Source organism: Crinia signifera, chromosome 2, assembly GCF_055691185.1.
Source record: "Crinia signifera chromosome 2, ASM5569118v1, whole genome shotgun sequence".
Classification (NCBI taxonomy): domain Eukaryota; kingdom Metazoa; phylum Chordata; class Amphibia; order Anura; family Myobatrachidae; genus Crinia; species Crinia signifera.
In genome coordinates this window covers 185,380,925-185,437,061 of record NC_139218.1, presented here as the reverse complement: position 1 = coordinate 185,437,061, position 56,137 = coordinate 185,380,925, and the positions used below count along the sequence as shown (strand labels likewise).

Here is a 56,137-nt window from a genome sequence, read left to right as displayed (position 1 = left end):
CGCTTCTTGGGTGTCGTTAACGTCAGTGATACATCAATGAATATGAAACATCTGGGTTAAACTAGTTGGTTGATAAGAAAAGTGTTTCCAAAGATGTGATGCCAGCTATAAACATTCAGCGGCTGAGGTTAGATCATCATGCAAACAACATGATGCCCTTATTTCACAGTATAATCATAATAATAATAATAATAATAGATATGGTGCCAACCATATATCAGAGAGACTGCTGTACCGGAAAGCTGCATTGAAAAGTATCATCAGATTCATCACCACCACAGCTGTTCCACAACAATTTTAGTTTTTTGTCTCCATTACCGAGGGCATTTTTGGAGTCATTTTGTACTGTCCAAAAGTCATATGGTCTTCGAAAAAATGGTTCTTTCCGTACTGAATTTGCAAAAGCAACACGCGTACATATTCCTATAATAACTGACATACAGTTTGAGCTCTATAACCAGAGCTGTTATGAGTGAGTTCCAATCAGTGCTTGGAAGGAAGCAAAACATAGCCAATCAGAAGCGTAGCGGAACTGTTGCAATCCAATTAAAACCCTAGACTATCATTCTTCGCCAATCAACCGAAAAGGTAGTACTACTGTAACCAATCACAGTATTCCAGGGGAGGGTTCTGGTGGGGCGGTGTCCAAGAGGAGTTGGTGCCTGGTTCTCCGGTGTGTAGGAACCGAGACCCCGGAGTCAGGTGAGCAGGACTGTCGGTGTTAACACTATAGGGGGGAAATCCATTTTATTTAACGAAAGTAGTTTAGGCTAAAATGTGGTTACTTTCTGCCGTTGCAGCTACAGGAGAAGTGACTCACTAAGCCCTAGGCTAGCCTCTAGTCTAGTAATATAATAATAATGTAAAACTTTTTTTTAAATAACTACAGTGACTATAAGAGTTCACCTGTGTGCATTATACAGATTGGTATATTTAGCTAAAAGTCATTGCAAAGTTTTAGTTACACATCACCATGTTTGCCAGCTCAACCATTTAGTAAGTTAGGCATAAGTTGGCACAGAAGGCTCTGTGTCTAATAAAATATCGGTGAGATTCAGATGAACCCATTCAGCTCCAGAACCCATAGATTGTAATTCAGGTGTTAGCAGTAATTAAAGGTAGGAGTTGTAGATCTTTCATATTGAGTCTGAAAAACAGAAAACTTAACTTTACTACAGAGTTTCACTGACTGGAAGTTTGCATTCGTCGTTTAAAAATGGCACCTCAGTATTTCAGATCCTGATTAGGCTCCTACCCACCATCACACAGCCCTTTTGCCAAGGCTTTGAGACGAATGTCTAAAGGTCCCCATGCACTAGTCTGATTTGGGCCAATTTGACCCGATTCAGACAATCAGATCATGCATGACATCAGATCAGGGCCGGCGCCACCACTAGGCAAATCTAGGCATTTGCCTAGGGCGCCGGCCACTGGAGGGCGTCATTTTGTGCCGCCCGGGTACCTGTCCTGCGGCGCTGTGTATTTCAATCTGGCGGCGGAGGCAGCGGGGGTCCCTGCAGTCCATTAGAAATAACGAGCGCTATCCGTCGGGCTATGCGGAAGCGCTTCTAGTGTGAAAACTCTGGCAGCACGGCGCACGCTGATCTCAGCCAATCAGCGTGCTGCCAGTGTTTTCACACTAGAAGCGCTTCCGCATAGCCCGGCGGATAGCGCTCGTGATTTCTAATGGACTGCAGGGACCCCCGCTGCCTCCGCCGCCAGATTAAAATACACAGCGCCGCAGGACAGGTACCCCCCCCGGCACCGGGGCGCCCCCACCCCGACTCGCCTGGGGCGCTCCGGTGCCTTGCACCGGCCCTGCATCAGATCCGATGCATGGTCCTGTGCGCATCAGATGGAATCTGTAGGTTGGATCTGCAAGCAGATCCAACCACTAATGCGTGGTCGCATGTGATAAATCGCATTTGAAAGGACCGCATAAGAAGTAGGTAAGCAGAAAGTTTAAGTAACGTAGGTGTAATGCAACTTTAAAATCACAAATGTGGTTGTTGTGCCCCGTTCTAATCGCTGGTTGCAGGAGCATGCTCCTGCGACCAGCTGCTTACCTCTGTGGCACCGCCGGCAGAGGTTCCCTTTCATCAGCGACCATCTCTGATCGCTGATGAAAAGGAGATCCTGAGCAATATATTGCTCAGCAATATATCTCCCCCGTGTGTACACAGCCATAGACACTGAATTTGGTACATGCTGGTGCCGTGCATCTGAGTCCCCTTGCGGGCTCGGTGGCTCGCCACGCTATCTAAAATCAACTCCATGCCAACATGGAAAGTGGGGGTATGAACTATCCATGTTGCATGGAGTACTTTATTTTAGATCGTTGTGGCGAGCGTAGAACCCGGAAGTAGCACGGCGCCATGCTGGCGCCGTGAAACTACATAGGTACCCTGGATTTTTATCACTCATTGAGAAATGGGCCCCTATATTAAATATATTTAAATAAAAAGTGCCTTAAAGAAAGCCCACAAAAGCCAAGTTAGTCTTTTAAAGTCTCGTATGATCAAATTAATTATAATGACCTGTTAACTAAGCTTGCCCAACAAGTGTAATTTTTAAATGAAAAATTTCTTGCTAAATGCAGATTATCGGGATATCTCAGCATCACAGAAATATTGCATTCCCTGAGTCAGCAGGCTAAAGGAAAGGCTAATCTATTGTTGCTAAATCTGGCTATACACGTTGCAGTGCCCAGATATTGTTTGTGTGGCTAAAAACAACGGTCTGGAGCTGCTGGATAATTCAATGTGCATCCAGGTTAACCAGGTCCTACCCACTACAGGATGCCAACTATGCAGCTGTCTACAGAGTATTTCAATTTGGCACTGCCTGTAACCTTCCTGCACAATATTAATGTGCACTAACACAAAGCACCTCAGTCACTCCAGAAACCCACTCCAAATATTGTACATTAAGGACAACCTCTGTTGCGACAAAACCTGATATTTCCCTTTTTCCAGCTGATGGCTTCAGTCCGATCCCAACTTATCTCTGCTCCTTGACATTACCTCCTTCTTCAATGCATGCTCAAATACCCATCCCCACACACAAACTAATTTCATAGATTCTACACAACTACTCATGGCTTGGTAGTCTTAATACAGCCATAAGGCGTACCATGCCTGCACAGTCGTATAGAAGTAGGCAGCTGTTTTCTGCTGTACATGCAATGACATTTTGTGTTCTTCCTGAATATCTGGGATCCTTTCTGATGCCCATATACAGTAGATGTTCGCTGACAATATTGGCAGCAGCGGGGACCTGGTGGGGGTTGTGGGGTTGGCAAGGTGCATACACACTTGCCGATGCTGGCAAGGATTGAGCAACAGCAGGGGGTGGCTGGGGGAGGGGACCGTTAACGATGAGCCATTACTGTCTCCTCTGGTGTGTATGGGGCATACATTTTTATTGATATAACTCTCCTTATACAGTACATCCATAACCTGTGTCCTGCAAGTATATATCATTCACATTTTAATCAGACAGTGAACTCTGACTCCTAAATATCTATGTAATGCAGAAATTATATACGATCATACCAATTAGCTTCATTCAGAAAATGTTTAATGTATCTCATCCAGTAGGCAGAAATTGCACAGGCAAACTTTCTCTTCATATATTTCCCTTTGTCCTGTTAGTATTTGTTTCTCAAACTGCAAACTGACTTTCTATGACTGATATTGCTAGCACGGTTTAGCAGAAAGCTCAAAATCAACCTATCTGATCGATAAAATGACCTCAAACTATGGTATGCTAATGTATGGAAGATGGCTGCTACTGTCCGGTCTACTTCCACCTTCCATCCTTACTAGCAGATCCCACTGGTCTGGAAATGATCTGGCCTCCCACATGAATCAATATATTGGGCAGTGACCTCTGGGTCATGTAGCAATATCAGCCATTGTGCAATATTACTACAACAGAGTTCTAATTATTTTAGATACATCACTTCAAAATAATATCTGTATTGCTCTTTCTAAACTGGGTACATATGACGATATGTGTAACCAGTGATTTCAGGAGAGAAAGGACCTGGTGGTGGGAGAGGTTGTACCTGTTGCTAGCTATATTCTTTATCATGCTGCGTGTACAGACAATGGAGGACATCGCTAACAATCCTATAACAAAGTAGTGCGTACACTCTAGACAATGGCCCTTATTCAGATATGATCACAAAATGGCAAAACCATGTGCATGGCAGATGTAACATGTATGAGAGTCAGATTTGTGTGAGTTATTTTGTTTCTGTGCAGGGTAAATACTGGCTGCATTATTTTTACATGGCAATTTCAATTTCAACAGACCCCACCCAAATGTAACTCTCTCTGCACATGTTACATATGCCCCAACCTGCAGTACACATGGTTTTGCCTATTTTGAGGACAAATTTGTACTGTGATCAGATCTGAATAAGGGCCTGTATGTATAAAATATTGTTAAAGATATCAATATTGTGCATAGTGGAAGAAGAAAATTGTCTAGTGTGTACGCACCTTTAATCTACATTGATATTGGATTGTAAATTATGCTGGGTACACACCAGGACAACAAGGGTCCGATCCCATCAATATAGATCCAATTCCGACCGATTGGATGTAGATTGTGTGGTGATTCGGCCCTTTTCTGTCCTGGTGTGGACCGATACCGATCCGATGTGCGGTCCTGCGGGTCGGTCATTATTCAGATCCTACCTGCAGCAGGTAGGATCTGAAGAACGACTATACTCCCGGGTGCGGGTCGCCATAGGATCGGACCCGCTCACGGTGCACATCATGAGCGGGTCGTGCCCTCCACGTCCATCGTGAGCGGGTCGGAAGAAACACTGACGACCCGCTCACATCATGCATCGTGAGCGGGTCATCCTGGTGTGTACCCCTCATAAGTTTACAATAGATTATACCAATAGCCAAAGAATACATGATCACTTGTACTTATGAGTGATATTAATTTATACAACATTCTGAGTATTTGTTTTTTGTATCTTCCAACACAGTGCTGCTTATTGGATTTCTTCATCAAATTTGCGTGGGTTATTAGGGCATTAGTAATGCCAAGCGCTAATCTTTAGTATACTGTACATAGTAAATGCCTGTTCTCTCTGGCATTTTCTTTTGTTATATCCTAAACATGTTATGAATGATGTATGGGAGTTAGAAGACATAGATATAGGCTGGCATCTTATTAGCAGTGGTAATTTACCACCGCTGATATGTTCCGATGGGTCTATTCAGTTTTCCCCAATAAGTGGCACTCATCTGAAGTTATGCTTCAAGCATAATCTAGTGTTCGTTCTAGCACCCCCACCTTTGAAAACCCATGCAGGCAAAAATTGCTTGTGTTTTTTCTCTGCCTTATCGCATCTAATCTGGTATAGGCCATAGAGAGAATAATACTCTCTAAAAGTAGAGTGGTGAATCTTGGCATCAGTGTTTTCAGTAATATCAGTGGTAAGCAGGGGGGGTATGATAGAAAGGGGGGGACATGATAGAAACTTTCAAATATATCACAGGCTTTAACAAGGTACAGGTGGAAAGACATATTGTTCACAGGAAGAGGAACAACAGAACATGAGGACATGCACTGAAATTTGAGGAAGAATTACTTCACAGAAAGGGTAGTAGATAAGTGGAATAGCCTCCCATCAGAGGTGTTAGAGGCAAATACAGTAGTACAATTTATACATGCTTGGGATAGGCATATGGATATCCTTACAAAGAAATAAGGATCAAATATGGTTTGAGGTAACATGTTTAAAAAAAGGGGCAGACTAGATGGGCCAAGTGGTTCTTATCTGCCGTCAAATTCTATGTTTCTATGTAAGCAACCACGCTCTGTGGTACTGCAGATCTAAGCATGCCACGGCAACACTTTAAGAATTCCCGAACAAAAAAAAAAATGTAGCAGTGCATGCTGAAGTGCCACAGGTTGCCTACTCTTGGTAAAGAAGTTTGCAAGAATTGTTAGGTGAGCTGGCTGCAGTTTGTGGGTAGAATGTGAGGACAAAGGGCCTGATTCGGCTTTGTTAGCACAGTAAGAAAGCTCGCAAATTATCAAAACAATGTTGCACTGCATGAGGAGCAGATGTAATGTGCAGAGATTTAAGTGATGTGTTCAAACTGAAATCTACATTGCAGTGTAAAGATAAAGTTGTCTAACATCTGTGGGTTACATGCAAAAGCAGCCAGTGTTTACCTTGCAGAGAAACAATATAAAAGTATTTTCTCACCTTGCAAAGCAACATGGTTTGTTGACTTGCTTTATTGAATACAATCGAACATACTTGGGCTATACATTTAGCCCCATAAGCCGCAGGAGACATGTTTTTTTGTCTGATAAGACATGGGATAGGAACTTATCATGGGAACTTAGCCCAATAACAAGTTCTTTACCATATGGTCAAAATTGTATACACAGTGTGATATGTACTATATAGTCCATATCCGTAGTTCCTATCACACCGTGTGATGACCAAATACTTTTAAGCACTTGTGTAACTGCATCCTTAGTGACAGCATGCCTGTCCAGGTATCCAGGCAGCATTTGTCAGGCTTTAATGATCTCAAATACTGTACACCGTAAACAAAGCTGCTGGAAGGTGAGGCTCCGCAATTAACACATTCCCAATGGGGATCACAAAACATACCCAAAGATCATGGTTTTATTTATGTAGCCAAACTGTTAGCAAGGCAAAATGAAAACATTGACAGTCCTGTGTAAAACTGTGGTTCCCAAACGATGTGCCTAGTCCCCTTGGAGTGCCTCAGGGCACTTGCAGGGGAGACTTGGATTGGTTGTCCAGGACCAGTTCAAATTATTTAATGTCAATGTAACAGGTAAAACTACTGCTTGTAGGTGCCAATCATAGAATGTGTACATATAGAAGCAGATCCTGTCCCTCAACACATAACTGACTCTTATGCCCCGTACACATGGGGCGAGTTGAGTTTTGTGCTGAGCGACACTGACTTGCACAGCACTGCACCAACTATGTGCACTGAGCAGATCACCCAGCAGACCTAGTCACCCATGTTCTCAATAGAGAGAGAACATACTGTAGGTGATGACCTAGATATTTCAAGCATGCCTTCGATATGGGGAATACACATACAGCGATTACAGCAATCTATGCAGATCACTTAGAAATGGGGCTTAAATACCACTACAATAACTTGGGACAATCTTGATTTAAACAATGCTAATCCAACTAACATCCACTATAACATTTGGTTGTCTCCAAGAGGATTTAGTAAAAGCAGGATCTGTTGGACATGTAGATATTCCCTGGGAAAGCGCCTTTATTGAGGTTAGCTCACTGGTTCACTCAGTAGTTCAGCTTTCATGTAGCCATCTAGCATAAGGCCCAAGCCACACAACCCAGACTGTAATGCAGGGGTGGCCAACCCGGTCAGAGGTAAAGAGCCGAAAAATATCGGTAGTCAAGCTAAAGAGCCGACATCATGCGCGCGCCAAAAAAAGGGGCGTACTCTATTTTGACCCCTTGGGTGGGTGTGATACAAATATGCCTCCAATAGTGCAGTGCCATATATACATATGCCCCCAATAGTGCCAGATACACATGTGCCCCCCACAGTGCCAGGTATGCACCACACGGTGCCGGGTATGCCCCTAATGTGCCAGAAAGCTGGTATGCCCCCACTGTGCAAATTTCCCAGCAGCAGCACTCACCGTTGTTGCTGCTGCTGCTGCCAGGCGGGGAGAGGACAGTCTGGTGTCCCCCTGCAGTCCTCCTGTCATGTCACTGATGGGAGGAGAGCACAGCACAGCACACTGCTCGTCTCCTTCCCCCTCACTTCCCTGTGACTGGGCCGTCCACCAATCAAAGCTCGCTGGCCAGCTCCTGATTGGCTGCTGGCCCGCGAGCTCTGATTGGCGGACGGCCCAGTCACAAGGATGCACAGTAAGGGGTAGGAGAGATGTGCGATGCGCGCTCTCCTCCCCTCAGAAGGAGAAGGGATTCAGGGAACAGGCAGCAGGGGGGACTGGGACAGACGGTGGGCAGCAGTGGGAGCAGGAGCCGCACTTTACAAGGGGGAGAGCTGCATGAGGCTCAAGAGCCACGGGTTGGCCACCACTGCTGTAATGCATTACAATAGCTCATTCTGCAGTGTCAGCATTAGGTTACATTTTTATGGGTTTGTCTCACAACATAGTAAGGAAGTTGCCTCCTAAAGAGGAAGTGAGAGCTGATGTCAGTGATTTTCGTTGTTCATGGAAATGTTGCTAAGGGCATGTGTTAAAGATGAAGCTTACAATATGTAACCTTAAAACAAATAGGCACCAAACATATTCAAATTGTATTTGAAACCCCCTCATCGATGTTTCTACGAAGTTACGTCACTGCAAATGTATAAGGAAAAACACTGGGCTACTGGGTTTTTCCTCCATTACTGTGTTTTGCTATTCAAATGGAGGACAGAAAATGGGTAAGTGATTCAGTAATTTTAGGAAAAATCAGTGAAACTCCTCCCTCTTTCCACATCTCTATGGACTAATTAAGCAATTGAAAGTTGCCTTCCAAAGCAGTGTCTCCTCCACCAGCACCAGGAGGTCAGTGTGTATCCCTCAGCCCAGAGGCAGCAAAACTACATCTCCCAGCATCTCCAGTGAAAAAATCCACTGGAGGGGTATCATTATTTTATTTTTTGCATTTGCACTGATACCTCCATGACCATTTTACAACAAAAAAATTGGATACCATGGGTGTTGGGGGCACACATACCCGCAGTAATTGGGCACAATTTTACCTTGCTAAATCTCATGTCCTATTGAATTACCTACATAATTCACATTTTCCTTCACTGGCTGTTCTGTACTGCTGCAGAAATAGACACAATACTAATGGATTATATGTTTTATAAATGACCAATTTCCCACCACACCACCCTGATTATGTTTGCCTACATGGGCAATAAGGTAATCTGGATAAGATGTAGGAAATATGGGCAGATTTATGAGCATGCCCACACACAGCAGGATATTGGGACCTTTTGGCAGATATCTTCTGGCAAGACTGGATAATTGAAGCTGAGCATTTTATTTGGACCATTTTATCAGTGGTTGGCCCAAACGCTCATGCCTACACACAGCACAAAAAAACCCAGGCCAATCACCCGTATTTTGGCAAATATGCCCAATAATTGCAGTGTGCGTAGTTAGCTTTAGGGTGCATAAAGTACTGCGTTTGGGGACCACTGGCATATATGATCAAGCATCAAGTTTTCTTTACTCTGAATTATTTCCTTGTTTTCAGTTACTATTCTAATACAATGCTCATTGATCACAAATATTACTCTTATTAGCAATTAAAACCCTCATTTTTCTCAATCCTATATGTATCAAACAAATCTATATGTATCAAACTCTGGGCCTGGCTCCTACAAGAAAAAGAGCACGCAACTGTGCAAAACCATGTTGCAGTGCAGTTGAAGGTGTTTAAAACACCTTCAATTGCACTGCATGGTCCCATGTGCATCGGACCCGACTCGGACCCCATCCCGCAGGGCACACAGGATCGCATGTGCAGAGATCAAAGGTGGCCGTACACTACTGCGATCTATCACAATAGTGTATGGCCATCCGGTCCCCCGTGAGCCGCCCAGGACCTTCCTGGGTGGCAGGTGCGGTCCTTACACATGTGATGTATCGCATGCGATCCCGTGTACCCTGCCACCGGGATGGGGTCCGAGTCGGACCTTCAACTCGGGTCCGATGCGCATGACCCGATGCATTTGACCTGATGGGACAACGAACGCATCTGATTTACAGTAGTGTATGGGGGCCTTTTAGATTTAGGAGGGACCTGACCAACCTCAGAATTGGGCCCAGGGGAAGTTTGAGGGGCAGGCTGACATGGCTGTCGCCCAGAATGCTGTAGTCAAGAGGCGCTGCCACAGTCAACTCGTCAGCACTGTAACATAGAGGCATAACCCCAATCACCTCACCAGCGCTGGAGCCTGGGGATCAGCCGCATTTACTGCCTTATATGAAGGAAGTCTGCATCTTCCTCTCTCCACTGAATGTCGTGTTTTGTAACCTCAAGTGAGAAATTTCTCTGGTACTGTCCTGCTATTCCACCTGAGGTGAGGGTGAGGAGCTGCTGATGAGGGTGTGAGAGGGGGCTAATGTACAGTTGGATGCAAATACATGCGACTATCCTATTACAGAACATTTATAAGCTTATTATTCATTAAAGAGATGAGTCCTATTTTATAATCAACTCCATAACAACACATAAATGTATTTCTAGCTTTTAAACAAAGGTATAAGAAACAAAAGCATTGTGCACCACTCATAGGAGTGGTGGGTGTAGGGTCCATAGAGGGAGTGGAAGGGATCAGGTGGTGGCTCTTTAAGGCAGCAGACCATTTATCTTCTCTCCTGTGAGGATATGAAATGGGAGTTACTTGTGGAGTGGATTCTCTTATCACATAACAAATGTCAGCCAATTTTTTTTTTTGCCGCATACTGTATGAATGGCTAGACCCTATACAACAGCAGGAATGGAATACTTATATCTGCCCGTTAGTGGGGCTTTTCTTGTGAAGGGGTATATATTATCTGATTATTGTACAAGGTACCAGCGGCAATATTAATGCCATGTACTTACCGGTATATAGAACAAAAAGTATTTTGTTATCGGTGCTAACAATAGTGTACTGTAATCTGTTTTTTTTTTTGGGGGTGTATCTAGCGATTGTGGATTTTTAAAAAATATTTGGATCAAAACATTTCAACCTTGAAGCCCACCATCAAGTGACCCCAATTCTCTCCCAGTTCGCTACACCTTTTAAGTCACTGCCAGGAGCAGGTTCCTATGCAGCAGTGTTTCTCCACCAGGTTCCATCATTAGGAATTGCTTATTTTAGTTTAGAGGCAGCCAATTAACTACTGGCTACTTGATATGGACCGGTGCTACACTTTTAAATGGGCAGAATGTTTCAAATTGGAGAGTCGTGGCCCAACTTCCATATAGTTGAACAATTATTTTTGACACTTAAGCCTCTTTCACATCGCACCTAATTACCAGGTACAAGCCAGTTTCTTGCCAGTTCGACCCGGTAATTAGTGCAATGTGAAAGGGGTTACCGGGTAAAGCTAACCAGTAGCAACCCTTAATACTATGGAGGAAGCAGCACCTGCTCTAAGCGCTGCCTCCTCCCCCACCCCTGATGACGCGCCGATGCTCCACCGCGCCCCCATATGACGTCAGCGAACTGCCAATATTGCCAGTTCATTGCTGCGATCTGAACAGACTGCACATGCAGGGTCGCACCGGGAAATGAACCATTTAAAACTCCTGGTGCGACCCTGCATTTGCAGACTGAATGCGGTATTATTGGTTAGTAATAAGCTACCAGCAGCTGCAGGCATATTTAAAAGCAGGAACATGTTTATTTGCTCCAATAAATGGTATTTAAAAAGACCATTATGCCTAGTTGGATCGGCTAGGAATATCACAGTATACAGATGTAAAGCTGGGTACAAACCTAGGTTAATCTGTCTGGTTTGAACTAATGGCCTGTTGTCATTTTCACCCACGTTATTTAATTTGTATAGTGCACATATATTCTGCTGCGCTTAAGCATTTGGTCATGTACATCAGTCCCCTCCCCAGTGAAGCTTACAGTCTATATTCGTTACAACATATACACGCACATATATTCCAGTGTTCATTCTAGCACCCTGCTCCTTGTAAAATCCTTGTAGTTCCTCCTTCCTGCCACTGTCTGCTGTGGTACTTCAAGAAAGTCTGGTATGCATCTCAATGTTGAGATACAAACCAGACTGTTGTAGAAACACCACAGCAGAGAGTGACACCCCAGGCAGGAAGGAGGAACTACAAGGATATTTCAAGGAGCAGGGTGCTAGAATGAAGACTATATTCACGCTAAGGTTAATTTAGTTGGCAGCCAATTACCTACAACCTACCAGTTATTGCGGGAGGAAACCAGAGTACATGGAAAAAACCTGTGCACATGGAGAAAACCTGTGCACACACTGAGAGAATATACAAACACTGCAAAGTGTCCAGAATTCCCTTCAACTCCTGGGCAGAATTGGTGGTTTTTGGACACAGAATGTACTCGCAATGTGCACACAACTAAGGGGTTAGTTCTCATTGCCAGCGGTTAATGCCTGTTGCCAAGGGTTAAACGCACAATGATGGGGCATAATGTCTTATTACCCAGCAAAGTAAAGTTGCACCAAACGGTCCTATTCCCCCCCCCCCCCCTCTGCGAATTTCAGTGAGCGCAGAGGACCCCTCACAGAGAGCCAGGATTGTTCCTGGTGGCTTTCCCTCCCCGGGCTGTCCCCAGACCATCAGCATACCTGGCTCTGCCCTGCGACCCGCACAATGCCCCCACCACATACTCTCTTGCTTCTGGGTCCTCACTGTCAACTTGCAGAGACCCATCCGAGGGAGGGAGGCATGGTGTTTAAAAGCACATGCAATCTAGTCCCAATCACGACTGATCAGACATACAGCACTGTGCATTGCACGATTGTTTGCAAACAATCTGCATTCAATCTGTCTTGCAACCAGTCGAGATTGTATGCTTAGGTACATTCTTGTTCTGGTGTATGGGAGCCTTTAGGGTCATGGTGGGAATTGAACCCATGACCTCAGTGCTGTGAGACTGTAATGCTATCAGAGAGATTGGACAGATAAATCTTTAAGTATGTACCTAACGTTATTCTCCTAACAAAATACAGAAGCTAATCCCTTATCACAGTTTGTGTGGATATACGCACAATGCTTATGCAAGTTCTTACATTGTAAGCAGTGGACACGCGGGAGTGTACCACCTCTATTCATGAGAATACCTGAGGTGAATACCTAGAATACTTTAAGGAGACTAACGGAGCCTATACACTAGCCAATTTTGGTCAGATTTAGGCCAGATCAGTCGGATCTGGCCTAAATCGGACCAAAATCGGCTAGTTTTGATGTCCCCTCAGATCCGATGCGCGGTCCCGTGCGCATCGGATCTGCGTCGGGTGGTCGGACCTGCTGCACGTCCGACCACCCGACTTGGGACCTAGTGGGGCGGTGGAGGGAGCAGGGGGGGCTGGGGACGCTGCGAGGGACACAGGCGGCATAGAGCCGGGCAGGGGGAGCCGGGAGCTGTCAGCACTGAATAAAAAAAAAAAAAAGCCCATACAATGAATGGGCGGCCTGTGATTGGCTGAGCGCTCTCTCAGCCAGTCAGCAATTGGCTGAGAGAGCGCTCAGCCAATCACAGGCTGCCCATTCATTGCATACAGTAGGCTTTTTTTTCTAGCACTGACAGCTCCCGGCTCCCTCTGCCCGGCTCTATGCCATCTGTGTCCCCCGCAGCGTCTGTGTCCCCCGCAGCGTCCCCAGCCCCCCTGCTCCCACCAGCAGCCCCCACCCCTGCTCCCCGGGTTTTTTACATGTGATAAATCGAGACAATTTATCACATGTAAAAAATGGCACATCAAGTGCCAATCTAATCAAGCTCCCCCGGGGAGCAGCCGGGGAAGCTCAGGGGGAAGTCGGGGGCGACTTGTCCTAAGGACAAGTCGCCCTAGTGTATGGGGGCCTTAACTCCAGGGGTTAGCTGCTCCCTCTGGCTGAAAATCTTCTCCAGAGGGTAGGCTAGACTAGCAGACTCACTGCTGCCAAGTCTGGAGCATCAACGGCCCAGTATAGCATACTGCTGGCTGCCAGTTTACTTAACCCGCCTTAGTTCATCTAAATTTGATGCTCCTAAGCGTGGCGAGGGGACGCGGATACCTCGTGGGGCTCACTGCGCTCGCCACGCTTCGGGCTCGCTATGCTCGCCACACTTTCTATTCTCAACTCCACGCCTACGTGGATAGTGGGGGTATGAAAAGGTCGGAGGACGCGTACCGCCGCCCCTCACGGGCTCGCTGCGCTCGCCATGCTTTGGATTGACGTTGATCGTGGGGTGGCGTTAACAATTGGGGGGCCATTTCACACTTCAGGGTGGCTATTTGGAGTCTGTGGGCCATTTAACATTGTTCTCTATGTGAAATCGCATTCCATCTTTAATGCCACATCAGGTGCTGGAAGAGGGGTAGCGGTGGAGCGGGCATCGGAGAAACAGCCCTGTGAAGGAGCGCTGGCGGCGGTGGAGCTCAGCAGCAGTAGCAGCAGCAGAATTTGAAAGAATATTTTGAAACTGGCCGGCCGTCTGATTGGCTGAGAGAGCCGCCCAGTGTTTTAAATTAATTTATTGAACTCTGAGACCACTGCAGAGCTCCGCCAGCACTCCTTCACAGCGCTGCCTCCAGTGCTCCTTTCCCTGCTCCACACACTGCCAGCGCTCCAGTCCCTGCTCCACAGCCACCGACTATCCGACCCCCGAAACCGCAGCTGATTTCATTCGAGTGTGCTCAACATAATGTTTTTTCGATACGACTGGCGGGTCCACACATCGCATCGGGGGGCCCTTTATTCATCCATGCAATCCTTCGATTTATCACACAGATGTGTTCGAAATCAAAGGATATTATTGAATTCGCCCTAGTGTATGGGCAGCATTAGATTTGGGTGAGTTATTTTGTTTTTGTGCAGGGAAATATTGGCTGCTTTATTTTTACAATTTAGATTTTAGTTTTCAACACCCCTGACCCAAATCTACCTCTCTCTGCACAGCATAGTTTTGCCCATTTTGAGAACAAATTTGCCCTGCAATTAGTCCTGAATTAGTCCCAGAATCTGTTTATATTTTTGGTGGACTTTGGGTAGCCTGCCAGAAGGAGGTGCTGGGTGAAGACAGCACCTCCTACCAGGGCCCAGCGATTATATTACTGCTGTCTTGAGCATACCCCCCATTACTTAATGCTTACATTCAGTTGTGGTTTATACCTATGGACTGCAGTAAGACGGTCCGATTAGGAGGTGTACACTCTCTCCAGGCTGCCATTTTGGCTTCTATGGGCTCATGGAACCTGGGGCATGCGCAGTACCAAGGCCGATACTGCACATGCGCCGGGGCCTGTTATCTGCATTGAACAAGCGATGGGACCAGTGTGTGTGTGTGTGTGGGGGGGGGGGGGGGGGGGGCTGGGGCTTCATTGCGTTTTCCAGATGCAGCTTTCCCCTCCTTCAATTGGGTGGGAACCGCTGCTGATTATATGGGTTGTTTTCCTTTTATCTATAGTATATTGAGTCATTTGAGTCCCAGCATGATTGGAGACCACAATCTAACACACACACACACACGAGGAAACCAAACCTAAGCAGAGGACATGTAGACTGCTAATCACCCATGGGTTTCCTTGTTTGGAGTGCAGTATGTTCTGCATACAGGCATGATCATCTGTCCTTAAATTAATAACAGCACTTACCATTTTTTTGCAGCATTCAAGCAATGTAACAGAAGTAAAGCATAGGTACTTTCCTACATTGCATGCATGTGTTTGTTCAGCTTTGTGTAAACCATAATTATGCACCATGTAGGTGGCTGTTTAAAAGAAGAGTTCTGCGTGCGTAGCCATTTGCAGTGTCGTACTGACTGTGGTGTTGAAGGGGTTACAGCTGCAGTATCTGGCTGCAGGCTCTGAGCTGTAACCAATGAGATGTGAAGAAGGGGTGTGCCAGGCTTTCACACCTGGATCTCTTGGCAGCTTTCTGTCTCTCTGTTAATCCCTCCAGGGCCTCAGCCTCCGCCTGCATGATCAGGCCATGCAGGCCAGCTCTAGCCTCTGAAGTGGAGGGATGCAGTGACTCCTCCCACAGACAAAAAGCTAGATAGCAACAGTATATATGTTACCGTGATTCATGTAAAATGATTGTATTTAGTCCTGTTTTCCCTTAGGGGATGACACAGCACAGCATTTCCTACTGATCAATATATATTTAAACGGTTAAATGTTCATCTGGTAGGTTCGGTACACGTGGTGATATTGCCTGCCAAATAGTTACCTGATTTGCTCTGTATACGGACTCAAACATTGCTGGTTTAGTCGTCAACCAGGATGGTTAATAGATGCAGTTGTATTCTGTCATCTGCAGTAAATGTGTTCTGTAAGATGATGTCAGGTAGTCCAACTTTGCTACAGTTACGTCTGTCACGTCTCTGCATACGTGTATGGTGTAGTCTCAGAGAAATCTTTATATTGGGCAGAGGGACATACTGCCTCGTATACTTGCCACATTTGGCTCTGCTTCGAATAAAATCAGAAAACAACCAATTGCAACAATTCAAGAATGTTATTAATTTGGTCTATTGAAATTTGAATACACAGAAGCTCTCCTATGTCAGTGACAAACCACATTTCTCATTCACTTTCACGTATCACAAACCAAGCCTTCTGGATGCTGAATATGACAGCTATGTTACACCAGCCTGAGCTCTGCTCTTGCTATTATATGTGTGTGTAATAGGATTACTAGTTTTAATGTTAACCATTGATTCAATTGGTTCAAGGTGTAGCTAAATTCCATGTACAGTATAAGCGTGATTCTAAAACAGGAGGCACAAAAGGCTCATTCTTGTGATATGCTGTATCCCCATGTAAAATGGGGAAAAGTTAGGTGGGTATTCAATCTTTGTCGTGCACCCGCAGCCATCTCCCGATGGGGGAGATGGCTGCAGGGCCCTATTCAATGCTGTCTTCGCTGGCAGCATTGAACAGGGGTTTTGCGCAGAACGAGCCCGACAGCACAATCTGTTGGGCTCGTTCTGCCGAGAAAAGCCGGAAATAGGCGAGTTCCTGGCTGGAGCTTGTCTATTTTCGTCATCAACTTGCGGCCACGCCCCCTTCTCGGCGGCCGGGACATTGAATCCCGACTGCCGAGCTCCAGGCGAGCAAAACAAGAACGGGACAGGGGCGCAGCTGTCGAGCTTGCTCCACAGCTGTTCCCCTGACATTGAATACCCCCCATAGAGGTGCAGTGGTCAGCTGGTAGAAATGTGGTGGCTCAAAAAATAATTAATAAGGGGTATGTATGTATGTGTGTGTAAGATGAAAGGAATGTTACCAAGCACCTGTGTGGCTCACAACCACATAGTATGTTAGTATATCACTTGTTCTAAGCTGCCACTCATACCATTGATGTGTGTGATTCACTATTTAGAAACTTGTATGTAATACAAAGGTGGGTACACTATGCGACTTTGGTACTTGTTTCCTAGCACGGCCACAAATCTTGGCCATCGGGGGTAATTTTAGTGGCCTGCGACGCGACCGACGCGATGCCCCCGATTTTTCCATTGAAATGCATTGAAAACAGTGAAAAATCGGGTCGGTCGCGTCGTGTGCGGCTAAAAATACTTAAATGGCCGCGATTTCCCCATAGGGAACAATGTTAAATGGGTAACTTTACCCCCGATGACCGCGATTTCCCATAGGAAACAATGTTAAATGGGTCAATTTACCCAAATCATCATGGGGAACAATGGTAAATGGTCCAGAAAGCCCAAAAAACACCCCTGAACATTGACATGTCCCCCCAAAAGTAGTTCACGCCACCCCGCGATGAACGTGAACCCGAAGCGTGGCGAGCGCAGCGAGTCCGCGAGGGGCGGCGGTACGCGTCCTCCGACCTTTTCATACCCCCACTATCCACTAGGGCGTGGAGTTGAGAATAGAATAGTGTGGCGAGCCCCGCGAGGGGATGCGGATACCTTCACAGGTAAACGCGTCCCTTCGCGGGCTTCACAGGTATCCGTGTCCCCTCGCGGGGCTCGCTTCGCTTGCCACGCTTCGGGCTCGGTGGCTCGCTGCGCTCGCCACACTATTCTATTCTCAACTCCACGCCCTAGTGGATAGTAGGGGTATGAAAAGGTCGGAGGACGCGTACCGCCACCCCTCGCGGGCTCGCTGCGCTCGCCACGCTTCGGGTTCACGTTGATCACGTGGTGGCGTAAACTACTTTTGGGGGGACATTTCAATGTTCAGGGGTGCTTTTTGGCCCATTTACCACTGTTCCTATGATAATTTGGGTAAATTGATCCATTTCACATTGTTTCCTATGGGAAATCGGGGTCATCGCGGGTAAATTGAGGCATTTAACATTGTTCTCTATGGGGAAATCGCGGGCATCGCGTCTGGCCCATCGCACCCGATTTTTTTTTTTTTGCGCATGCGATGCCCGAGATGGCCCCGATTTTACCCCCGATGACCGCGATTATGATCGTTGTGGCCGTGCTAGGAAACAAGTACCGCGACTTTTTTGATAATGATGCGCACGATGACGCTAAAGAGATTATTGGGCATATGGTCTAGTTTGTACCCACTATATTAACGATGCGGGTCATTAACGAACCCCCAGCCAGGCCCCCCCCCCCCCCCGGCTTGGACACGGCATGCTCCTGGATGTGGCCACAGAACAATATAGTTAACACTAGGTGTGTGTGTGTGTACACTGTATTATTTGTTCAGGAGCATAAGCTGTTCAAGGAAAAATAGTCAGCAAAATCATTCTTTAATGATATTGTATAGTGTGTGCACACCGTCAATTTGGGCTATTGATTTCACGTGTGCACCAATCTTTTCACCTAAGTGTATATAGGTAGGTGCACAGGTGAAATAGGAGAATATATATATATATATATATATATATATATATATATATCTAATTATTATTTTTTCTATCATTGGTTAACAAAAACCATATAGTTACATTTTATTGACCTAAAAGCCCTGTGTTTTTTTTTTTTTTTTATTTTATAGCCAAATTATGTGAATTTGTTTTTAATGCAATTGCAAGAACTGACTGTATTATTGTGTTTGTATTTTTTGCATAGATTTAGGTTTTTGTGTGCACACTTAAGCACAGGTTGCCGTGTATACAGCCGATTAGTAAATCTTGTTGCTAACAGTGCATGCTGGGAATTGCTAATTAAGGATGTCCGGCAGAGACTCAACTCTCTTCTCCCTCCTCTCTGGCAAAGCATTACATCCTGTCTATCTGCAGAGCTATCCAGAACATTCTACTCTGATCTCCCCCTCTCTCGCTTCTTACCTCTCAGCTGAACAGAGATGCACAACTTCAGTATACACTACATAATGTGCATTATCAGCAGGAGAACTCACAGCATTGCTGTATTAATTATCTTGTATACAAAACGATGAACTTTATTCTCAAGCACAGGGAAACACTTCTCTTAAGGACATGGAAAATAAACATTTTAAAAGCATTACACCATATTCTTTTTCTATACCACTATCCTCCACCTTGGAGTAAATGTACTTTTTTTAATGTACAGTATTATGTGTACTGATTATTTATTTTAATGGAATTCTCATGGGAGGGACATGGCATTCAAAAATGCATTGGGGAGATTAAGAATTGGGACAAGCAGTGATGACATCGTGGCTCCTGTCTACAAAAACTGCCTTTTCGATTTAGTAGGCAATAAATATGTCGGTACTTATGTAATATCTGGGCTTCCGTTTTTCTTATGAGACCGCGGGGCTCGCTGCGCTCGCCACACTATATAAAATCAACTCCATGCGTAGTTGGATAGTAGGGGTATGAAAAAATGGGGTGCATTTAACATGGGAGCCCAGATAATACATAAGTACCAATATGTCTAAGTAAATATGCAAACATAATGCAGTAGTGGAAACCACTGCCGAGTAGCACCCAGGTTTTTGTACGCGGCTCCAAACCAGGGGCGACCCGGCCATTGACCCCTTTTAGACAGCGTCCCCATCCAGCATAATGCCAGTCGGGCAATGCCAGTAGAGGCGGGTTCTGAGCTGACGCATGGAGATTACATCATCTCCAAGCCCAGGACGGCCAGACGGGACCCCAACGACGCCAACCAACACAAGGGGGCAAGCCCAGCACGCGGAAAAGCTGCTAGGCTTCCCCAGCCTCTGTCCATGCGGTGAATGGATGTCGCACACAGGCATCCATTCACCACCTCCCAGGCTCCGCTGCTGTCTGCAACTAGCACTACAAGCTCCCAGCCGCCACCCGGATCCCTGCTGCCCAGAACCTGCAGCGGCTTCCAGCTAGTTGCGTCCTAACAGTGGTGGCTGGGAGCTTGTAGAGCTATTTGTTGGGTGGTGAGCGGGAAGTGCTGCTGAATTTGAAAAGACTGGCCGGATGCTGATTGGCTGAGAGAATTGGTGCATAAGACCTTTAAGACTCCAGTAGTCCACTCAGTGTTTCAAGCCTTTTTTATTTTGTGTGTGTGGGGGGGGGGATGTTAATATATACTTTTATTATCAGTTATTTTATAGCGCACACATGTTCTGCAGTGCTTGATAGAATATTCGAAATCTGTGTTATTGCAGAACAGTTGCTATCTCAACAAAAAATGGCTTAGCTGATTACATTTATATTTATTTATTTATTTACAGTTTCTTATATAGCGCAGCAGATTCCGTTGCGCTTTACAATAGTAAACCGTGATAAAACAAACTGGGTAACAGACAGACTTAGAGGTAGGAGGGCCCTGCTGCAAGCTTACAATCTATAGGGATAAAGGGGGAAACACAAGGACAGGCACCAGTAATAGCATAGCAGTCCCACCAAGTTACAAGTCCAGAAGGGAAGCTATAAAATACAGAAGTGACTCAGAGGGTTATGCTTGTGGTACTTAAACATAATAGGCTTGCCTGAAGAGGTGAGTTTTCAGGGAACGCTTGAAAGTTTGGAGGCTAGTGGAGAGTCTTATTGTGCGTGGAAGGGCATTCCATAGGATGGGAGCAGTGATCCGTGCAGAAGAGAGGTGGAGATCTTGTAAAGAGCGGAGCGAGCGAGATGGGAGATATTGTGATAAGTAAAGAGATATATGCTGGTGCAGTATGGTTAATAGCTTTATATGCGAGTAGAAGTGTTTTATATTGAATACGGTAAGATACAGGCAACCAATGGAGGGACTGGCAGAGCAGAACAGCAGACGATGAGCGTCTTACAAGGAATATCAGCCTAGCAGCAGCATTTAAAATGGATTGCAGTGATGAGAGTCTGTTCTTGGGAAGACCAGTTAGGAGACTATTGCAATAATCAATGCGGGATATAATGAGTGCATGGATAAGAGATTTAGTAGTGTCTTGTGTGATATAGGGTTGTATATTGGATATGTTTTTTAGATGCATGTAACATGATTTGGAGACAGATTGAATGTGGGGAAAAAAGGACAGTTCAGAGTCGAGGATGACCCCTAGGCAACGAGCTTGTGGAGTAGGGTAGATTGTCGAGTTGTCAACAGTGATGGAGATATCAGCATGGTAACTGTTCTTGGCTGGTGGGAATAGAAGTAATTCCGTTTTGGAAATATTGAGTTTGAGTTGGCGAGAAGACATCCAAGATGAGATGGCAGAGAGACATTCAGATACTCGGCCCAAAACCACTGGTGACAACTCAGGGGTTGATAGATAAATTTGAGTATCATCCGCATATAAGTGATACTGAAATCCGAAAGAGCTGATTAGTTTGCCAAGAGAGGAAGTATAGATTGAGAAAAGCAGAGGACCTAAGACTGAGCCTTGCGGAACTCCGACTGTCAGAGGTAGTAAAGAGGAGGTAGAGTCAAAGAAGCGAACACTGAAAGATCAGATAGGTAAGATGAGAACCAGGAAAGGGCAGTATCATTAAGACCTAGGTAGTGTAGTGTTTGTAAGAGAAGAGTGTGATCCACAGTGTCAAATGCAGCAGAAAGATCTAGAAGAATAAGTTGTGCGTAATGGCCTTTAGACTTAGCAGTTACCAGATCATTCACCACTTTAGTCAGTGCTGTCTCAGTTGAGTGTTGAGAGCGAAAGCCTGACTGAAGCGGGTCTAATAGGGCATGAGAGTTAAGAAAGTGTGTGAGGCGAGAGTAGATAAGTCTCTCCAGTACTTTGGAGAGGCATGGGGGCTGAGAGATTGGACAATAGTTAGAGAGAGAGAGTTAGGGCTGTTTCACACAGTACGGTTCCTGCCGCACGGTGAAATCCCGTACGGCCAGGGAGCCGTGCCGCACTCAGCAGTTGTGAATGGACACTATTGTGTCCATTCACACGGGACGGCCACGGCCCGGCCGCACGGCTGCAGCCGGATCCCCCCACTGGAAGGGACGGCTGCCGGGCTGTGGCCATCCCTGCCATTATAAAATACTGAGTGCGGCGCGGCTCCCTGGCCGTACGGGATTTCACCGTGCGGCAGGAACCGTACTGTGTGAAACAGCCCTTAGGGTCGGAATTGTGTTTTTTTTAGAATGGGAGTAATCACTGCATGTTTGAGCAGAGCAGGAAAAGTACCAGTAGCAAGAGAGAGAATGCAGATTTTAGTTAAGGTTGGAATAATCACAGGAGATAGATTTTTAATGACTTGCACAGGTATAGGATCGAGAGGAGAGGTAGTAGAGTAGGAGGATAAGAAGAGTGTGGATACTTCCTTTTCATTTGCGGGCTCAAATGAAGAGAAAGTGCCAGAGGGTTCAAGCAGGGGGAAAAAAGTGGGTTAGAGGTTGAAGAAGAGCATACCATTTCATCTCGGATGTTATCAATCTTGTCCTTAAAGTAGGAGGCAAGTTCTTGTGCACTGATGGTAGCCGGTGGGGGAGGAGGGGGAGGGTACAGACTTAAATGTGTTAAAAAGTCGCTTAGGGTTGGTGGCATGAGAAGAGATGAGAGATTGGTAGTATGTTTGTTTGGCAGTGTTCAAAGCATTGCTGTAGGAGTGGTAGCTAGTCTTATATGTGAGGAAGTCAGTCATATTACGAGATTTACACCATACAACAAATGCTTTTGCCTATTAATTTTTTGGTACTTGTTTCCTAGCACGGCACCCGTCGCAGGTATGCGATGGACGCGGCCGATGCAATTTCAGGGCTATTTGTTAGCCTTTTCCCCGACAATTAAAAAAATTACATCCATCGAATGCGATGGACGTGATTTTACATAGGGAACAATGTTAAATGGGCCAATGGACCCGATTTTTCATTGTATACCCACCCTTATGGGTATTTTACATGTGAAATCCCCCCCATTGTTAACGTTACCGCACGATGAACGCCAACCCCGCGAGGGGTGGCGGTACGCATCCTCCGACCTTTTTACATACTTCCACTATCCACGTCGGCGTGGAGTTGATTTTCTATAGTGTGGCGAGCCACCGAGCCTGAAGCGTGGCGAGCGCACGCGTAATACCTGTGAAGTAATGCGCGTCCCCTCGCGGGGCTCGCCACGCTTCGGGCTCGGTGGCTCGCTGCGCTTGCCACACTATATAGAATCAACTCCACACCAACGTGGATACTGGGGGTATGAAAAGGTCGGAGGACGCATACCGCTGCGCTCGCCACGCTTCGGGTTGGCGTTCATCGTGGGGTGATGCTAACAATGGGGGGGCATTTGACCCATCAGGGTGGGTATACAATGAAAATTAGGGTCTGGGGGCATTTAACATTGGTTCCGATCTAAAAATCGCATTGCATGCGGTGCGATTGACGCAATTTTTTTAGGACCTGATGGATACAATCAAAATCGCAGGCGCCGTGCTAGGAAACAAGTACCAATTTTTTTTGTTTTTAGACCAATGTTTAATGTAAATCCTTTCAAGGACATAGAATTCCTTGCATATGTATTTGGCTTACAAATCGCACAATTTGTGTTTTTTTTTTTTTTTCTCCACTGTTCTAAAGTCGAATTTATTATTTATTATTATATTTGTGCTGATTGGCAACTTGCTCTTTGTTTATCCTCATAGAATGCCATTGGTCGCTCGCTGCATTGAGCCGCGCTATCTTTGCCGGCAGAAGCTTCCAAATGTCCGGAGTGAACTGGAATGCATGACCAACCTCAGCTTGTCCAATGTCATCCGCCAGCTTGGAAGCCTGAGTGAGTGACTTTGTCCGGTGACAGAGGGCTTGGAGCTGCGTTGGTTTGGAACAGAGAGGGAAAGTGAAAAAAATAAAAAATCAGTGGTTACTGGGGAATGTACAGTAGGGTAATAGTCATAATCTAATGGGGGAAAGATAACGGTTTATGTAATGTTGTAGCACCGATTATATATATATTTTTTTATTATTTTATAATTAAAGGTGCTGGATTATATAATGTCTGATTTTATTTGGCAAATGATAAATCCATGTTAGAGTACAGTGTTTTCTAGCATTAGAGAAGTTATTTTAATACAGAAGCATTACATTGCTTTATAAAGTATTAAAGGTTTAGCATTTCCTGGATTATAGTTAGAACCTGCACTGAAAGTATGAATAGTCACAAATAAGAGTGGAACAGAACAGGCATTTGCCTAATAGCTCTGCACTTTCTATGTTCTCCTCCAGTGCTTCCCTCCCTACTTTGGTCCCCCTGTTTTCCTGCTCCTGCCACTTAGTTTTACCTGTATGCTTTTAACTCCCTTATAATAACACTTTCTCTCAGGTCGCTATGCGGAGGATATATTTGGAGAATTGTTCACTGAAGCCAGTCTGTTTGCTCAGCGTGTGGGAACACTGGGTGAGAGAGTAGAGAAGCTACAGGTCAAAGTGACCCAGCTGGATCCTAAAGAGGAGGAGGGTGAGTATTTTGGGAAGATACCTGTATGTAACATTTGAGTGTGAAAGCATCTAGGCCCCCCACAACTGTATTCAGTACCCACTTTACCATACCTCTCAGGTGATTGTGAATGTTAGCCCTACAGACATGCTTCATGCTTGAAATCTGCACTAATATGAAGTTCTCAGGATAGTTATTGAAAGGGCTTCTGGAAAAAAAGTGAATCACCACCAGGTGATAAAGGTGCTGAGGAGATGGGGTGGTTTGTTATTGGGCAGCTCACACGTAGGGGGGGTTCAATCCCCTGAGGTGGATACAGGTAAAAACAAAATGTGTGTAGAGCGCCAAAGTGTAATTTTAAAACACTAAATAATTTTTAAATGAATAGATTTGATCAATTGGGTATCACAAAATAAAAATACATTTAATTATCACAACAATTAAAACATTCAATATAATGCACATTAATTTTGTACCTATAAACTAGTAATGGTGCTTAGGTAAAATGAGGCATACAGTAAACCACTTGTCAATAAGTAAGAAATTGATGTTGGATACTTAAGTGAGTCCCGCTTGTTCCAAGATGCTGCTACTTGCTTGTTTGGGTTTTGTTTCCAGTTTCTCTACAGGGCATAAATACAAGAAAGGCATTCCACAGTAATACGATGCAAGATCAGCAGCTATTTGTACGCGACTCTCTATCGGTTCCTGTCTGTGAAACCTACATCACGTGTGACATGCCACCACCACTTAACATCCTGTCTCCTTACAGGTAGGTGACTAAGTGGGAAGGCAGCTTTGCCTGCGTAGGTGTGTAATGTGTACACAAGAGAGTCCCAACTTTTTATATTTTTCCGAACGTCTCTTATGTCTTACAGGGATGATGGGAAAGAGGCCTTGAAGTTTTACACTGACCCCTCATATTTCTTTGATCTCTGGAAAGAACAGATGTTGCAAGACACCAAGGATATTATGAAAGAAAAACGTAAACATAGGGTGAGAGCTCCCAGATTATACCCATAAAGCTGCCCATACATGATAACATTCAGAACCTCAGAAATTGGCAGTTTGGTTGTATAAAACCAGCTTTAGCACAAATCGCTAAGTGTAGGGGTCCGAAATGACCTGCACTCACAATCCGCATCTGATTGCAATCAGACACCGTTCAGCTCAAGTGGGTCTGAGGTGAATCTGGTAGCTTGTTGCGTGTGCCCTGATCGGATTATGCATTAATGCCTGACACAAAACAAAGTGGTAATATGCATAGCTTTATTCGAATTGAGACTTTATACCAGTTGAACTAAGCTATGTAGAAGCCTGCAGAGTTTTAGTGCCAGAGATAGCTTATTTTTTTTCTCTCTGACTTCATTGCAGTTTTGGCTATGGGCAGTATTCAATGAGAATTTTGACGATGTGCAGCGAATCCTGTTTAGGATTCGCTGCACATTCGCCACTGCCTGCCGCGTTCCGGAGCCTCGCCGGCTCCATTATTCAACGAGTCAGGGGCTCACTGCTCCTGACCGGCGAATTTTAACTCCTGCGGCGATGCCACAGGGAGCCTGAGGACAGCGGCAGGCAGGGAGATGGAAGTCTCCCTGCCTGCCCCAGAAAGTTTGTGGGGGGGAGGTGGGCTCCCCGGGAGCCAGGCAGCACAGTCTGCCCCCCGGGATAGCCAACAGGGGACCGGGTATTCACTACACCCGATCGTGCATATGTAATGATCGGGTGCAGTGAATATATGAATATCTAATGAGCGGCTCGGCTCCCGGCCCCCTGCTGGCTGCTGTGTAAAAAAAAAAAAAAAAAAGATAGATATAGAGATATAGATATAGATTTTTTTATTAAATATATATCCATGTGCTTACAGCACATGAATAAAAATAGCATGCCCATCCTCAGAATAAAATTCCTGATTTTTTGACACCAAATGTAAAAAACAAAACACTTTATTTTAAAAGTTCACATTCCACTTCACCATAAAAAGATAGCGATTGCTACTCGATGAATCATGGCGATAAAAACCTTTAAATGTATTCGCCATCTGGTCATTGAATAGGGTGATTCACCATTTTAGTCAAAAAAATCGCCTTACAGCACGAAAATAGCACAAAATCACCATAAAACATGGCGAATCAGCCTCATTGAATACTGCCCTATATAGTAATTGATTGGTAAGATGTCCTATAAGGCGAGCAATAATTAGAATGACCATATAGATTTGGTCATTCCAAGTCAATTCCATGACATTAAAAATAGTTAAACCTCTTAAACTGGAAAACAAATCAAATGTACAATTACCTGTGATCACGATCAGGGGCTATTCAGTTGTTTCTGCCGCCTCAGTAAGGTGAAACATTTCCTAAAAAACAGAAAAAATACAAGAAACATCACTAATATTGTCTGTTTTTGTGTCCAATGGTTATTCTACTTCGATTGATTTCTCCCCATAGATGAATATTCAGTTTGTGTATTAAAATCTTCATCTAGAAAGAGATTGAACGCTCACCTCGGTGTTGCTTGTGTAGCTGCTATACACGAGGACAGCTCTCTTACAGAGTTAAGAAGGGAGGCAGAGGGGAGACCATACACAGCTCATTATTGGATGACTAGCAGGGCAATTACCTTACCAGCATTCATAAATGGCCACCAGGAACCTTGACAACCAAATACAGTGCCAGTTAGGGTCTGGACACAAAAAAGCTACCATTTTTCCTTTATATTTTTACAGAGAGAAAAGAAAGATAACCCTAACCGCGGGAATGTGAATCCTCGTAAGATCCGCACCCGGAAAGATGAGTGGGAGAAGAAGAAGATGGGGCTGGAATTTGTGGATGCTACAGAGAAACAGCAGAATGAGGGGTATGAACTTTATTTATAAAGACTTTGCTATATGTTATACCTTTTATAATGGGCATATTAGTTAGTGTGATATATTTGTATTAGTAATAAATATGTTTGTCTTTTTGCTACTTAGATTCCAGGTAAATCAAAACGGATCTCTCAGTCCTATGGAAGGAGGAGATATCATTCAATACCTTCCTCCACCTCCAACTGAAGATGTCATACCAATCCCACCTCCAGCTCCTGATGACTTTCTGCCACCTCCACCTGCAGAATTCAGGTAACAGTCCCTAACTGGCACTTTATTAAGCCATATGTCTTTTGCAGTGATGCTCCGTCTCTACACTGATTACATTTATACTATAATGATCAAGAAATCATATTGTTAAGGCTAAAATAAAACATACTGGTCTACCCTATTCAGACCATCATAAAAATAACATTTTGCAGGCGTAAAATAAAACCTCCTTGTTGGTGTGAATTATGGCAGTCGGTCACCCCCGAATGTCCTCTTTTAATAACTGCAGACGCTCTTTGTTATAATAAAGGTATCCAAACCATTATAAGTTGTAAGTGAATTTGCCATCGACACCTCTTATGGTAAGACATTTCAGCATAAGGAACCATGCTTATGGCAGAGTTTTTTTGTTCTATTTACAAACTGATAACCTTGGGTCCTCTGCACGGTTTAATGGACATGCAAATTGGGAAACCTTCCAAAGCATTAGTCTCCTTTTTGCTTCAATGTTATTTTCTGTCCACACATTGGATAGTCTTTAAGTATTCATTGTATTTCCACCGACTCCATGCAAAATAGTCTGCACCAAACCTGGCATCCTATGGCACAACCTGGCGTTGGCTTTCATGTTTATGGTCACCATCATTAGGGAGAACTTCTTACCGCCACTTGGTAAGAAGTTGGGCAGTACACATGCTGTAATGCCTCACAGCACTGATGTCATGGGTTTAATTCCCACCATGGCCTTAACTCCTACACGTGCTTGTGTGGGGTTCCTCTGCGTACTCCTGTGTATTCTTGTCACAATCCAAAAATATACTGGTAGGTTACCTTAGTGCAGGCATGTCCAAACTGTGGCACTCCAGCTGTTGTGAAACTACAGGTCCCATCATGCCTTGCCACAGTTTTGCTATTAGGGAATGCTGAAATTGTGGCCATGCATGCTGGGATGTGTAGTTTCACAACAGCTGGAGGGCCATAGTTTGGATATGCCTGGCCTAGTGTGTGCATGTGTTAGGGCAGACTAGATGGGCCAAGCGGTTCTGATCTACGGTCTGATTCTATGTTTCTATTTTTGCCTGCCTTGCAGGAGATTAATCTTTCATGTGCAGGATCCGGAGCATCACTACTTGGGTACTTGGGTAGTTAGTTTCTCTGAATTTGTGGAAATAAATCCATGAGCTAAAAACCTTTACAACCAAAGTTATTATGTGCAGTAAAACTTTATCAATGAATACTTTACAGTTTGTCCCCTAACTTAATTTAACCTAGACCAACAAAGCATTTGTTCCTAGATTTCATCTTTATTTAGACCTACTGTATATTGGAGACCTTTGCAAGTGCAATTAGCTATACCTAATTCTATATAATATTTATAATCTTTCCTTCCTGACCTATACTTTGTATGAGAGTGTATCTAGGGGCTGCTGCTTAATCATTGTAGTGGTACCCGTTTCAGATGGCAGCGCCATTCTTCACAACTTTACTGCTTTCACATTTCTGTGTTTATGAGGAGGAGGGAGAGGATTCTATTGTCAAACATGAGCCTTGGCATCGAATGGCCCCGTTTAAGAATGTGTCTTATTACCAGCAGTATATTTCATTTATATTGCAATGATATTAATGAATGTCATTGGTATTCAGCATTAATTACCTCGCTGGTAAGGTCCAGAGATGTCCGCCTTCCTCATCTGTGTGCTGAAGTGATGGGACTTTTCAATTCCTTTACTAAGGCAGCGCTGGGTGCTCATTGACAGCTATAGGGGCCATAACGCTCTCATTATCTTTTGATGGCGAGAGCTAGATACTGACAAACAGTAGTAATCTTATACAATGTTCACACTAAGAAAAATGCCTGGGATATTGACGAGGTGACCCAGGTCCTGTCTCTGAATGAAAGGGTCGAAGTTGCTGGGGCCTTGACCCTAGAAACCACCAAGGTTATTCCCGGGACCCAATTAAGTAACTGGTGTATGAAAGGTGGGATCCATTTCATTCAACCCAGGTTACCTTTTCAAAGATGCTGATCGGAACCTGAAGTTAGTATTTACAGTCAAATGCAGGACCGACACTGATTCATTGGACTGAATTAATTAGGTTTTTTTTTAAGTCCTCTAAACTAATGAACGTCTATGGGAGGGGTGGCAAGCTGAAATGTGCGACAGGTTGGCTTTCCCGTTCACTGTTTCTGTGGCTAAACCCTGATTCATTGGTCACGATAAGCATGATAATTAAATTGTGCCCAAAACAATTAAATTGCAACAATAGGATTCCATTAATTATTGCACTTAAAAAAATAAAAATTGTAAAATGTAATTCTGCCCATTGTGAAAGGCAACAACCTGGGAATAACCCAGGACCAAGATGCACTATGAAATGGATATAGGAGGTAAGACTCAAGTCCAACACATCTTAAAAAACCTGGGTAAAAGAATTGAAGCTTTGGTCTGGTATTAGTTATCTCTGTTGAGTACTAAAAGAAGGACATACCCCCTTTAGTAAGAGCTAATGGGGTTACGTATTTTTCTTAAAAGGGACCCTAAGTATTTTACCTTTTACCTAAATTTACAACGAGGAAGTTAACCATTTTTAGTTAAATATAATCATCTCTAATATTTAAATAAATTTTTTGGTAGATCGTAACATGTTTCCCTAAAAATCTTAGAATGGAACATTGATTAGAGAATGTTCTTAAAGGGAGATGTATCAAGCCTTCCAGAGAACGAAAGTTTTTAGTAATTGCCCAAAACAGCAATCCTTTTTTTTTGTTGTCCTTTCAAAAACTGTTATATAAATAAGTTCGATGGTTGGTGATTGATTGTATCGGGCAGTTACTCTACTTTCTTTCCAAGACTTTATGCATCTCCCCAAGGCTTGATGCATCTCTCATTAACTTATTTTTTTGTAATCCTCAGTGAACCTGGACCCTCAATTCGATCAAGCCTGATTAGCCCAGCCCACCCTCCCCCAGCTCCTCCTATTGGTTCTCCTATTGGAGGAAGACCCAGTTTCTCTCCTCCCCTGGCTCCTCCACCTCCTCCACCTGCTGGATTATTCCCAGATACCACCTTCCTTCCTCCTCCATCTCCACCAGCCAGTCTTCCCAATTCAGGATTTCCTGCTCCTCCTCCTCCTCCTTTACCTTCTGTAATGGATTATGCACCTGCCTCTCCTGTCACTCCTCCAGCTCCTGCTGCTGGTGGCCCTCCTCCACCTCCTCCACCCCCACCACCTCCACCAGGTCCTCCACCTCCTGGTCCCCCACCTCCATCGTTTTTTCATTCAGAAGGAGGAGATTCCTCAGCACAGCCCTCCAAATCCAAAACTGCTTTACCACAGGTCAGCGATGCACGGAGCGACCTCTTGTCTGCCATTCGTCAAGGTATTTATACATCTCCTTTCCATGACTTGCTACCCCCTATAATTGTTTGTCAAGTATCTCCAGTCTATTGTAGCTCACATGCAGTTTCTCTCTTTTCAGTTTTACTCTAGTATTCACTTGATATTTTTTTATTCAGCTTCTTAAAAAATATTTATGACTTGTATGCCCATTCAAATTTTCCATAAGATACTCTACTGGCCATTAACAAATCTGTAACTTTTCTGACAGTCACACACCGTGGAGAATTTTCCATAGTAATAATATTATTGTAGATCATTTATAGTGAAGTGGAGTATGCAATATCACTACCACAGAGGGTATCTTAATGTTTAGGCAACTGCTCTGGGCCACACAATTGAGAGCCTCTGTGCTAATGGTAGGAATGAGGCGATAAAATTCCCAAACTAATTGCAATAATGATGGTTTAGATATTGTGGCAATTACAAAGTCATGGTGAAAATCAGGACATAGCTATTCCAGGCTATACTCTCCAAACAGAGCAGAGAAATCTTTGGGGCCAGATGGTATACATCCAAGCAAATTGAAAAAGTATGCCTTTGTGGCAGGTGATAAAAAGTATTTAACATGGTAGACACATCTGGAGAGGTAATACATATAATTGAGGATCTAGGTAGACTGAAGGAATGGGCAAAACTTACAAGGAAAGACTAAAGGGCCTAGTGGCGTAACTATACATTGGGTGCCCCCCTTGTAAAATAAAGCCCGCTCCCCACTTAAAATAAAGCCCACCTCCAACCCCCCCCCCCAACCACGCTGCTTACCCCTCTGCTCGCCGCCGCCGCACGGCGACCCGCAGATCTACTTGTCTGCGGTCTCGGCTCTCCTCCTGGCAGGCTTCTGTTATTGAAAATGACCCTCACAAAATGTCTGCCCCTAATAGCAGACTGGTTTTGAGGATGCTATAGAGGCCGCAGCAGCAGTGCAGTGCATCAATAGCCCCGCAGACCCCGATGCCCACACTTACTTGACGGCGGGGTCTGGGGGGCTATTGTTAAGCCTCTGAAAGGGACCTACACTGAGTGGCACTGCTGAGTGATCTGAGCAATGTAGAACGCTCAGCACACAGCACTGTGTGCTAAGCGATCTTTCAGGGCCAGTGTTCTCTTGTGAGAACACTGGCCCTGGGTGAGAACACTGGCCTTGACCATCAATCTCATTAGATTTATCCTACATGCAGGATAGGAATCTCCCAGCAATAGCGACGTGGGGGTCCGCACACTACTATGGCCCCTACACATGGAGCGATGTAGTTGCCTTAGAAAATTCCCTGATATCACCCCGTGTGTAGGACCCATAAAAGATCTTAAAAGAATCCTAGGTCATCCACTAAATCTGGAGGTAAGGGAGTTCAGGGGAAATTTTAGGAAAATAATACTCCACAGAAAGGGTAGTGAGTAAGTGGAATACATCCCATCAGAGGTGATTGAGGCTAAAACAGTAGAGCAATTTAAACATGCTTGGGATATGCATACAAATATCTGTACATAGACCTAATGATTCAAAAGGGTTGACGTTGAAAAATCATTGAAAAAAGGACAGATTAGCTAGGCCAAGATGTTCTTATATATTTCAACTTTTCTGGGGATCTTTAGAAGTGGATTTATTAGTCTTGCAAAACCCAATCCCAAACGCTCTTGTATTTTTGTTTCTTCTGCATTCTAACATGTGGTAGTTGCAGTAAAGACTGAAGCACCAAGTAAAATAAAGATGTTATTGGATATCTTGAAAGTTTGCCTCCATCTTACATACTGTACATTTTCAGAAAAAGAAACTGTGATGGCTTTTTATCATGATTTTTGTAATTTATATTTGAGGGTCTGTTTTTCTTCTCCAGGTTTCAATCTGCGCAAGGTGGAGGAACAGATGGAGCATGAGAAGCGAGATGTTGGAGGGAATGATGTGGCCACTATTCTGTCTCGTCGTATAGCCGTGGAGTACAGCGACTCAGAGGATGACTCTTCAGAATTTGATGAGGAGGAGTGGTCTGAATAAATGTGGGAGGGGAAACCTGATGTTATGGAAAGTCACTGCCAGAGAGAGAGAGAGAAGGAGAAGGAGAAGATCCTTTAAAAAAGTGTTCCAAGACCTAACCATGAATGTAATGTTTATCAAGGAAATCCATGACCTTTACCCTTCCAATTATGGCCAGGATTTGAAGTTGGACTATTTACACCCAACTTGTGGTTCCTTTAGTACAGTTGAACCATTTCTACTTATTATGTACGGAGTATTAGCATTACAGTTGTTAAAAACTTTAGGTTCACTTAGTAAATCAGTAGGCATGCGTGTTCATGGTCAGTACTGTCTAAGCTTCATTTCAGCACCATATTTTAGTGCTTTTCAGCTGATCCTAACCATGCATACATTGTGTAAACATTCCTAGGGAGAGAGGTCTTCATGAGTACTTGATGTACCACTGACACATGGATAAAGAATTGCAACTTTGGTTTACTTAAAAAAAAAAAAAAAAAAAAAAAAAAAAACCCCTGTGCCTTTATATTAATGTCCCTGTTTAACAGGAGCCTTCAGCAGTTATGACGCAATCGCCACCATATTGGAATAGCCTAGTTTATTCTCAATTTTAAGTAGTTGCTGTAATGTATAATAACCTAGGAATGGGTCCAAGTGGGATTAGAAAATATATTTAAAGAGACGGTATCTTCTGTGTAACCCACTTTATTTACTGTGGGACGGGTGAAGGTTTATTCTATGCATATATTATAGAGATATATATATATATACATGTAGCTATTGTAATAGTTCCTCTGCATCAGCCTCAGTGGGGAATATATGCCCTTAATCCAGAGTTGTTTTAGAATAAGATGTGGCCCCACTGGGGAACAACCTGGTGATATGGGAACAAATCAACTTAATAATTGTTTAATTTGTTGTGATAATATATATAGAGAGGATGGTTATTTATTAGTCTTCTAAGGGGGTAATTCTTGCAGCCGCAGTTCCCATCTAAAGCAACTGGATGCCATCAGCTTGTCTCTGCACATCCATCGCTATTGCAGACGTGTCCAAAATGTGGGGATTAGCCTTGTAAATCGCCTTCTCCGATCTAAATGTAACTTAAGGTGCCCAAACGCCCTACTTTTGGTGGATTGCTGCTTGCATCTCAGGAGGCTAAGAAATGGGCACCCAAAGACATACCAGTAGCTCCCAGTCACTTTAAATGGGAGCTGTGACCGTAATAAATGAAATTCCCCCCCATAAAATCTATGCAATGATATTCCGTATATGCCTACATTCTATATGTGTAATTAAATATACCGAAGACCTATTTACTGTAAGTACATTTACAAAAAAATACTACAACAAGTAAGGTCAGTGTTGTAGAATCACTTACTATTGAGTCTAATGATGACCTACTGATCAAAAGTGCCTTAATTTAAGTCTCTTTGGGACTTGTGCCATAAGGGGATCATGCTTTATACTGGGTGTCCCTATCCTTCCCTATACAACTTTTATTTTTTGTCTTGCTAATGATATTCACGTGGAACAGTTTATTCTGTGTATGTATCTCTTTAATAACTGCTCTATAAAAACATATAAATGGCTTATGGTCCATGTCTTTGTGAACCTTGATCACCTCATGCAAGTAACTTGTACTGTTTCAAACAGAAGCCTGTATATTATAGTCAGTAATGTACAGTAATTCAGGTATTCAGTCACCTTTGGAATTCCTAGGCCAAAGTAATGGCCTTCACCTTTTCATATGGCTTCTATTTTACAGGGTATTTCATTGGATGGATATATTGAAAACTCATCCATACAATTAGTTATTTCTGGAAAATGCCGGTGTATGTGTGTAACCGCAAACATGAGCATCCAAATAGTTTCTCCTGCCCCTTTTTTTTTTTTAATGAAGATACATTTTACAAAGCTCAGTACAGTTTGTATCTCTCCATCTCCCTCTTGTCCATATCCCCCTGGCTTTAAGTGAGTGGATGTAGAATAAACTGTATCCTGTCAGATAATCAGAATGCTCACCGCATCCGGGATTATTTTTTGAGATGAGTGTTCTTGTCCTTTTAGAAAAAAGGGCAGGACTGCTCTTGTGATTGGTATGTATTGGTGAGGACAGGGTCATAATGGGTGGAGAACAATGAAGCCGGAAGATGCACGTTGGCAGATTGTGGCAGGGGCTGAGTCCAGCATCACAGACTAGTGATGTGAGGCTCTTGTCACACCGGGGTATGAAGTCTGTGCTGCAAAACTGTGTTCAGACACTGAAGGCTGTTATACTTCCTGCTCCTGTGCTGCATGAGAACCATTTTAACATTAATCTGCAGACACAAGTTTCTATACACCTATATGGCCTCCTTTCTATTGCTGTATAACCATGACCTCCCGTTATCTATATATTTTGTAGTGCTATACCATAAGTACTCTCCTTGATGCACTCAAATCCTAACCCTATCGACACTGAAATGCCATTTTGGAGGTTTGATGTAACAAATAATAGTGTATTACGGTGCCACGGGAACTGCATGAAAGTACGGCTCTGACCAATCAAATGTTTACCATAAAGCCTGTAAACAGACAAGTAACAGACAGCAGTGAAAAATGAGTAGAATAGTTATTTCTGTAAGGAGCATTCATAGGAAGGATAAGGGCGTTGACAAATAATATGGCTAGACAATTTAATACCCAACAGAATGTAGCAGTGTACATTTATTTTTCGTGAGCTCTGTGTGTTATTCATACAGCTTCATAGAAATTACTCCTAAAATTTAGAAACCAGCAGTATTTCAAGGTGCATCACTTATGTGTCTCCTGGGATGTGGTCACTATTGGAATAAAATAATAATAATAATTTTGCAGTACTCTCCTTGTCACAGTCATGTTTTTATTGGAACGTTTACATTATATGTGTAACTTCATGTTGTGTTTAAAAAAAAAAAAAAAATATTCATAACAAGGATGATTTTCCAATAATTAGCACCAGGGGGCACCAATAGCTCAGTGTTATGAACGTCTTTGTAATGTAAATCCTTAATTTTTATTGTACAATGTATGCAAATTTGCCAATGATTCATGAGGCAACAGCCAATTGTTTGCTACAACCATGGACTTCGTATAAGGATGTGTAGTGGTAGTAATAAATATAAGGAGGTTATATACAGTATCTGTTGGAGCAGCAGACACAACAACAATGAAAAGCGTAGGGGAGCAAAATCTCAGACGTCTGTATTGACGTTTTGGCAACTGTACGAGAGTCACTCTTTAGCATAGAGTTACAATTCTCTATGGTGGATGAATAGAGGGAATTTACAAAATTGCTCTGCAAAATATCTCCTGGTTTTCATTTCACTTAATTGCTCCCAGTCCTACCCCAGCCATACCACCCAGTAGAATAATTTGGCAGCTGATATTGTAGCAGTCCTCCTAGACCATGAATTTAGTCAAATGTAAATTTACAAATACAGTGAAAGCATGGCTCTGTATGTAACGGTGAGGTGAAAGAACTGGAAGATTATCACTGGAGTGTTAAGGTCCATACACACTGGGCCCAGCGTGTGTGGACAGCGACGATGTCAATCATCGCTGCGGGGAACTCCGCTCAGTGAGCAACTTTCTCCATGCCCGGTGCCGACTGAGGGGGGAGGATGGTGTTGCATAGCGCAGACCTATGCAAAGCCATCCTCAACACTGCTCATCTGCTGGTATAACCAGCAGATGAGCGGCTTTCCCGGCGATGATGATGAGGGAGCGTGCAGCAGCGCTCACCGCTCTTTGCTGGGGCATACACACTGGGCGGCTTTGAGCTGAAAGCCGCTCAAACCGGCTGTTTTGGGCGGCTTTCAGCTCAGTCGCCCAGTGTGTATGCCCCTGCTGCTGCCCCCTGTCCTCCCTCCCTGCAGCGAACGGCACATGCGCAAACCCTGACCATCGGAGCTGGGGCTGAATTCGAATTTCATTGAGCTGAATCATTCCCTAAGTTCTTGGATATTTCAATTATGGTGGCACATTTGAAATGTCCATCACCCTGATGTGAGCCGCTTAGCATCTGAGTGGGGGTGAGCAGCCCTGCGGGTGGTGCGCCCACACTGCAAATATGCTTTGGGCAATGCACTACTGGCACACAAATAGTTATGTCCTGAAGTCTGAACAGAAGATTGATCAGTCCAATTTCAGGAATGAACAGCCTTCAACTATGAAGCCTAATCTACAAACAAATGGCAATATACAGTATATTCTTCTGTGAAGTTTGGCTAACATGTACAGTATTTAGTGCACTGCGTATAAATTGTATGTGCAGATCTTAAAATCTCTGTATTGGAATTTTGGATGGATACAACTTCCAATGAGAGTGACCTCTGACCAATGTAGAAAAACAACTATGTAGGGCGTATCACCGAGCCTGAAGCAGTGGAGTGCTGCTTTTTGTCTGTGGACCCGTTTAACCCATTCATACTGCCAAGCAACATGGCAATGAACCGGTACGAGCTGTGCTTTCTTTCCGGTTCTTATTGCTGTGTTGCTACCCGTTTACGGGACAGAGTAACCCCTTTCACATCACACTACTTACCGGGTCAAACCAGCTTGTACCCGGTAATTAGCTGCAATGTGAAAGGGGTATAAATCTCACAGTACTGGCTCGGACATACGATCAGAAATGTTAGTGAAGTTCCTGTACTGTGGGGAAGCAATGGTGGTACATGGCGTTTTTGTGTCTTATGGGAGTGTCATCGACAAAAAATGTAAAGTCGTCATGCACAGAGACTCTGCCCCATTCAGACCTGATCGCTGGGCTGTGACTGTTCGAACCCAGCAATCGGGTCGATGCCGCCCCATGCGAACAAGGGCAAATCCATTTGGAAACATTCACCATAGATGGATTTCTCCCCCTCTGTGCAGACGCTGAGTAAATCTAGATAAAAAAGGGGGCAGACTAGATGGGCCAAACGGTTCTTACCTGTCGTCAAATTCTAGGTTTCTAGATTGTCTGTGGGGTGATTGGGGCCACTGATTATTTTTTGTCGAAAATGCTGGATGCCGCCTACAAATGCTGGCTGTCAATCCTCTCACGAATGGCCAGTGATGGCTAACCTTTGCTGGCTCTGATCGCAGGGAAACCACACACAGGCGCATAGTGTACAGTGCTGTCTATCGATAAATTTGCAGCCCTGTGAATAGGTCAGAACTGAGCCCTGAGCTACTCGCTTAGAACGCAAACTCAAATGGAGAAACTGCAACTGCCATAGGGCCGGTGCATGTTTTTCGATGGTGCATCTAAAGATGCATTAAGTGGTTACGTTCTATAGATGCTTACAGTGGGTGTCTTGGGCATGGATGTATACCAGTGTAGGGCTTTGTAGCCGCTTTAGCATAAAGATGTAGACATGACTATTGCAAAAGAGCATCTGGTTTGCAAAAGTATTCAACCCCCCCAAAAAAGTCCAAAGAACTGACACTAAGGATGGATATACACCTGACTGCAGCATCCACGGACAAACCATCATGCCAACCAGGCGACTGATCCATGTAAGTACACACGCTTACTGATCAGCCAATCAACGTGTTGAACATGACAAGCAGATGGACAGGCATTTGAATTTGCCTAGCTCAGTATATCTGCCATCTGCTGTGCTGCACAGACGGTGTGATATGCCTGTGAACAATGCTGTTCATAGATATATTTGGGGTGCACACCCACCAATGGCCTCATATTGACGTGGCGAGAGTGCCACTAACCTCACCATTTCTACTTGTTGCCTGAGTGCAGCACACGGCTCTGTTTCTTTCATTGGAGTGCTTTCCCTCTTCTATCTATCTATATGCCGTTGCTAAATTAATTGGTGTGAAAATGTTAGGTTTAGTGGAATATTATTTGAGTACTATAGATAAGCCATACTACAATATATTCTATTACATCATCATTATGGGTTATATTGTGAGATCATCTTCCAACTCAACAAAGGTATTTACTTATTTTCATGTCTTTTCTGTTATTTGTAGTGAGCCACATAGCATTACACAGATGTGACCCATAATAACCTTAATTACACACGAGCCATATGGATAGCCATACATTTTAAACCTATTGGGGGAAATTTACTAGTCTATTTCACGTGGGATGTTGCTATGGGAAACCTATCAGAATCTACTACTTATTAGTTTAGCACCTTCTAGATAATAGAAGGTATAGTAGCAACATCCCATGTAAAAAATAACTCCCATATTAATACATTTTCCCCAACGTCTCTTTTCCAATTCCTGCATGCTGGAGCTGGAAGGCAGAATTGCTGCAGTTCCAGTTTAAAGCATGGCATACATAGCTTGTAGTTGGTGGTACGGTATATTTTAACCATATTAATGTATACCGCACACGTACAATCGTGACTGCCGTTTCTCATGTTGTTCCATGGACGCGCCATACATCATAGGTTGTGACTGTCCCAAACATCCTGCTGTGATGAATGGTTCACATGGATGCAGCAGAAAGCTGATTAATGTGGAAGGAGGCGATCATGATGCTTGCTGGAATCTTGTTTGCAGAGGCAGTGGTCTTGACCCTTTGTTATTGGAGCTGACAGATGGAATTGCTGCAGGTCGAATTTAGGATTACTTTATAATCCTTTCAGTTGGTCAAAGGGCATTTTGTCCCCGTTTCTGTGCAGGCATTTGTATGAGCAGTGCAAGCTCAGGCATATAAATACTGCACAGGCTGCCATGGCAACAGTCACTTGACCATTCCAGAAACAAATTCCTGGGTGAATCCACGTGTCTCATGCTGTTCCTGACGGCCACATGATGCCTTTCCTGTAGGCTAGTTTCACTGCTGTGTGAAAGGAGAAGGATGTGGTGACGCATGATTTATTAATTGCCATTTAGAAGAATTGCATAAACATTTATTTCATAAGAATAGAATAGAAACAACTTTATTGGCCATGTATGCCTGCGTACACTAGGAATTTTTTGTAGATTACAGTGCAGCATCAAACGGGTAAGGTGGGGGGGGGGGGGGACATTACATACATCACATTTAAGGCCCCCATACACTATGCGATGTGGTCCCGATTTCACCCGATTCGGATGGATCGGGCCAAATCGCATGTCCAGACACCCGGTCTAAATCTTATGTGCAGCCGGGCAGGGAACTCTGTGAGGACACTGGCAAGCCAGAGCAGGGAGCTGTGCTCCGGGCAGGTGGAGGGAGCAGGATGGCGGGGGACGCTGTGGGGGACAGTGACATAGAAGCGGCAGTAACGGGGAGCCGGGAGCTGTCCGTGCTGGGGAAAAAAGAAGCCCATTCAATGAATGGGCAGCCAGTGATTGGCTGAGCGCTCTATCAGCTAGTCAGCAATTGAGGGAGCGCTCAGCCAATCACAGGCTGCCCATTCATTGTATGGGCTTTTTTTTTCCAGAAATGACAGCTCTCCCCTCCGTTACTGCCACTTCTATGTCACTATCCCCCGCAGCGTCCCCTGCACGCGGCCACTGCCCTACTAGCAGCGCCGCCCGCCCCCTGCCATGGACCCAGACCCTCTCCTGCAGCAGTAATAGAGATAATACTGTCTCTAGCAACCAGGGGCCCTATTCAGACTGGCTTGCTGGGCTGCAAGTGTTCAGAGTCTAACGAGCAGGTAAACCCCCCTGTGCTCAGCTACGAAAGCACTTTACAGCCGTGGACACGGGAGAAAAATCACCATCTAATAAGTTGCTCGCATCGCTAAGTAAATCTAGATTTACTCAGCACTGCGACGGCAGTGGGGAGAAGGAGGCTGCTGCTGATGTCAGCGGCCCTCCCTCTCAATGAGGGCACCCCCCCCCCCCCCAGACACCCATCCCTGTCAATCACCTTGCGTATGGCTAGCTAAGGCTATCATTTGCATAATCCATACTCAGGGGGACGGTGTACATTCGTGGCCTTTCGATTATTATCTGTCAGAATGGGGCTGAATCATTTCTCTTGCATCTAAGAAAATGATAGAATTTGGTTGCTAGAGACAACAACAGGTCTTCATTTTTAGAAGCTTTAGTAAATGTACCCCTGTGTAAGATAAGAGGTACCAGTTTGTAGCTGCCTAGGGCACTGAGACCAGGGGGAGGGTATATTAGGCTGCCTACACTAAAAGCTGCACATTGTGTTCTAACATTGAATTAACTGAGTTGCTCCTTTATGAAGTACATGTCGGGTGACTGAATCTGACATCCCAATATGACCACACTGGCCTCTGCAGTTCAAAATGCCTGGGCCTCCATAACAATGAAGTGCAAATAGGCTTGTTCAGAAGCTTTATCGGAGTAAACTAACACACATAGGATGGAAGTGAAATGGTTCTAGTATGAATTTACTATGATCAAATAAAGCTTCTCGAAAAGCCTACTTGCACTTCATTGTTATGGACTACCAATAACCACATATGCTATTTCCTGTTAAGGAGATATTTTGCGCTTTTCCACTTTTGTTGTACTGTATATGTTTGTTCTTGTGTTGTTCCCCACTGCGCACTCTTTCTCTCTCTCTTCCCCGGCCGGCTCTAATGGGCATGTGTGAGATCTTGCTATTACCGCAATATCTCCAGCGCAGCCTGGAGCCACAGCAGGGCTAGCATTGTCCCCCGTTGTACCAGGTGGGGGGGGGGGGGGGGGGGGGGGTGTAGGGGCAGCATAACACGGTGGGCTGTCACTAGTGTTAGGTGCGCCAGTAATACATTGGGAAAAATGTAATCCCCCCAGTTAACTAGCGTTAAGTGCATTTCTGCACCCATTGTTTAATTGAATGTGTGTGTGTGTGTGTGTGTTAATAAATATATATATATAAAATATTGCTAGTGTATGCATGATACTGTAGTAGATTAATGATGACAATGCACTACAAATAAAAGGTAACATGTACAATAGATATTCAAGAGCGAACCTGATTCCTAGAGGAGGAGATGGGCCGCTAGTAGGGTGACCAACTCATCCCTTTAATCCGGGACACATTAATTACACAGGTTCTGTGGCTGGCTTTCACCTGGTTTTAAACTGCCACACCTCAAGACTCCATTTCACCTGGTTTTAAACTGCCACAGAACCTGTGTAATTAATATGTGTCCTGGATTAAAGGGATGAGTTGGTCACCCTAGCCGCTAGTCAATGGGGCCCAATGGAATTTCCCCCCTATGCCCCTGTGGCCCATTCCAGCCCTGGCTGTAGTACTATAATAGGATACCAAACATAGATTTCATGATAAAACAAAGAGCAATGGAGATGTAATCACTGGCATTTTCCCAAGGTGGGGCGGTGTCCTGCAACATCTCCTTTACAGGCCTCTCCCATATAGGAGAATTGAAAAGTAGGTAAGTATGATGTAATCTGAGGTGACTTAATAATACAACACCAAGGAAACCACCATTTCTACATGATGCATTAAGGAGCTGACATATAGAGGAGGAATTGAGCGCGCTTCAATGTAGTTGATTTCCGATGCTGGAGAAAGGCCAAGGACCCTTGTTTACAACACCTGATTAGATTAAAAAAAAAGTCTAGTTCGGCAGTTACAAGATTTCTACCCCAAAATGTCTACATGGTCAAAAAGTTGACATGGAAAAGGTCCACAGGGTCAAAATATTGACATGAAAAATGTAGACATATAAAAGGCGACATGAGTTTTTCACGTTTGTTGGATGACAATGTCGATAATTGTCATCATGGACCCCCAATTAGTGAACCATGAGCCCTCGTATTGCTCGATTTGCTTGCCATACATTGGGCTCGCACACTATTATAATCTTCCTCTATGCCGACAGGGATGGTGAAGTAAGAACAAGCAGGTTTAAAAAGAAAAATCATTAAAAACTCATGTAGAACTTTTCATGCGTTTTCATGGTGACCTTTTGACCCCATCAACCTATTGCATGTCAACCCTTTTGTCTTGTCGACCTTTTGACTCTATTGACCTATTCCATGTTGACCCTTTTTAACCTGTTGTCCTTTAACCTATTGCATGTCGACCTTTTGGGGAAGACCTATTGACTCTGTCTAGACCAGGCATTCCCAACAACGGTCCTCAAGGCACACCAACAGTGCAGGTTTTAGTAATATCCAGGCTTGAGCACAGGTGACTTAATTAGTACCTGAGTGATTCTGATTAAACCATCTGTGCTGAAGCCTGAATATCACTAAAACTTGCACTGTTGGTGTGCCTTGAGGACCGTGGTTGGGAATGCCTGGTCTAGACACTTAGATCTATCAACAAGACCCACTCCAAAAAACAATCTATTTTGATGTGCTGATTTATTTCTATGCAAGTATAGTGACCAATTTATACTGTTGGTTACTAAATTACTACATTAGTACACTAGAGGGCGCCTGTTCTCTTTTTAGTATACAGTATATGCTATGCTATATCTAGTTATATCTATAAATATATTTATAGATAGATCAGTCATTTTTCGGTTTTACCAAAGTATATTTATATTTTCAGCACATCAAGTAAGGAAAATAATAATAACAACAGTAACTGTACTGCATTTCTGAATGTGTTTCACGTGTGTTCATTTTTATTTTTTGGCTTTTATTTTATTTTTTAGGAAATTGTAATCTTGTTTTAGGCCAGGGGTGTCCAAACTTTTTGCGACGAGGGCCAGATTTGGTGAAGTGTAAATGTGTGGGGGCCGACCATTCGGCCTGACATTCTTTGAATCATTAATCACATCAGAATGGTCCCCCACTCTGCCCCCATTCACTCTATGTCCCCCAGCCTGCCCCTTCACTGTATTTCCCCCAGCCTGCCCCCATTCACTGTATGTCCCCCAGCCTGCCCCTCCTTCACTGTATGCCCCCCATTCACTGTATGTTCCCCACTCTGCACCCATTCACTCTGTCCCCCAGCCTGCCCCCCTTCTCTTAATGTCCATCAGTGCCTCTATTCCCCAAGCCTGACCCTCCTTCACTGTATGACCCCCATTCACTATGTACCCCACTCTACCCCACTGTATGTCCCCCCACCTGCCCCTGCTCTGAATCGCCATCACTGCCTCCATTCACTGTATGTCCCCCAGCCTGACCCTCCTTCACTGTATGTCCCCCACTCTGCCCCCTCCCTTCTCTGTATGTTTCCCAGCCCCTTGTGTGAGCCAGAGGAAGGAGAGGCAAAGCAGGCACTGCAAGGACAGGAGATGCTTGGGCACCCGCTGCTGCCCTCCTCCACTCTGCATGTTACGGGAGCAAGCGTCCCCCTTGCTGCCCCCTTCCCAAACACTGCTGTCACTGTGATTGTGGAGTAGGGTGATCTACGATTGCAGCAGCAGGGGTAGGACGCCAAAAACATCTAATTGTGGTGGCCGGCACCTCCTCACTGCAGCAGACAGCAAGGTAAAGGCGCGCTTACCGGGGCCCCATCTTTAGTGTCCTGTGCTGTGCTTCCCACATCTGATGCTCTGCCCGCTTCCAGCTGGAGGCTGTGGGCCGCTTGAAATGACAGCACGGGCCGCATTTGGCCCCCGGGCCTGACTTTGGACATGCCTGTTTTAGGCAAAAACACAAATAATGGTACTCTTTACTTATCACGGCGGCCATCGCGGGCATTGAATGCACTAAAAAATCGGGTGCGACGCGATGCCCGCGATTTCCCATAGGGAACAATGTTAAATGTCTCAATTGACCCGATTTTCCTGTTCAATGCCTCAATTGACCCGATTTTTCCATAGGAAACAATGTTAAATGGCCCACAGAGGCCAAATAGCCACCCTGAAGTGGGAAATGGCCCCCACAATTGTTAACGCCACCCCACGATCAACGTGAAACCGAAGCGTGGCGAACGCAGCGGTACGCGTCCTACGACCTTTTCATACCCCCACTATCCACGTCGGCGTGGCGTTGAGAATAGAATAGTGTGGCGAGCGCAGCGAGCCACCGAGCCCGAAGCGTGGCGAGCGGACGCGGATACCTGTGAAGCCCGCGAAGGGACGCGTTTACCTGTGAAGGTATCCGCGTCCCCTCGCGGGGCTCGCTGCGCTCGCCACGCTTCGGGCTCGGTGGCATCGCGTCAGTCGCGTCGCACCCGATTTTTAGTGCATTCAATGCCCGCGATTTTTTTTACCTGCGATGCCCACGATCAAAATTGTGGGCGCCGTGCTAGGTAAAGAGTACCCAAATAATAATGAATATAAACATGTTTTTTTTCTTTAAAATCTATTTATTGAACTTTCAAACGATAAACATTAATAGAGCATGTTCCTATAAAAAAGAAAACAGACATTGTGAATATGGAGAATAGCACCAGCAAATAATAGTATATTATAAACAGTTCTGCATCTAGTACTCTCGCAAAATATAACAAACAGAGGGGTAGATTTATTAAGCTCGGTGAAGTGATAAATTGTCTGGTTTTTATCACCGGCCAATCAGATCCTATCTGTCATTTTTGCAAACCAAGCCTGTAACTTCACAGTTAGGAGCTTATTGGCCGGTGAGAAAAACCAACACCTCAATATGAATACGAATTGCCGTATTTTCGGGATAGTAATAAATAAGTGTAAAAATAAGTGTATTTCTGGATACAAATACACCTATTTTTTTACAAATTTCCTTTAGTAAATTTCCCCCTTTATCACTTCACCATGCTTATTAAATCTACCCCTGAATTGGCCAATGTGTAGCCCATAGTTGCCGACTTTTAGGCTGCCCTCTCCGGGAGAGGGCAGCCAGTTCTGTGAAGCAGGGGCGGGGCCATCTATGGGAGGCAAAAGGTCGGTTTGGGGGCGGAGCCATGGACGCAATGCTCTATTTGGGGCGTGTCTAGAGCGATTATGTCATTTTAGCCCCGCTCCCACCGTACAATGCTGGGATTTCAGGCATTGCACAGCGGGGAGCAGGGCTAAAATGCCACGATCGCTCTAGACACGCCCCAAATAGAGCATTGCTTCCGTGGCTCAGCCCCCAAACCGCCCTTTTGCCTCCCATAGATGGCCCCGCCCCTGCTTCACAAAACAGAGAGGGCAGCCTAAAAGTCGGCAACTATGGGCTACACATTGGCCAATTCAGGGGCATATTTATTAAGCTCGGTGAAGTGATAAAGTGTCTGGTTTTTATCACCGGCCAATCAGCTCCTAACTGTGAAGTTACAAGCTTGGTTTGAAAAATGACAGGTAGGATCTGATTGGCCGGTGATAAAAACCAGACATTTTATCACTTCACCGAGCTTAATAAATCTACCCCTCTGTTTGTTATATTTTGTGCAACCCTGGTGTAGCCACATATGAAAGAACATAACCATTCTCCATAACCTTAAAATTAAATGAAAATAATATAAAGGACCCGCTCCAACTATCCTGTACGAATATCCTGCAGCCGCCTCGACATACCTGCTTACATAGGATGGTGGGGAAACGTCCCTGGCACATTCTTGGAGTCCCAGATCTGAAATTTGCCCATCCATCTTTGCAGATTTAGCTGTGCGGTGGTGTGGAGCCGTGGAGGAGATTGCGTGACTGCGCCATCTTGCTGCTGCCTTACATAACCCTGCACTACGGAGCTCTGTTAAGCCACACTACTGTCCACACAGCTATATATTGGATCTCCTGTGCTTTTGCCTCCCTCCTGCTGATCTCCTGCGGTGCGGCCATCTCCTGCTACTCGTGTCGGACGCGGTTACGCTGTCTATTACTGGCCTGGGGCAGTGACTGTGCCCATCTTGCCTCATGGGGCTACGCATGCTGGGCAGCTTTTCATCTCTCCTACACTGTGGACCCAGACCTACTAAGGGATGATCTTCTTTGCAGCTTTGAACCTGTAGCTAAGTGCCCGGATCTGCCCTGCTTCTGTTTTATACTTAGTATATCATTTTGGCCCTATTGCTCTGCCTATTCTGGGACGTTTTCTCTCTGTGAACAGTTTGCTAAAATGCCATATTCGTCTGGTGGCATGGAAGAATGGCCAGACTAACAATTTCTATTGCATTGGTACCGCAACCTCCATATGTTGATTTGTGCCCTTTCCTCATATTCATCGATTATGGTTGTCGTTAGCTAATATCCTGCTCTCTATATATTACAATTATATATGTGTATTCTGTTTTTGTGAGGGTTGACGTTTCTATGTGCCGAAGTGGCTGCTATCATTTTTCATTTTACTATATCCTTCAGCTTATACAACTGTTATTTTTAATGGCTGGGTGAGTAGGGTATAAGGGGTAAGTTAGTTGTGGGTAAGAGGGCTAATAAGGTGGTTTAGGACAAACATTGGCTATTACCACTAATTTACTACCTTTTCTGGGGGGTGGGATGGGGGGGGGGGGGAGAGGGATGGTTGTTTAGGTTAGTATAGTTTAGTATGGGGTAGCTATAGTGTTGGGGGGGGGGGTATGGTTAGGGGATCCAGGTACGACTTAGTTGGGGGTGGGTTGTACATGGTGGGGGGTTATGTGGGTGGTTTGTTTTGGGCCTTTTGGGTGGGTATCTTTGATTTATACTTCCCATTTCCCTGGCTAGACCAGATGCTTGACTTTGCATTATTCTTTATCCCCAGAATAGTGCTTTTTTCTGTATCAAGTACAATAGCAACAGACTAAACTCCTTCATCTATACTGCTAGTGTATTGTTCTTGGGGGTGGGTTGGATGACCCCGGATGGCGCCTCCGATTTTATCCATCAATTTAATCCACAGTCATTTCAATAAATACTGTGGATTTTGCTGCTACTGATAATATACTTCTATATCTTGATGTACAGTATATGTACCCTACGATCCCTGTTCCAACACGTATGATACTCGTCAACTGCATCTGTTGTATTTGTTGCTTATGTCGGGAAGTATGTTTTTGTTTGTATTTCCAAAACTATTAATAAAAATTACTGAATTAAAAAAGAGGAAATAATATAAAGGAAATATGAAAAGATGAAAAAGGGGGAGGGGGAACATGAAACACACAACACACAGCGACTGACTGAGACAGCCCAGCTATTCAGGGGCTAGCTGGCAACTTTTAGCCCCGGGGAAAACATAAGAGAGTGGCCCTGGATTGATAGAGGCCGGGATGCACGAAGCAGTAATGGTACATCCTGCTGCCCATCGTGACATTCCTGGGAGGGATCCGTTTTGAATCCCTGGGTCTGATCTGAATCTGAATCTGATTTGGCTGCATTGAATAGGACATGTCGGATCCATTCTGACAAATATATGTCATAATGGATCCGACTTTAGATGAATATTAGTATTAGTCAAAATTGAATAGTAATTTAGTCAGAATCGCACTGTATTAAGTCGCATCCAATCTAGATTTGAAAATCTAAAGCGGAAATATAAGTTTATTTCTACTAGATCGAAAGGAGGGCCATGCTGCTCAATGCCCAGCTGCTGGGGACAGTCACTGCTTTCCTACTCTCTCACACAACCACATGGGAGAACTGCCTGGGTCGAACTGTATGCTACCTAGATCCAGACTGTCTCACTATAACAGGAGACAGCAGCCAGCAGCTGCACACAGGGCAGGCAACAGAAATCTTGGGGCCCCATACACAATATCTTTTGGGGACCCCCTCCCCTACAAGCACTAATAACTCCCCCTATGTTGTAACATAAAATGGATGCACCCTGTGCCCATGGGGTGTGTATGAGGGTCTGGGCGAGCGGGAGACGTGCGCTGCTGTGGCTGGGCAAGGTAGGCAGAGCTGGTTCCACCCTGTTCCGGCCCACTTTATCCTCTGTGACCAACACTGGCCCTCTTACATCACTCACTTCCCATTCACTTTCCACAACTTGTCACCCCCCCCCCCCTCCCTTTCAAAGTCAACCTCACAGCACTCCCTTTCCTCAACTATCAACCTCACAAACCCCACTTTCCCTTCTAACAAGAACTCCACATCACCACAGCCGAAACCTTCACTGTCCACCCTAAAGCACTCCCAACACACACATACACACATACATACACATACACAGGGGCAAAACTAGAACTTTGTGGGCCGCATAGCAACATTTTGAACAGGCCCCCCTCCCACATATAAAATTGTCACTAGAGAGATATAGAGAGTTAGGGTGCAAAGGAGAGTCAGGGAGTGAGAGAGGGTGCTAGGGAGAGATTGGGAGTGAGAGAGGGTGTGAGGGAAAGGCAGGGAGTAAGAAAGGGTGTGAGGGAGAGACAGGATGGAGGGGAGATGAAAGGGATAGGATGAGAAAAAGATAAATGAGTCGGGGCTAGAGAAAAAGATGAAAGTTGGGAAGAGAAAGGCAGGGAGTGACCTTGCGAGCGAAAGGCAGGGTATTAGAGGGTGTGAGGGAGAGACAGACAGGGAGTGAGAAAGGGTGTAAGGGAAAGGCAGAGAGTGAATGAGTCAGGGCTAGAGAAAAAGATGAAAGAGACAGGGAGAGAAAAAGATGAGATGGGGGAGAGAAAAAGATGACAGAGAACGAGCAAGAGAAAATGATAAAAGACGAGGCGAGAAAAAGAGATGGGGAGATAAAAAGATGAAAGAGACGGGGAAGAGAAAAATATGAGAGACGAGCGGGGCGATGAGAAACGGTGTGGGGAGAAAATAGAGAAGAGGGGTGAGGCAAAGGGGGAGTGAGAGGCTAAGTGAGAGAGATGGAGGAAGAGAGGGAGGGGAGGCAAGGAGGAGGTTAGTTATGGGAGAGGGGAGGGGGGATTGGAGAGCAGGAGTGCAAGGCTGAGCGGGTGAGGTGAACCACCACGTGGCTAAGCTGGGGATTGGCTATGGACCTGGTGATGTAAAGCTTGCATGCAGCTGCTCAGTAATTGAAGCCCATTCCATTAATCTCCCGCCACAGTTTTTGTGCTTACATTAATGCCAGTGGAATTTATCAACGCTTAAGCTTTTAGGTACCATGCGCTATAGTCGTTAACCCCACTGTGATTTTACATGATCATGTCTCTATATTGACATTTTAACAGTCAGTATTATGTATGTGTGGGGATATTGACCATAGGTATTTAAACCATGCCGGTATAATAGTGCCGGTCAAGTAAATGTTGGTAACTTAGTTGTAGGTAAATCATACTGATCCCAGTGAAACACCTAAATTCAATAATTAACAGGTGTGACCAAATACTTGTGTCCTTGTGGGGCCTTATTTTGGTTGATTCGCTCCTCCGCGTGATAGCACAGGGGAGCAATGTTTTCGTTCTGCGCATGTGCATACACTGTTTGCGAGCGGGCAGTGTGGGCAGGGGGCATGGGGCATGGGGCTTCAGCGATGGGGAATGCCCAGCGTTTCATGGGTGTTCCTATGAAAATGCTGTCAGTTCCCATGGAAATTAGGCAGTGGTGCCGGGGGTGGGCACCTGACATCAGTGGATGCCAGCTGCCTGCCCTGTTCCCATAGAGGGAGCATGCAAAGCTAAGACACCAGAGTCTTAGTTTTGCATGCACCCTCCACCGTGCGGGGAACTCAGCGGCGGGGGCGGGGTGGGGGGGGGGGGGTGTTCAGCTGTGCGAGCAGTGGATGGTGTTTTATCAACAGGCACTGCTGTGAAATTTGCAGCTTTGCGTGGTTGCGTGTGGACCAGAATAAGGTCCATAGTGTATCTGATCCTATACGTGGCTCGCTTCACAAGGGATCAGTGGCGTACCTAGATATTCGTAGGCCCCATAGCAAAAGTTTGTAAGGGCCCCCTATTTAGCGACTGATGGTGATAGATGTATGTAAAACAAATTACTTAGACAGCAAAGATGGGCCCCCTTCAGCTCTGGGCCCCAAAGCAGCTTCTAAAATCAAATAATTTACATTGTTTCACATCTGTAAAGTTGTCAAGTTCTTTAAAGAGTCAAATCATAATATTCCTATTTTGCCTGATAACAATATATTGTGCCACAAGGATCAAAAGCATCAGCATTGGTCCTAACCCCCTGAGTTATCGATCAAATTGATATTTTCCAACCCTTATGAAAACACAGTGTTAACCGAGAAAGGAATCATATGGGATCGCCTCGGATTTAGTAAAACTGCAAAAAGGGGTGTAAGGCCCAGACCACCCTCCTTACAGACACCTACAACTAGGAATGAGCTAATCTGGACTTCCCATTTCTCCAAATCATTTTTTGGAATACTCTAGTCAGCAATTGAATATCATTATTAAGGAGATGTAAATGACAAGATAAGAATAGGAGCATTTTAGTGGACAAGAGATTATCAAATTTGGAAGTAAGCATATATGGGCCAATAGTCTCCCCCATTAAACCTGAAATAGGTAGCTTGGGTAACTTCTAACTCAGTAATAGGAATCACCAATGACCAGAACCTTGTGTTATTGGGAGCCCTTTCCAAAAATAAGTATTTCTAGAGGTATTAGAACATGGGTCAAAATAAAGATCAACATGAAAAATATAGACAGAATTGCAATTTGAGTATTTGAAATTGAGTAATGTCAATTTTGGGGTTTATTTACTAAGATAGGAGTCCTATTGAAGATGGGATGTTGAGCATAGCAACCAATCAGAATCTACTTTTTTATTTAGCACCTTTAAACGGATAAACGGATAATTAAATCTGATTGGTTGCCCATTGCAACTTCCCATCTCAAATAGAACTCTCAACTTAGTAAATAAACCCTGTCGATTGTGAACTACCTTTGTGAGGTGCTGGCTACAGAATAAATTGTTAAGTAATCTACCTGATTTGTTGCCATACCTGTAAGACCTATGAGAGGAATAGATTACATTTTAATAAACAAGGCCTTGAAATTGGCCTAATTCAGAGGTGATTGCAGGGCCATTTTGTTCGCAAATGGGCAAAACCATGCTGCACTCGCCATGCTTTGGGCTCGTTTTCCGCGTCCCCTCGTGGGGCTTGCTGCGCCCGTCTTGCTACGGGCTTATTTTCCGCATCCCCTCGTGGGGCTTGCTGCGCTCGTCTTGCTTCGGGCTCGTTTTCCACATCCCCTCGCGGGACTCGCTGCGCTTGCCACACTTTATAAAATCAACTCCACGCCAACGTGTATAGTGGGGTATCAACAGGACAGGAGGACGCGTACCACGTTCCCTCGTGGGGCTCGCTGCGCTCGCCACGCTTTGGGCTGACGTGGATATTGGGGGTTTGCTAAATCCCATTGCATTGGATAAATTTGCATGCAATTTGCATGCAATGCGATCTGCGGGCAGTGGCGCCATGAAACTATAAATACATGAACTGAACTAGCTAAACTACATAAACAGAACTAATTAAACTAAAAAAAATTAACTGACCAAACTATATAGCTCAACATTAAAATATTTCCTTTGTAAATTTACAAACATTAAGCATTGTTATCCTTTATTATTACAGTAGAAATGTCTGTTGCAGCAGCAAAGAAGCATGACTTTGTGGAAGGATTAATCGATAACTATTTGGAGTTCGAGTGTCTTTGGTGCACAAAATCCAAATACTACAGTAACCAAGTGAAAATGTATGCACAGTCTTCCTAAATGACCATAAGAAGATTGAGTCTTCATAGAGATCTGGTGCCAGAGCTGACCCAAGTGAAGGAGACCTCCCTCTGCTATTACGATCTTCCTTCTTAAGTTCACCCTGAGTCAGGAGTCACAGAGGATTGGAGTCATCCTCTTTTTGAAGACCTATACTCAAGTATTTCACAATTTTACCTTTCCCAATAGGAAAGTATGACAGACTGTGTCTCTGGCACATATATGTAAACGCCTATGCCCACGTGGTGCATAATGCCCATCAATGAGCACTTTGCACCATTTGTGCATGAGCCTTTGAATATCTGCGCCTGAAGCACCATCTGTCATACGTTCCATACCAATTTTGTGGTTATTTTTTCCTTACCTTGGAATACTGGTACTGCAGTACTTTCACAATGGCTTTGCAGGTCTACGGGATAATAAGGCCCAAAGCTTGCTGGGAGATGAGGGAACCAAACTCCAGGTCAGCCAGAGACCATCCTGTTGCCAGAAATCTCAGGTTCACCACCAGCCGGTCCTCAGCAAGGATAGCAATCTGATACTTGATATCTTGCTTCTCGATGTAGTAGGTCACCGGTCGCACCATATCCTGAAAGGTGGCAATATCCATTCGCAGCAACTATCTGATTGTGATCGGATCGGATAGAGATCATTTCACACAAATTAACCATTTTTATAACTCATGAGCCTGGGACTGCCTGGGAGCTCCCGGGAAGTTTGAGGTAACTCATGATCGTTGCACAATCTTGGTCATTCTGGTTACTGTACCCATACTAACTCTTTCTGCACATGTTACATTTGCCCCACCTGCAGTGCACATGGTTTTGTCCATTTGCAGTCAAAATGTGCCCTACGATCAGGTCCAAATTAGGCCCTTAGCATCAAGTTCTATTGGCTATATGTGTAGGCAGTCTCAGATTTGTCTAAACTGCATCAGTGTAAACCTTGTTGAGTCTTATAATTAGCTAATTATCTCCAGTTAGGAGTGATAACACTTCCACGAACCACAGTTTTTGAGGCTTGTAAAAACAGAAGCGGGTCCTGTGGCTGTAGGCAAATTATTCCTCCCATGCTGTCTTTGTTATAAAACTTGAGGGTCTGGTATAAAGTAGAAGGAAAGCACCATGCTCTATAGGGACCCATCTCCGCATTAATACCTAAATTACTGTATGTAGACACAAGATACCAAACCAAATTACGGTATTTACAGGACACCATTTAGAATGCCTCGTTGTGTAGATAATTCATGCACCTAAGGGCGAGTCCCATCCTGAGCACACTGCGGACCTGTACGATGAACTTGTTCAATCACCAAATCCACACAGACACAGACATCCTGAACTTGGAACAAAGTAGAGAGCGTGTTGCAAATGAAATGAAACAGACCTATGACCTATGATCCAGAGGTTATTACAGTGCGACTTTACGCCCTATTTACGCCCCTTCACTGGCAACTGAATTCCCCACTTCATGTCATTTGCAATACACTGTTATTAAGGTAAATGTGAGTTTACCACTGATGTACCAAAGAGGAAAAACTGGAGTAAAGAACGCACTGCAATGCAATTTTAAACACGTAAAAATGCTAATTCAAATTGAATGCTACTCATATAGATGGAGCCCCTCTTATTGTTGCTCGACTCTTGCCAGAACATCCCCGCTGGTGAGAACCAGGGGAGAGGGAATCCTTTAGACTGGGACGCGTCTCACACACACACGCGTCCCAGTCTCTCGGCAGCTGGGCGGCGTGACCCTGCCCATCTCCGCTTTGGGGGAGATGGGCAGGATTAGGGGGGGAAGTCGGGCGGCGATGGGGATCGACAGTGTTGGTGGGGGAGGTGGCTGCAGGCAGCAGGGAGCTCCATTGCCAATGCGATGGAAGTGCCAGCCCCTGCAAGAGCGAGAGGTGCTCCATCTGTATACTGTGTAAATTGAGTAAAACATTTTTTATAATACAATTTAACATGTGGGATCATTTATGCAAACTGCAACAGTAAAAGAAATGGGTAGTAACCAAAAGCAACCATTAGGATGCATACTTTCACTTTCCAAACTGTACCTGAGACCTGGTGGATTCAGATCAAAAATGTCTTCAATGGTGTTTGGTACTAGAAGCATTTGTGTATAACATTAATTGCATAGATATTTAAAAGTCCATAGAATGTCACAGGAAAATAATTGTCATTTAACCTTTTACTAATGCAGACACACAAACCTCACTGTTCCTTCATCTCTGTGCACTTGAGCTGGTCCTTTCTGTTTTTCTGTCAATGTGTGTAGTTTGCGTTGAGCCTGCATGTCGCTTCTCTTTCTGTATCTTGCTAAGGATAGGGTTACCATGGAAACTAGCTTTTAGACCAATTGCTAAAATGTCTATCTTACTTCATATGTATCTTATACCTATCTATATCATATGTCTATCTATCTATCTATCTATCTATCTATCTATCTATCTATCTATCTATCTATCTATCTATCTATCTATCTATCTATCCATCTATCTATATCTTTTGTTTGGCAAATATATGAATTGTACACCACAAAGCTACAGGCAGATCATTTCAATATAATGCAAGTTAAGGAGAGGTTAATAAAAGAACTGCGGACAATGGGGGTCATTTTGGTTGACTCAATCTGATGCGAATTTGCACCCTTGCGATTCCACCAGAACCCCCCCTGTGAATGGCAGGCCGCCCGCCCCCCATTCACAGGCAGTACACATGTGCACAGTCTGCGAATGGATGTTTTACATACACATCCATTCGCAGCCTGGGGGGGAACTCCCAAATCTTTCGATGGTCGCCGACCATCGAACAATGTAGTGCGTGTACGCATATATAAAGTTACTGTCAGGTCACTTATATATGTGTGCACATTCGGGAGGAAGTGGGCAGGCAGCTGACATCCAGTGCTGTCAGCTGCCCACCCCTGGCACCCACGTCACCCAGCGATTTCCACGGGAATGTCCAGCATTTTCATGGGAACACCCATTGGCGGGTACCTCAACCTGCCGCCCCCCCCCTCCCTCCCACCACCCACAATGTTGGCCGTGCATATGCCAAACATCGGTCCCCGTGCAAATGAATGCTGGCTGCGAACGGACCAGAATAAGGTCCTATGTCTGAGTTTATTTTTGAATAAGGGTGATTTTCAGGGGGGTGGTCATGGAGGAAGGCTACACCTTTATTAATGATTTGTGAAGAGACACTTCTCTATTTCATTTCACTAATGCAGGGGATTATCTGTGTATCAGGTGCCTGACAGATCTGTTCATTGGTTGGCCGCATCTGGTAATGTATGCACTTCTGCAGCCGACATTTCCCTATTTCCTTCACAAGGGAGAAACAAAGAAATCTTTCCTCCCTAGCGGAGGAATGCAGATATTGTGGCCATAGACTGTGGAATTGGGCCCACAGTTGGTGCCAGGGTCGGCGTTTCCATTTGACAGCTTTAGGCAGCTGCCTATGGGCGCCGGGACCTGAAGGGTGGTCCGCTGTCACTGCCTGATGCTATCACTGCCACTTTTTCTAGATACCGTTCGCCTGGTAGCCTTCGGCTGACCCCTATCCTCCATCTGCCTGCCCGCTAACCTCCCTAACCCACTAGCCTTCCTCTGGCCACCCGCTACCCTCTATCCTGCTAGAGTCCATCTTCCCACTAGCGCTCCTCTGATCATCCGTCCTCCTACCAGAGCCTCCTGGATCCATACAGTGGTGGCCATAGGCACTAACAGAACACCAGACACTCAGCACCCCTGCGACTGTGATAGAACAGTTCCGTCTCTCCACCCAGGGAAAAGCCATGCTCTGCAATCGCCCAGTGTGTACC

General features: G+C 44.7%; 1 protein-coding gene across 1 annotated transcript; it reads left to right on the top strand.

Annotated features, from left to right (window-relative positions):
- Positions 1-570: 570 nt before the first annotated feature.
- On the top strand, positions 571-34,514 carry WASF2 (WASP family member 2). Its single transcript, XM_083173324.1, has 9 exons — positions 571-702; positions 23,678-23,808; positions 24,355-24,489; positions 25,087-25,240; positions 25,347-25,464; positions 27,197-27,327; positions 27,443-27,589; positions 30,463-30,929; positions 32,785-34,514. Exons 2-9 carry the CDS (start codon positions 23,679-23,681, stop codon positions 32,940-32,942), a joined length of 1,440 nt encoding a protein of 479 aa, XP_083029450.1. The 5' UTR covers positions 571-702; position 23,678; the 3' UTR covers positions 32,943-34,514.
- The last annotated feature ends 21,623 nt before the right edge of the window (positions 34,515-56,137 follow it).

Excerpts from the sequence above, each read along its gene's own strand:
- WASF2 (XM_083173324.1), top strand. The coding sequence starts at position 23,679 with ATGCCATTGGTCGCTCGCTGCATTGAGCCGCGCTATCTTTGCCGGCAG. Across the intron at positions 25,465-27,196 it reads AAGAAAAACGTAAACATAGG|AGAGAAAAGAAAGATAACCC; the intron begins GTGAGAGCTCCC and ends ATATTTTTACAG. Across the intron at positions 27,590-30,462 it reads CCTCCACCTGCAGAATTCAG|TGAACCTGGACCCTCAATTC; the intron begins GTAACAGTCCCT and ends TGTAATCCTCAG.